Genomic DNA, 72,089 nt, shown 5'->3' on the forward strand with positions numbered 1-72,089 from the left:
TAGGTCAATTCTGAGTGCCGTAGATAGTTGGGACGGGAGTGAAGTCTTTTCTTTTCTATATCTTTGGAGATAATTGACATATCGCGATAGAATCGCGATAGAATTGCGTGAACGCAGCTTGTGAAATATTGTCCAAGTACATAATATATATAAATGGACGCGGAACGCGCAAAATATGTGATCAACAAAAATCAAATAAGTGTTCAAAAACTCGCAAACGGTGATAGCTACATTCAATATAGCTCTATAGGTGCAGGCCACTAAATCGGTCCGAAATTGCCAACGCCGGCCAAATCACGATTCGCATGCCCTCATTGAGCATATTGTGGGCCATGAACTTGAGTGTTTGTTGGTGGAAGCCGTGCAGAGGACTGCGAGCTTGTATTTTTGTAAAATGTGGATGATGATTATGCACTAAAATGGCTCTATTTTTCACTGGGGCGTAGGCGACCATTTTAAAAAAGGGCAATGGGCTTCAGCACTGCTTTTAGGGGTCATCAGCTTTGGATGGAATTTTCTCCCAAAAGTTATTGTTCCCCCCCCCCCCCAACTTGAACCGAAAATGAGAGCACGAACGGTATATGGGAAAATTCAGGTTTTTTTTCTTATTTAAGGATCGAAATTGTTAGTTGTTTGTTGAAGATCTTGAGAGGAAATTACTTTTTTTGAGAAGTATATTATTTTGTTTACTTGAGAGATGATGAAATAAGCTTTCATTTGAGGTACGTGTTGAACACCTCATACACTTAAGAGTATTTTTTATGAATTTCTGAAGTAGGGTAATTTATCATTGGGGTCCATGAAAACTTATTTACTGGTGTGCAACCCTATGAACATGACGCAAGTACACCTTTTGGTCACGTGGTCAGTGTGGCAACTGCTTGGGATGTTTAGGGCAATACCTGGCGATCTTTTGATTTGTAATCAAAGTGTCACATAGATCTTCGGATTTTTTTTGTAGATTTTTGTTAACCACAAGCACTATTTCATACTTTGTAAATTTAACCCTAAAGGGGCCGGGTTATTTTAACCATCTCTCAGCCGGGGGATTCCGCCCCCCCCCCCCCCCCAGATCTCGGCTATCGAGTGACGAACATTTTTGAAACTCGGTTCATGCATACAGCAATTCTTCATGAACATACCCAAGAAATTTCATGACCAAATGTCAAAGTGTTTTGGAATCCTGGCTAATTACTTATTCATATGTATGAATGGTAATTCTGGTCTGTGTACACGAACGGTATATGGGAAAATTCAGGGTTTTTTTCTTATTTAAGGATCGAAATTGTTAGTTGTTTGTTGAAGATCTTGAGAGGAAATTACTTTTTTTTGAGAAGTATATTATTTTGTTTACTTGGTTCCTTTTCTTCTTTGTACCAGCTTAAAAACTAAATCGCGACTTTATCATTTTGAACCGGGAGATTTGTAGTGAGCCATTTCTCGCCGTTACATTGATAGTTTTCAATGGTGCTGCTTGCGTTTAGTCTGTTCGAAGCAGTGTTGAGTTTGCCTTTGTCAAATGTTTTCCTCTTTCATTTATTATGTGAAATAATTTATTGAAAATGAAATCTATAGTTTCAGTTCTTTTGAATTTTTGGTTTTTAACGTGAATTTTTGGTCGTCTATAGTTTTGCAACATTTTGCTTTAACTTTCTTATTTTTTTCTCTTGCTTTGCTATAGGCACATTTTTTGTGCTTGTTTGGATCATGGTTCACCTTATCCCGATTTTGATGAGCAATTTTTAGTGTTGTTTTAATGTAATTCCCTCTCTTTGATTGAATTCTTTTGAGAAGTTTCTTAGTCGTTTTCAACCTTGGTGTTGTGCAAGGATATACATTTGTTTGGCCTTGTTTTCTTAAGAAACTAGGTTGAAAGCTCATTTCAATGCTAGATTTGTAACGCTTTTTCTTGTACATTTTCATAGGTGTTAAAGATTTCCTTAATTATTTTACCTTGTGCTCCCATTGTTTTGGTTTCACACCGCTCAATGGCCTATGGCCTAGTGCAAATAGTTGGGAGCCTGTTCAGTTATTTTATGATGTGCTAATCCAAGAGTTGGGGGATTGTCTCCCGCTTCGTTTTTATCTTCGAAGTCGTTTATTGTCCCTGATAATTCATTACCTTTTTTTTCTAATATGTTTTCTCTTTTGTAACTTTACAGACTTCATTATATGCACCATTCTTAATTAATTTTTTTGGCCTTTGCTTTTTGTTTGTGTTTCTGGCTTAAGGTTGTACCTTTTTTTAGTCTTTACTTTTGATTGAAGAGTTTATTCTTTGGAGTTGGTTAATTGTCTTTGATTTTACGTTTATTGTATTATTATCAATTCTTTCGGTTCCTCTTTGTTGAAATATTTTTGTCGGTTTGGTCTCCTATCTCCATTAATTAAGTGTCCTCGACACTTTTCCCTTCCAAGATCCTGAGTTTAGTTAAATTTGGATAGTTAATCCCCATAGAGTCTGTTTAGTGCGAGTTCGCAATACTGTGTCAGTTTGACAGGTTACACGTGCTAAATGCGACCGGAAAACGGCTGCTACCCCCATTCCGCCTTAAAGTAAAAAGAATACACATCATGCATGCATTACACAAAATAGTTTTGAAGGACATTTTGGTCAGTCGTCCTTCAAACATCTCACATTTATGGAACAAGTTTTAAAATGTTATAGGAAAATGCGTGTTATACTCCTTTGAGATGACTTTGAAAAAAATAAACTTGGGGCTTGACTTGACTTTTTGAAAAAATGACTGGAGACTTTACTTGACTTGTAAAACAATGAATTGAGACTTGATTTGACTTGCTAAAATTTGTATTGGGACTCGACTCGACTTGGACAGAAATGATTTGGTTAAAACTCTGTAATTATTGAAACAAAGGCTATCTACGATCGAATTTAAAAACAATACAACGTAATCTTTAATACCCGTAATATTTTTTTAATTAATGGAGAGACGCTGCAATCTGTCAGCAGACTACAAACATGGGTGAATGCACTTTCGTTCTCTTAATATGAAACGTTTCTTGTACACGTGATTGTGATTTCCCGTCTTCAAAATTACCAAACCTTGTTAGCAAACTGGTTGAACACGAAGCATTTACAACGGCGCAAGTGATCTGTAATCAAACTAATCCATTGTCCTGTCAACTTCAGTCCATCTTGAAAGAGTTTACAGAAAACAGAGGCAGCCGTAATCTGAAAAGAAAACAGAGAGTGACCACCTGCAGATAATCCATGACAAGCTACATCAAAAAGTGCGCATGCGCATGTTGCTGTATGGAATTGCACGCACAAGACTTTAAGAAGTTTTTTTTATCCATATTGCCATCATCATTGTGTATCGTGCCCTCATCTAGAGTTCATCGGCTCCTACAAATGTCCTTTTTCTGCGAGTTTACATGTCTAAAATTTGCACCTTGACCAAACTGACAGGATTTCGGGTATGTTTTGTGCAGGAGTAATCACCTCCCCTGAGCCTATTTCTACTGTTTTTAGACATGTTACAGTGTCTGTTCCTTCATGGTTGCTTGCTATATGACCATGGTATGACTGAGTGGATCGATAAGTGACGAACTTCTTCTGTGCGGTGTGTTCCTCCATGCTCCATCCATCATTGTGCATGTTCCATCATACCCATGTTCTGAAAGTACGTTTCGCAATATTCTCTCGGTAAGTACCGTTTCAGGCACAATTGCAGAATACCCCGCCACTCGATCTATCCACCTCGTAGCCGGGAGTTTCACATTCAACATACATTGATGACTTTTTGTTTTTCTCCCATCCCCCCCCCACCGAGTTTTTATCCCGAATAGTTCAACACCACCTTTCTTTTTTAGCTTGAAGTTTGCAGTCGTTGATCGGTCAATGAGATTGTGTTAACACATTCGATCGTATTGTGTTGCCTGTGTGTGATTTGAGGCATGTCAGGCAGTACATAAATAATGCATTTTCTGAAGTTATAATGCATTTTCTGAAGGGGGAGTCAGGTTGGCGTAGCGGTACTTTCCTCGCCTTCCACCGCTGTGACCCGGGTTCGAATCCCGCCTGGGCCAATATGTGGATTGGGTTTTCAGTCCCTGCCTGATTCCGTGGGTTTTCCCCAGAATATTCTTCTGGGCTTTTCCTCCCACCTCTAAAACTGTAACTTCTTCTCATTGTCTTCTCTCCACAGGTTTCTTCAGGCTTGCGAGCTACAGTGCCTAGGGCGCTTTTGAGGAATCCTTGGTTTCATTACCAGAAATGATTAATAATAAAAATAATAATAATAATAATAATAATAATAATTATTTCATATTTTATGTTGCAGGGTTTGTAGCGCGTATTGATTTGTCAGGGTATATAATACGCATATAGTAAATATATGAAAAAGGTAATTGAATCGATTTCACAAGAAGGATGCGTATGTGATCATGATGTGATCAAGTTTCTTTTTGGCCATTGCTTTGTTATGGTTTGCATTTTTCATGTATTTCGTTATTAAATAACCCTGGAAAATGCATATTGTATGCGAAGACGGGCGTTAAAAAGTGAAGTCCACTAGAACTACAAACTGGGAACCAGTTTGTATTCGGCGGTTGCTTGCTCATTGTTGAAAACATTTTTTGTTATTGTGTATTCAATATCGGAATCTAAATCTTAAACTTCATTCACGCTTGCTTTCAATCTTCCCTGAAAAATATCGTGTCCACTATAAACCACAAAGTTGGACACGGATTATTCCATTCTGCCATAATTTTTTTGGTTGGTAATACGTTGAATGGTATACACTGAACGGGGGTCAGACAAGTCGACCGTTGAGACAACTCGACCGTTGAGACAACTCGACCGTATGTGCGATAAGTGGAAAGACAAGTCGACCGTTGAGACAAGTCGCCTCGCATGTTTTGGGCCTAGGTTTGGGGAAAGTACCGGGGATTTTGACGGCGGCTGGTCGCCGTTTGGGAGTAATGACATATGAAGGTTTTTTTTGCATTAAAAGAGCCGATATAGCGCAGCGTGATTGGCCGTGCACATCGTTCGTTTGTTCTGGGCCACGTGCGCGCATCCCCGATCAACGTGGCCGTACCGTGCACGGTGGCATCGTTTTTGCCGGGCCTGTGTGCCCACTTGCCGCACCGGTCGACGTGCCCGCGTGCCGAGCCCGGCCCGGTCCTCGCGGCCGGGCGGGGCGCACCGGCCCGACGCGACGGCCACCGGATCGGAGCGCCCTCTGTACATCGAGTATGCCCGCGCTGCGGCCAATTTGCACAAAAAACCTAGGTGGGTAAAACGAGGAACTCTCATTTTAAAAGGTCTTCCCGGGTGAATTTCCAAAAGAAAAAAAATCACAGGAGTTGTTGAGAATATAATACATTAATCCAGATTAAAATAAAAAGATTGTGACGATTTTTAATGTTGGTTCTGCAGCGCTAAAGATGCCCCCTCCTACGGCATCGGAGCCAGTACGTGTATACTGCACATACCGTGCAATAGGCCAATTTGCACAAAAAAACTAGGTGGGTAAAACGCGGAACTCTCATTTTAAAAGGTCTTCCCGGGTGAATTTCGGAAAGAAAAAAATCAGAGGAGTTGTTGAGAATATAATACATTAATCCAGATTAAAATTAAAAGATTGTGACGATTTTTAATGTTGGTTCTGCAGCGCTAAAGATGCCCCCTCCTACGGCATCGGAGCCAGTACGTGTATACTGCACATACCGTGCAATAGGCCAATTTGCACAAAAAACCTAGGTGGGTAAAACGCGGAACTCTCATTTTAAAAGGTCTTCCCGGGTGAATTTCCAAAGAAAAAAAATCACAGGAGTTGTTGAGAATATAATACATTAATCCAGATTAAAATTAAAAGATTGTGACGATTTTTAATGTTGGTTCTGCAGCGCTAAACATGCCCCCTTCTACGGCATCGGAGCCAGTACGTGTATACTGCACATACCGTGCAATAGGCCAATTTGCACAAAAAACCTAGGTGGGTAAAACGCGGAACTCTCATTTTAAAAGGTCTTCCCGGGTGAATTTCCGAAAGAAAAAAATCACAGTAGTTGTTGAGAATATAATACATTTATCCAGATTAAAATTAAAAGATTGTGACGATTTTTAATGTTGGTTCTGCAGCGCTAAACATGCCCCCTCCTACGGCATCGGAGCCAGTACGTGTGTACTGCACATACCGTGCAATAGGCCAATTTGCACAAAAAACCTAGGTGGGTAAAACGCGGAACTCTCATTTTAAAAGGTCTTCCCGGGTGAATTTCCAAAAGAAAAAAAATCACAGGAGTTGTTGAGAATATAGTACATTAATCCAGATTAAAATTAAAAGATTGTGACGATTTTTAATGTTGGTTCTGCGGCGCTAAACATGCCCCCTCCTACGGCATCGGAGCCAGTACGTGTATACTGCACATACCGTGCAATAGGCCAATTTGCACAAAAAACCTAGGTGGGTAAAACGCGGAACTCTCATTTTAAAAGGTCTTCCCGGGTGAATTTCGGAAAGAAAAAAATCAGAGGAGTTGTTGAGAATATAAAACATTAATCCAGATTAAAATTAAAAGATTGTGACGATTTTTAATGTTGGTTCTGCAGCGCTAAACATGCCCCCTCCTACGGCATCGGAGCCAGTACGTGTATACTGCACATACCGTGCAATAGGCCAATTTGCACAAAAAACCTAGGTGGGTAAAACGCGGAACTCTCATTTTAAAAGGTCTTCCCGGGTGAATTTCCAAAAGAAAAAAAATCACAGGAGTTGTTGAGAATATAATACATTAATCCAGATTAAAATTAAAAGATTGTGACGATTTTTAATGTTGGTTCTGCAGCGCTAAACATGCCCCCTCCTACGGCATCGGAGCCAGTACGTGTATACTGCACATACCGTGCAATAGGCCAATTTGCACAAAAAACCTAGGTGGGTAAAACGCGGAACTCTCATTTTAAAAGGTCTTCCCGGGTGAATTTCCGAAAGAAAAAAAATCACAGGAGTTGTTGAGAATATAATACATTAATCCAGATTAAAATTAAAAGATTGTGACGATTTTTAATGTTGGTTCTGCAGCGCTAAAGATGCCCCCTCCTACGGCATCGGAGCCAGTACGTGTATACTGCACATACCGTGCAATAGGCCAATTTGCACAAAAAAACCTAGGTGGGTAAAACGAGGAACTCTCATTTTAAAAGGTCTTCCCGGGTGAATTTCCAAAAGAAAAAAAATCACAGGAGTTGTTGAGAATATAATACATTAATCCAGATTAAAATTAAAAGATTGTGACGATTTTTAATGTTGGTTCTGCAGCGCTAAAGATGCCCCCTCCTACGGCATCGGAGCCAGTACGTGTATACTGCACATACCGTGCAATAGGCCAATTTGCACAAAAAACCTAGGTGGGTAAAACGAGGAACTCTCATTTTAAAAGGTCTTCCCGGGTGAATTTCCAAAAGAAAAAAATCACAGGAGTTGTTGAGAATATAATACATTAATCCAGATTAAAATAAAAAGATTGTGACGATTTTTAATGTTGGTTCTGCAGCGCTAAAGATGCCCCCTCCTACGGCATCGGAGCCAGTACGTGTATACTGCACATACCGTGCAATAGGCCAATTTGCACAAAAAACCTAGGTGGGTAAAACGCGGAACTCTCATTTTAAAAGGTCTTCCCGGGTGAATTTCGGAAAGAAAAAAATCACAGGAGTTGTTGAGAATATAATACATTAATCCAGATTAAAATTAAAAGATTGTGACGATTTTTAATGTTGGTTCTGCAGCGCTAAACATGCCCCCTCCTACGGCATCGGAGCCAGTACGTGTATACTGCACATACCGTGCAATAGGCCAATTTGCACAAAAAACCTAGGTGGGTAAAACGCGGAACTCTCATTTGAAAAGGTCTTCCCGGGTGAATTTCCGAAAGAAAAAAATCAGAGGAGTTGTTGAGAATATAATACATTAATCCAGATTAAAATTAAAAGATTGTGACGATTTTTAATGTTGGTTCTGCAGCGCTAAAGATGCCCCCTCCTACGGCATCGGAGCCAGTACGTGTATACTGCACATACCGTGCAATAGGCCAATTTGCACAAAAAACCTAGGTGGGTAAAACGAGGAACTCTCATTTTAAAAGGTCTTCCCGGGTGAATTTCCAAAAGAAAAAAATCACAGGAGTTGTTGAGAATATAATACATTAATCCAGATTAAAATAAAAAGATTGTGACGATTTTTAATGTTGGTTCTGCAGCGCTAAAGATGCCCCCTCCTACGGCATCGGAGCCAGTACGTGTATACTGCACATACCGTGCAATAGGCCAATTTGCACAAAAAACCTAGGTGGGTAAAACGCGGAACTCTCATTTTAAAAGGTCTTCCCGGGTGAATTTCGGAAAGAAAAAAATCAGAGGAGTTGTTGAGAATATAATACATTAATCCAGATTAAAATAAAAAGATTGTGACGATTTTTAATGTTGGTTCTGCAGCGCTAAAGATGCCCCCTCCTACGGCATCGGAGCCAGTACGTGTATACTGCACATACCGTGCAATAGGCCAATTTGCACAAAAAACCTAGGTGGGTAAAACGCGGAACTCTCATTTTAAAAGGTCTTCCCGGGTGAATTTCGGAAAGAAAAAAATCACAGGAGTTGTTGAGAATATAATACATTAATCCAGATTAAAATTAAAAGATTGTGACGATTTTTAATGTTGGTTCTGCAGCGCTAAACATGCCCCCTCCTACGGCATCGGAGCCAGTACGTGTATACTGCACATACCGTGCAATAGGCCAATTTGCACAAAAAACCTAGGTGGGTAAAACGCGGAACTCTCATTTGAAAAGGTCTTCCCGGGTGAATTTCCGAAAGAAAAAAATCAGAGGAGTTGTTGAGAATATAATACATTAATCCAGATTAAAATTAAAAGATTGTGACGATTTTTAATGTTGGTTCTGCAGCGCTAAAGATGCCCCCTCCTACGGCATCGGAGCCAGTACGTGTATACTGCACATACCGTGCAATAGGCCAATTTGCACAAAAAACCTAGGTGGGTAAAACGCGGAACTCTCATTTTAAAAGGTCTTCCAGGGTGAATTTCCAAAAGAAAAAAATCACAGGAGTTGTTGAGAATATAATACATTAATCCAGATTAAAATTAAAAGATTGTGACGATTTTTAATGTTGGTTCTGCAGCGCTAAAGATGCCCCCTCCTACGGCATCGGAGCCAGTACGTGTATACTGCACATACCGTGCAATAGGCCAATTTGCACAAAAAACCTAGGTGGGTAAAACGCGGAACTCTCATTTTAAAAGGTCTTCCCGGGTGAATTTCGGAAAGAAAAAAATCAGAGGAGTTGTTGAGAATATAATACATTAATCCAGATTAAAATTAAAAGATTGTGACGATTTTTAATGTTGGTTCTGCAGCGCTAAACATGCCCCCTCCTACGGCATGGGAGCCAGTACGTGTATACTGCACATACCGTGCAATAGGCCAATTTGCACAAAAAACCTAGGTGGGTAAAACGCGGAACTCTCATTTTAAAAGGTCTTCCCGGGTGAATTTCCAAAAGAAAAAAAATCACAGGAGTTGTTGAGAATATAATACATTAATCCAGATTAAAATTAAAAGATTGTGACGATTTTTAATGTTGGTTCTGCAGCGCTAAAGATGCCCCCTCCTACGGCATCGGAGCCAGTACGTGTATACTGCACATACCGTGCAATAGGCCAATTTGCACAAAAAAACTAGGTGGGTAAAACGCGGAACTCTCATTTTAAAAGGTCTTCCCGGGTGAATTTCGGAAAGAAAAAAATCAGAGGAGTTGTTGAGAATATAATACATTAATCCAGATTAAAATTAAAAGATTGTGACGATTTTTAATGTTGGTTCTGCAGCGCTAAACATGCCCCCTCCTACGGCATCGGAGCCAGTACGTGTATACTGCACATACCGTGCAATAGGCCAATTTGCACAAAAAAACTAGGTGGGTAAAACGCGGAACTCTCATTTTAAAAGGTCTTCCCGGGTGAATTTCGGAAAGAAAAAAATCAGAGGAGTTGTTGAGAATATAATACATTAATCCAGATTAAAATTAAAAGATTGTGACGATTTTTAATGTTGGTTCTGCAGCGCTAAACATGCCCCCTCCTACGGCATCGGAGCCAGTACGTGTATACTGCACATACCGTGCAATAGGCCAGGTTGCACAAAAAACCTAGGTGGGTAAAACGCGGAACTCTCATTTTAAAAGGTCTTCCCGGGTGAATTTCCAAAAGAAAAAAAATCACAGGAGTTGTTGAGAATATAATACATTAATCCAGATTAAAATTAAAAGATTGTGACGATTTTTAATGTTGGTTCTGCAGCGCTAAAGATGCCCCCTCCTACGGCATCGGAGCCAGTACGTGTATACTGCACATACCGTGCAATAGGCCAATTTGCACAAAAAACCTAGGTGGGTAAAACGCGGAACTCTCATTTTAAAAGGTCTTCCCGGGTGATTTTCCAAAAGAAAAAAAATCACAGGAGTTGTTGAGAATATAATACATTAATCCAGATTAAAATTAAAAGATTGTGACGATTTTTAATGTTGGTTCTGCAGCGCTAAACATGCCCACTTCTACGGCATCGGAGCCAGTACGTGTATACTGCACATACCGTGCAATAGGCCAATTTGCACAAAAAACCTAGGTGGGTAAAACGCGGAACTCTCATTTTAAAAGGTCTTCCCGGGTGAATTTCCGAAAGAAAAAAATCACAGGAGTTGTTGAGAATATAATACATTTATCCAGATTAAAATTAAAAGATTGTGACGATTTTTAATGTTGGTTCTGCAGCGCTAAACATGCCCCCTCCTACGGCATCGGAGCCAGTACGTGTGTACTGCACATACCGTGCAATAGGCCAATTTGCACAAAAAACCTAGGTGGGTAAAACGCGGAACTCTCATTTTAAAAGGTCTTCCCGGGTGAATTTCCAAAAGAAAAAAAATCACAGGAGTTGTTGAGAAGATAGTACATTAATCCAGATTAAAATTAAAAGATTGTGACGATTTTTAATGTTGGTTCTGCAGCGCTAAACATGCCCCCTCCTACGGCATCGGAGCCAGTACGTGTATACTGCACATACCGTGCAATAGGCCAATTTGCACAAAAAACCTAGGTGGGTAAAACGCGGAACTCTCATTTTAAAAGGTCTTCCCGGGTGAATTTCGGAAAGAAAAAAATCAGAGGAGTTGTTGAGAATATAATACATTAATCCAGATTAAAATTAAAAGATTGTGACGATTTTTAATGTTGGTTCTGCAGCGCTAAACATGCCCCCTCCTACGGCATCGGAGCCAGTACGTGTATACTGCACATACCGTGCAATAGGCCAATTTGCACAAAAAACCTAGGTGGGTAAAACGCGGAACTCTCATTTTAAAAGGTCTTCCCGGGTGAATTTCGGAAAGAAAAAAATCAGAGGAGTTGTTGAGAATATAATACATTAATCCAGATTAAAATTAAAAGATTGTGACGATTTTTAATGTTGGTTCTGCAGCGCTAAACATGCCCCCTCCTACGGCATCGGAGCCAGTACGTGTATACTGCACATACCGTGCAATAGGCCAATTTGCACAAAAAAACTAGGTGGGTAAAACGCGGAACTCTCATTTTAAAAGGTCTTCCCGGGTGAATTTCGGAAAGAAAAAAATCAGAGGAGTTGTTGAGAATATAATACATTAATCCAGATTAAAATTAAAAGATTGTGACGATTTTTAATGTTGGTTCTGCAGCGCTAAACATGCCCCCTCCTACGGCATCGGAGCCAGTACGTGTATACTGCACATACCGTGCAATAGGCCAATTTGCACAAAAAAACTAGGTGGGTAAAACGCGGAACTCTCATTTTAAAAGGTCTTCCCGGGTGAATTTCGGAAAGAAAAAAATCAGAGGAGTTGTTGAGAATATAATACATTAATCCAGATTAAAATTAAAAGATTGTGACGATTTTTAATGTTGGTTCTGCAGCGCTAAACATGCCCCCTCCTACGGCATCGGAGCCAGTACGTGTATACTGCACATACCGTGCAATAGGCCAGGTTGCACAAAAAACCTAGGTGGGTAAAACGCGGAACTCTCATTTTAAAAGGTCTTCCCGGGTGAATTTCCAAAAGAAAAAAAATCACAGGAGTTGTTGAGAATATAATACATTAATCCAGATTAAAATTAAAAGATTGTGACGATTTTTAATGTTGGTTCTGCAGCGCTAAAGATGCCCCCTCCTACGGCATCGGAGCCAGTACGTGTATACTGCACATACCGTGCAATAGGCCAATTTGCACAAAAAACCTAGGTGGGTAAAACGCGGAACTCTCATTTTAAAAGGTCTTCCCGGGTGAATTTCCAAAAGAAAAAAAATCACAGGAGTTGTTGAGAAGATAGTACATTAATCCAGATTAAAATTAAAAGATTGTGACGATTTTTAATGTTGGTTCTGCAGCGCTAAACATGCCCCCTCCTACGGCATCGGAGCCAGTACGTGTATACTGCACATACCGTGCAATAGGCCAATTTGCACAAAAAACCTAGGTGGGTAAAACGCGGAACTCTCATTTTAAAAGGTCTTCCCGGGTGAATTTCGGAAAGAAAAAAATCACAGGAGTTGTTGAGAATATAATACATTAATCCAGATTAAAATTAAAAGATTGTGACGATTTTTAATGTTGGTTCTGCAGCGCTAAACATGCCCCCTCCTACGGCATCGGAGCCAGTACGTGTATACTGCACATACCGTGCAATAGGCCAATTTGCACAAAAAACCTAGGTGGGTAAAACGCGGAACTCTCATTTTAAAAGGTCTTCCCGGGTGAATTTCGGAAAGAAAAAAATCAGAGGAGTTGTTGAGAATATAATACATTTATCCAGATTAAAATTAAAACATTGTGACGATTTTTAATGTTGGTTCTGCAGCGATAAAGATGCCCCCTCCTACGGCATCGGAGCCAGTACGCGTATTCTGCACATACCGTGCAATAGGCCAATTTGCACAAAAAAACCTAGGTGGGTAAAACGCGGAACTCTCATTTTAAAAGGTCTTCCCGGGTGAATTTCGGAAAGAAAAAAATCACAGGAGTTGTTGAGAATATAATACATTTATCCAGATTAAAATTAAAAGATTGTGACGATTTTTAATGTTGGTTCTGCAGCGCTAAACATGCCCCCTCCTACGGCATCGGAGCCAGTACGCGTATACTGCACATACCGTGCAATAGGCCAATTTGCACAAAAAACCTAGGTGGGTAAAACGCGGAACTCTCATTTTAAAAGGTCTTCCCGGGTGAATTTTGGAAAGAAAAAAATCACAGGAGTTGTTGAGAATATAATACATTTATCCAGATTAAAATTAAAAGATTGTGACGATTTTTAATGTTGGTTCTGCAGCGATAAAGATGCCCCCTCCTACGGCATCGGAGCCAGTACGCGTATACTGCACATACCGTGCAATAGGCAATTTGCATAAAAAAACCTAGGTGGGTAAAACGCGGAACTCTCATTTTAAAAGGTCTTCCCGGGTGAATTTGGGAAAGTAAAAAATCACAGGAGTTGTTGAGAATATAATACATTTATCCAGATTAAAATTAAAACATTGTGACGATTTTTAATGTTGGTTCTGCAGCGATAAAGATGCCCCCTCCTACGGCATCGTAGCCAGTACGCTTATGCTGCACATACCGTGCATAGGCCTATTTGCACAAAAAAAAAAACCTAGGTGGGTAAAACGCGGAACTCTCATTTTAAAAGGGCTTCCCGGGTGAATTTCCGAAAGATAAAAATCACAGGAGTTGTTGAGAATATAATACACTTATCCAGATGAAAATTAAAACATTCTGATGATTTTTAATTTTGATTCTGCCTGTGTAAAACGCGAAATATTAATACAGAGGGCCTTTCCATGAACTTGTGGAGGATGTAAGACACTTGTCGACATTGCAAATAAAACATTACGATCATTCCATAATGTTACTTCGGCAGAATTCGTTCTGCAGCGGTACATTATCCCCCTATCAACTGTTTAAAACACGTGCTTCACAGAGCACTGAGTCAAAGCTGCACCCTTGGCTTGTAAACGGCATGTATCCCTGTACAGCATGTGTTCTGCACTGTTCTGCAAATACTACACACAATTATTATACGACGGCACAAACAGGTGGGAAATCTTTTATTTTCAATTTATTTAAGGGCAGAATGTGACGATTTTGGGACTTAATAATGAGATTGGTCGCTTGCTGTACTTTTGAAGCCAGTATTTCATCTTAATTTAGTGTTTCATTAACAATTCTGCAGAGTTCCGCAGAGTTCTGCACGTTCTGCAAGTTCCGCAAAATACCCACACCCTACAATACACGTACATGTACCTTCAGTTTGTTTACAATTTCGGTACAAAATGTGTCGAAAGAAATGCCTTAAATTCTCACCCCGACATCTTCAAATCTTTCCTTAAACGACTCCAAAAGCAGCTATACAGCACTTCACTTCAGTTGGTGGGCTGTTCAGATATGGGCCTTCAGATTTTAGCTCGCAAAAGATGGTTTTTTGATGTGAATTTGGCTCACATCCTGCAACGGCATGGTCCGAAGAAAAAGGAACAGGACGTGTCAATCCTGCACATAGGCCACTTACTTCCGGAAAAGCCCGAAGAAGTCCGAAGCACTAAAACCCAGATTTACTTTAGTAAAATATCATATTTCAGGAGTGATCTAATATTATGAGAAAACTATAAATGTATTTTGCTAACTTATACATGCCCAATAAAATAGTAAGAATAAAGTTTGAGAAATTATAAGAACGTTTTTGTTGTAACTATGTAGTTGCCGAACGCACTTAGCAACCACGAGTCAGTGACGTCATCATGCTTATGGCGCGTACGTAACTTCTTAAAGGGGAATTCCCAGATCCCTACAGAAATAAAATACCAGTGGTTCAATTTTTCATGCTAAAAGTCGGATGAACAACTGCTCTCCACACTTGCATGGGATGGATGGATAAAGCCAATTTTCTTTGAGCTTTACTTTTGTCCTTGAGTTTGAGTAGTTTTATGTTGACCAACTCTTCTGTGGTACTGCAACCCTCAAAATGTATGCCAAGGCAGGAATTCTCCCACCTGATTTTCATTGCTGGCACTAACCCGGGTAGAGGGACACGTCAAGTTTGCATCTACTGTACTTACAAAGTTCGACTTGAACTTCTTTCGTGGTGGTGTTGTCCCATTCTCAGATGAGGTGGATGGACCAGGGCTACAGGTACTTGTCAATCCCTCTGAGAGGTTAGAAACTGTTGATCCTCTTGGACTACTGTGAACAGGTGTGGTACAGGGCATCGGTGGAAGCTACAGAGTAAGTAGAAACAAAGAGGAGAATAGGACCGAGTTGCAGTGTAAACTGTTTTTCTCATGGAATTTATTAGGGAGGGGCATTCAGTACAATATGGTATGAATTATTATCCGTAACCAGAACGTCATCGACGTAGCGCTCATCCGGCATCCAGACAGAATCAAAATCGGTCAAGAAATGACGAAGAAGAAGCATTTTGAAATTGTTGACGGACGGCGGACGGACGAACGGTCTAGCCAGACGGAATTGTGGGGTGATAGCATTGTGTTCCCATTATCCCTTTTTCTAAAGATTCTCTTCTGGGGTGATGTTTTTCTATTGTGAAAATAGTGGGGTGATGTGTCCTGAAAGGAACATCACCCCAGAAGGGGGGGTATGGTCAGAACGCACAGACGTCCGGATGTCCGGACGGACAACACATCACGGCATAAGCTCATCAGGCCGAAATCTGCCGGATGAGCTAAAAATGAATGAATGCACAACATGTACACTTGAATGAAGAACATTATGATTTACTCACTTGTATCATTATGTGCTCACTGTTGGTCAATAATTAGTGGATCCTGTGTCTCAAGACGATGTGTGACTCCTCCCTCTGGTCATATGATTTAGCTGCATGGTAGGGCTGATAATCAAGCAGATCTTCCACACGAACAGCGCTCCATACTACTTCTATTTCCCGTTGTTGTACTACGTAGGAATGTGTGTGACGATCAAACCGCACAATGTCAAACGGCTCAGTGACCAGTTTAATACCAGCGTCCATACAAAGGACATACACAATCCTCTGAAAAATGGGTTCAAGCTCGTCTGTTTTACCAGTTACAACTACCATATTCCTCTGATATCTCTTTCCATGCACAACACACCATTTGGCAACATAGACTTCATCTAATAGGTGGACATCAAGTAAAGCTTCCAACACCCTGGCATTTGCTAAAGAAGCCACAAGGGTAGACGATCCTGGCCCAACCTCTTTATCTCTATCGACAAGGTCCTTTGCACCAATCATATTGTAACAAAAGTACATTTGATGTCTGTAGCTGAGTGTCTTCAAAATATTCCTGAAATTACACACTATATGGCCCAAACGTTTGAAGAAACTATGCCTTGCTTCGAATCGCATTGTCCAGAAGCGTACAAGTGGCCCAATCATACGGATTTGACGGGGGTAGTGCGTCATGAAGTGGTGTTTTGGCTTCAGATGGCGCAATGGGTACAATTTCAAGAAGTGTTCATGGTGGTCTTTGATCACATGCTTTAGAAACAGCGTCTCGTCTACAGTTATTTCATATGAAAATATGATGTCCATACAATCTAATAATAACAGTAGCAGCTCATAGTACTTATTATCCTCTGGTACTTTGTCGCCAATAAGAAGAGGAAGATGACGGACCAGACACCACATCTGAGAAGCTGTTTGATGGGTAGGGCCATCAGGGTTTTGTAGTTTGGTAGCAGAAATTACAGAGGGCTTATTCTTAGCATCTCCAATTCCATAATCAAAGCTTGTGATCCTGCTGTTCAATAAATCCAAAGTGAAAAAACCGTCATGAATCAAGGTTTCAAGGACCAGATGAATTTCCAAACTGCACACACCTTCCAACATATCATGCATTATGTCAGGTGCGAAATTGTTTGTGACATGGAAATTATGGACATCATTTAGAAGACACGTTGTTTTTACGCCAGTCGTTGATGGATCATTGATGCCCACATCAACTTCATAGTCCCATTGCCTTCTGATTAAGTTTGGGTTCTCAGTGGCTGCATACTGCATGTCATTTCTGTGCATCTTGCATTGCCTGCAAAAATGATTGCCAACAAAACTTTCCACGAATTCAAAAAGACCATTGAGGCCGAGATTGTCACCTGCTACCTGAGCAATACTCACTTTAACAATTCCATTATACACATCCGTGTTTATGTCTAAACCATTTGTCTCCAGGACTTTGATGTCATCTACCAGATGTCTCAAAATGACATCGTAGCCATAAATCTTCACATCTCCTGCGGTGTACATGGCAACGAGAAAACAATTACACAATGATGAACGGTACTTGGGGGGTATGTTCAATATTGTGCAGTAGACCACTCCTATCTTATGGAGACCTGCCTTAGATCCAAGAGGATTGGCAACCTCACACTCGTCAACATACAAGAGAAGCTGAATATTGTGAGGATTTGAAAAGAAATTGTGTTCTTGACAATATTGACCATCATGGAAATCCCTTAAGATCCCATCATTGCTACACTGATACTGCAGCACAGTAGACATGAAGTTCTTACTCTCGAGGATGCATTTCAGAAGTTGCTGTATTGGTACATATTGAAAAGTAATATGTTTGGCCAGTTGCTCCACATGACCAGTGATTGCATTGTGGCGTGGGAAATAACCCAAAGCAATTGGCAATTCCATTGGCCTAATGAAGAAATCAGAACTGTCAAAATATCTCTCCTGTTTGATAGGAAGTTCGCTGTTCTTTCCTTCAAACCACTAACAATATCCATAAACAAAGTTGAAGACTCTGCAACCACCATATTTATAGTAGACTGTACGATACTACTGGACGCTTTCATTCTTGCAATACTGACTGCCACCATTTCAGTAATTTTTTCCACACTAAAATCATCCCACAAGTCATCATCCCTAGCAGCATCACCATCTCTAGCAACATCACCAGCATCGCCTTCCTCATCTGAGTTGTCACCAACTAACTCTTCGGCAGGTTCTCCATTTTCATCATCCGATCCTTCATTATCACTGCCAACTTCATTATGGCTTTTCTCAATATATCTCTTTAGTGCATATGTATACCTAAAAGTACGCATACATCCATCTTGAGAGCATGTGATTGCACATGTGAACATATTTCCAAGAATAAGTGCATGTGTTTTTTTAAGATGTGACAGAAGTCGACTAGCATTTCCATGAACGAGATGGTCACACTTTGGACAGATATAGCCCATCCTCGAAAGCTATCTGTAGAGGCCAGAGATACAGTATGAGAAACTCAATAAGTTACCCTACAGTTATGTACATGTACCTGGTCATCTTTGAGCTTGTTCAGGTTTGCCAAAATCTTCATTCTTGGCCCCACAGGTTTAACCAATTCCTTCACAGTCTCAGCATCAAGCAGAAGAAAGGCCTCTTTGTCAATGAAATTTTCTGTAGAATATAGAATGTATTTAATAAAATTAATTCCAATTACATTGATTGTGCAATAATAAGCCATCAATCTGCATCATATTGCGGTGGCCAAACTTTTTTGATTGTACATGTACCATTGTATGTATATTACCAGGGTGATAAGCGACATTTGCCAGAAAAGCGCTGGATTCGTAAACATAAACCCCAGAAAATACTACATGGCAATTTTCTTAACTTTTCTATGTTTTTTGTAATTTTTTTCATTGCCCAGTATTAATTTTTGAGTACAGCAAAGCTGATGATCGCCCATGCTCCAATAAATGCCCATCCCCCTACATTTACATTGTATTTTGAAAATATTTATTTTATGTTAATTCTTGCTCTAAAAATAAACGCCATGTTGCCAACCCCCTAACTACATAGCACAGTGATACCCGACATTTGGTTCAGGCGTAACAAATTGAATGCAGCTTTAACTATTGTAACGACCAAAAATGAAACGCAACATCCATGGAAAACTCAATTACCGACGGTATCACTGCCTTTCACTAAATCCAAAAAAATGAAATCCCTACAAATCCCGTATCCCAACTCGCGAAATCCTAAATTGGGTTATCAATCGCAAGCTGACCGGGGTCAGTCTCGAAGAACATTCATATTGTACGTCCATGATTTGGCCCAAGCAAATTGAAATGACAACGTCTGTCACTGGACGACATACATTCCTTACTCCTAAATTATAGTTGATATAGGCCTACATGTAGGAGTAAAAACTGTGATGTGTCACTTTTCTAATTCTAGGTTGCAGAAACCATTTATGTCATTGAGGTGTGCATTTTGTGGCATTCAAACCCTGAATCCCCCTTTAACACTGTAGTGAAAGTTGTAATTATAAAAATCACACAGTGACAGACAGTGCATAATGCCTAACATTAGGTAGTACTACTAGTAGCAATTGTTTCAATTGGGCTAGGCTAGTGCTAGGGTTCATCCACTTTGCTCACAACTTTAGGCTAGTTTATATCATCGACCCTCCATAATCTCCATAATCACGTAACACTATGGTACGCGCGCGCGCTTTTCAACGCAAATTAAAGACGATTGCGCAGAAATAGGTCTTTCCACAAATATCCACTAGGCCTATCTATTATTAACTTCGTTCGGATTTGATTCCAAATATCTCTCAAAATGTATATCAATTATCATTCAACACTTTCCTATAGTACTTCCTCCATGCCTATAGTATACACCATCGTATTCTTCAGAGATTCCATGTTCAGAAAATATACATAAAGCTTACCACTGGCACAATCGCAATTTGGTCCATGAATCCAGTGTAACTTCTCTTGAAAAATTGAGACGATTTTTAAGAACGTGCTGCCTGCCAAGGCAGCTGCCATCTTGTTTTGACGGCGATCGCGATGGATCGCGATGGATCGCGAGATCTCGAGAGATCAAGAGAGAGGTCACGGCGCGCGAAACCTGTCGGGATCATGAATATGCATGTCACGTCGACGTCGCGCGGGCGCTTGTCCGTTATTTGTATGCATGCGCATGTGTACGTGTACGCAAGTACTAGTACATGAAACAATGGGGAAACTGTTTTCTCAACATGGAATCTCAAGAATACGATCGATGGTGTTGAATGATATGCATTTTGAGAGATATTCGGAATCAAATCCAAGGTTAATATGCGTTTCATGGAGAGCAAGCATGTACGATAATGTGCGAAAGCAGGGCTGTAAACTGGCAGATAACGATATTATGTAAAAACAGCCATTTTACAGCCGTGTTTGTAGGGCTACCATACGGTCGGCCATTTTATGGGGCTATAGGCCATGTACATTCTGGCCGCATTAGACCCTTGCTCCATGAGTAGACCTACACTTCGCGACGTTCGACCGATTCATAATCCGGGGAAAATGAAAAGAATTTCAAGTTTGCATAATATTTACCTTCAAATATGTCCTTCAGTGTGGACAAATTCCACTCCTCCAGCTTCTTCGAAACGAATTCGTCCATGATTCTGCCGCTTGTGGATCGATATTATATCAGACCATGGAGGTAGATCAGACTCGAAAAATAGTTTTTTGGCGCCTTTGGCATGTTTGGCGGGGGCTGGGTACGTACACGTATAACGGTACCGCGCGCGCCGGATTTATGACAAATTAACCAATCAGAAACTGGAAGACGGTCACGTCACATGATTTCACCAGATTTATGTTGAAGTAATTTACCTAAAACCAGGATGACAATACATATGTTTGATCATGACCAGTATCATGTTGATATGTTTGGTGATAACCAGTATAATGTTAATATATGGTTCACCAGGAAATTTTCACCACAGATTTTTTAGAGTGTAAAACGGCATTTTGGTGCCCTGCATCTTGCAGGCTCGCTGAGTCCTGGGAGCTTCAGCGAGCTAAGACAATTTAATATTTTTCCTATTTTCATAGGGTTTACCCCCGACGCCTCATCGTTGTCCGTCGAGTCCTGCTCTTGCTCGGACTCAGATGAAGCGTCAGAGGACGAGGAAGAGGAAGAACTACCTGAGTTAGAGGCGGAAGAACTACCAGCTTTAACCTGCTCCGTTGGAGGGGTGGAGTCCATAGATGACACGCTCTCTAGATCAGGACCAAAAATTTCGGTTGCTGTTGGAGTGGCCCTTTTACTAGAAGGGGCCTATTGAGGTGATCTTGCCCGTTTGGATGGACGTTTCTTTTTACGGGCTAACCTAAAACCATCATCCCGCTCTGGGGCCTGCACCTTTTACAGTCCTCCCTGTCGCAGACTAGGGAGGGAGGGCCATTCATGCCCTTACAGAGGGCACACTCCAACACTCTAATGGGGGAATCACATGAAATAGCGGATTTACATGAAAAGCAACAAATGCTTGGGTGAAAAGGGCCAGAGGGCCGCTTACATTTTGAACAAGGGGTTATAGGTAATTCCTTGCCTAGTTCTGAGGGTTTTGTTCTAGGGGATTCTCGGGCTGGGCTCTCCTCCGCTGCTGGTGGTGTTGCTGCAGGGGGAGTGGAGGATGATGTGCTCAAGCACGGTCTGGTTGAACTTTGTTTGCAAAGGACTTGGGGCAGGCTCGAAAGCCATGCCCCTCCTCCCCGCAGATAGTACAAACTGTGCTGTTGGGACACTCGTTGGCGATATGTCCAACCTGCAAACATTTAAAACACTTGATGTTATTGCATTCCTTTGCAAAGTGGCCCTGTTGGCCACACCGGGCACAAGTGCGGATCTGGCCTGGATATGAAATCCTGGCGTTCCTGTCTCCAATGCGGATAACAGTAGGGATGGGCTTGTTGATCTGCATCCTATACTGTCTAGTCCCGTTGAAAACGGTTGGGTTGTCTCCATACGTGGTAAAACGGCCGGCAATCACCTGGCCGTACCTACCTTAGAATGTTACGAACTATACTGTCGTACATTGACAAACTAACATAATGTACGGTTACGATCATGACATCGTTGAACTTCGTGACGGTGCATTTATCTAGAGTAGTTACTTTAGGGTAAAAATCCTTACACAAAACTGATGACTTATACACAATCTCAAATTTGGTACCTGGCAATGGCTTGATAGTTGCCAGGTGCTCCTTCGCTATAACGCCAATATCGTGAAGCTTAGAAAACAGCGACTTGGGGGTCGTCTGCTCCTCAAACTGAACTTCCATGGCTCTGTCTCTATGCAAGGTACTAACGGCCATAGTACTCTCTGCTATGAGTAAACACTTGTAGAAGAAAATTATAAAGCAAGAAAATTGTCGTCAGTCACAACTGCTGACTGACAGTAAATAAAATTCAAGCTACTTGTACGGCCAACTAGAAATATATGTACAAAGGGAGAAGAACGAAGCTATCTGCTTCTTCTATTTCCCCCGGGAAAAGCTACCTGCTAATAAGATCAAAGGGAAACCAAGGAAGAGCAAACTGCTAAACCTGGGGCTAAACAAGAAAAATACACACTGTACCCCTAAGCTACCTGCTTAGAAGGGCTACATGAAAAAACAAAAATGGCGTTCTCCTTGAACAATAAAACCTAACAGCACACGGACTTTTACGAGTGCTGGGTAGGGGAAAAGAGCAAAAGGGCTACTTCACTGGACAGTGCACCTGCACACACCCCGTGCAAAAAGGATAGGGCCGTACAACTGCTACGGCCCCAACAAAAAGGACGAGAACAAAGGACCACTGGGCTGTGGCAACCAGTGCACACAGCCCACTACAAAAATGGAATAAAAAACCCTGTAATATATTGCTTAAAAATACTCCAATAAAATAGAAAAAGAGACCAGCTAGGTCTTAAACACTAATGTAAACTTACGGTAAAGGCAAACAACGCGAGGAATATCTCTAAAAGCGGAAAAAGGCGAAATTCTCGCAGCTCGTAGAGACACACGTCCGGCAGTACCTGAAAAGAACAGAGTGGTTTATTAAAATATTCAATCAAACAAGTTACAAAGAGTAAACAAAATTAATAGTAATAAAAACCCTCAATGGCAGAGGGTATTAATTAAAGAAGAAAAAGCTATTAAAACAAGCTAAAATGGTCTCCAACCAGAAAATGTAAACATAAAATTAAGTATACATAAAAATTAACCAACCGGAATGGCCAAGAACTGAGAAAACTAAAAGTTGGATGAACGGAAGGTTGCTCTAGGAGAAAAGCTGAGACGGCCGGTCAAGGCAATACGCCCCGCGTTAAAAGAAAACAAATGGGGGTAAAACCAAGACCAGACAACTGCAGCTCAACTCCCAGACAACCGCTAGGAAAACCAAACAAAAGAAAAGAAAGATAATGGTGAACTAAGCAAAATGAGCAAACAAACGACCAGCACTTACCAAGGGTGCTGACCGCAGACAAACCCAGAGTGTGAAAACCAGCAGAGGGTCCGTCCACGGCCATCACAAAAGAGTGAAAGCTGGCCAGGATAATTGTAGCTGAAAAAGTAAACAAATGAAAAATGGTGGCACAGCATTCACCGAGAGTGCTGACCGCAGACAAACCCAGAGCGAGAAAACCGCAGAGGGTCAGTCCACGGCCATCACAAAAGAATGAGTGCTGGCCAAGATAACGGCAGACTGAAAATGAATATAAACGAAAAGGGTGATGGCGCAGCAAGCAACCAGTGCGTTGCCCGGGGAGACACCCAGAGCGTGAAAACCGCAGAGGATATCTTCCCGGGAAACACAGCAGTGTGATCACTGGCCAGTGTGGAAGAAATACAATAATGAATAGAGTCGAGAGTAAACAAAGGGGCTGCCAGTCGCATGGAACACCAAGCCGCAGCGGGATCCCGATGTAAACAAAACCCGGGCATCACCCACAGCAATAAATCCAAGGTTAGGAACAACTAAGGCGGAAATAAATCCATGGGCAATGCACGGGGATTATCACAACAGGATCCCACCGCAGCAAGTGAACCAGCAACTGACAGCCATGGCGAAGATTAAAGTTCAGTGTCCGAAGAAAGGGCAGCTAGAGTTCGAGTGAACAAACGAAAATAAATCCAGATTGTGGAAAAATGATCCAAGCGACAAATAAATTCCAGTGTGAAAGATCCAAGGAAAAGACAGGAAAACACAAACAGAGCAAAAACCTAGTGTTCAGATGTGACATGGGTGAAGATTAAAGTTCAGTGTTCAGGCTGTAGATCCGGTTGGTTTGCGGATTAGCAATCACGTTTATGGCAGGATATTAGTGTTCGCTAATCGGTGTATTGGCGATGGCCACACATGTGCTCGATGTACACGTCCCGGGATCCCTTGATGGCGTCGATGCGCAGAAGTTTGTGCATCAGAGTCCGGAAGCGCTTGGCGATGCCGAGACGTCGAAGTGCCCGCTCGTTGCTAGGTAACCAGGAGCCTAGCGATCCAAAGGCGAATCCGAACACCTCGACGTCTTTCCCCGCAGCCACCAGCGCCTGCTTCAGGTCGGCATACTTGGTCTCCTTGGCGGCTGCGGCGGTCATCAGGGCATCACGGCCGTTGTCGAAGGGGCAACATACATCGATGATGGTGACTTTGTCGCCCTCAACGACCGTGATGTCCGGGCGCTCCCGGGGGTTGGGATCCTCAGGGATGTGCTGGTCGACGAACACCCGCCCATGGCGTACCGCAGACACGATGCGTTGCTGGACGAGGTTGTGTCTGCGGCGGATGGGTACCATGTTGGGCGGGCAGTGGTTGAGGATGTGGGGCAGGGTCTCTTGCGGGTGCTGGCAATGGCGACAGGCGGGACTGGTGTTGGGTTTCCATCGCTGCGCCGCTGCGTTGGTCGGAAGGGTGTTGAGACGGGCCCGATGGATGAATCTCCAGTCACGGAACCGGATGTAGCTACCGGAGGACATCCACGAGGACGAGTTCATGTATTCGTCTTGGTTGAGGGACTGGCCAACTTTCCCCTGGTCGGGCAGGGACAGCAGCCGGTGGGTGTAGTGGGCGCGGGACTGAGCACGCAGGGCGGCAGTGATGGACTTGGCAGCCCGGTTCTCTGTTGACTTGGTGATCACTGAGCCGGAAAGGCTGCTGCTGATGGTAACTTTCAGTCGCCGGGCCGCCGCACGTGCTCTGGACCACAATGAAGAGGCCTGGCCGCTGTTCCCGCTGTTGGCAAAGTCCCCCTCCATTGATGCTGACAAGAACTCGTCCGTCTCCTCCTGTGTCAGTGCTCGGTGGATGGTGCGGTGGACCACGGAAGACAGCTGGCCGGTGGCGATGGCTCTGGTGATGTCGTCGGGTGAAGACAGCATGCGTACGGCCTGCGTGATGATTTGAATATCGGCATCGACGTTTGGGTCGATGAAACCCAAGCCACCCGCCCTACGATCAGCAAAGATGTAGTTTGTGGTGGCCCGAGTCGGCAGGTTGCACACTTTGCGGGCTGTCTTCACCAGCTGTCCCCGTAGTCTCTTGAGGTGTTTCTTCGCACAGTCCCCTGCCCGCAGGGTGTAGGCTAGGCAGGGCTGTACGAAGGTCCGGATGGCATCCAGTTTCTGCCAGGGAGCGAGGAGTGAGGAGTCAATCCGCTGGATGTCATCAGTCATCTTGGCCACCAAGGTCTCCAGGCTGTCGTCGGTGCGGTAGAGGCCGATGGGGACACCAAGGTACCGGTAGTGCTGCTCCTCTGTCAGGGCGGGGATGATCTTGTCCTGCACGTTGAACTCAAGAGGGCGTACCTTGGTCCCCCGTCGGCACTCGAGGGAGAGGGAAGCGCACTTGGCGGGCTTGAACTTCAGCTGGATCTTGGTGGCCATGATGGATGCTGTTGTCAGGAGGCTCTGCAGGCCGTCACTGGATCGGCTGAGTATGACCAGGTCGTCAGCATACGCAAGTATGGGGACGGCCTGGCCATGGACCACCGGCGCACTGCGGTCCTGAGTCGCTGAAGTATTCACTGCTCGGATAATAAGTTCCAGCGTTAGGTTGAAAAGCACTGGAGAGATCGGGCAGCCCTGCTTCACGCCTGAGTGAATCGGGACTGCAGCAGTGCGGCCGGTGGGTGTGACGAAGTCGGTGGAGGCGTCAGTGTACACATCGCGCACCAGGGAGACCAGGCCCTCCGTTAACACGGTGAACATTGCGTCGTGGGGGATGCTGCCGAATGCATTTTGTAAATCCAGCCAGGCGGCGTACATGTTTTTCTGGTTACGCCGGGCATCCTTCACGACGGTGGAGAGAAGAAATGTGTGTTCGTAGCAACCTTCACCGGGGCGGGCGCTCTTCTGTGAGCTGCTGATGAGATCGTTGTCCAGGGCCCATGTGGTGACACGGTCGGACAAGATCGCCATCAACAGCTTGTAGAGGCAGGACTGGAGGGCGATGGGGCGGAAGTTGGCCGGGTCGGTGTCATCCCCCTTCTTGTGGATCAGCTTGGTGGTCGCTGTCTTCCAGGAGGATGGGACCCGGCTTTCACGCAGGCACCGGTTGAAGATTTCCAGGGTGACGCGGAATGCGCCATCAACCTGGCGGAAGTGACGGTACTCCAACCAGTCCTTCCCTGGTGCGGAGTTGGACATCCGGCCAAGACGGAGGGAGACTTCACGCTGGGTGACTGGGCGAAGCAGGTCTTGGCCGGACTCACGGGCTTGGGCGGAGTTCGGAAACAGGAGGCTGGTATCCGTGGCAATGGTGTCGGTGTCGACTTCACGAGCGGAAAATACTTCAGTGAAGAAATCCACCAGTGAGGCCTCGGTGCCGCTGTATCGGACATCAGAGCCGGTCAAGATAGTCCTGATGGCGCGCTTCTTGCTGGTCAGATACAGCTTTTGCAGACGACTGGCCTCCTGTGCATCAAACTCCGGGCCAAGCCCGGGGCGGTGGGGACGAGGGGGACGTTGGGGGCGAGGTTCCTGGTTCCCGCGGTCACGGGGCGGTTGGTGCGCTGGGCGGGCTGGGCGTCCGTTGTTTCGACCCTCAGCGGCGGCAAACTCCACAAACCGATCACACACATCCTCAAAAGACTCGAAGACCGGGGTGGTGGTGAGGGCGACCGGGGAGGCGGGCTCGGTGACCGGGCGGTGGTGAGGGTGACCGGGGTGGTGGTGTGGGCGACCGGGGCGGCGGGCCCGGTGATCGTGGCGGTGGAGTGAGTGGCTGTGGCAGTGGTGTGGGCGACCGGGGCGGTGGGGAGGGATTCCAGGGTGGTGAAAAAGGAGACCGGGGCGCTGGGGAGATGTTTCGGGCAAGTGGTGGCGGTGTACGGGCAGGGCTAGGAGGCAGAGGTTCACCGACGAGGCCTCGGATCAGATCCATCGGTGAGGAGGGCACGGCAGACGGGGTAGGGATGGCGCTGGCTGACATCCGCCGATGGACTTGGAAATGGTTGGATGCTTTCATGCCGGTGACAAACTCCTGCCCGCACACTGAGCACTGGTAGACCGTGATGAGGTCAACACTGGGGTGAAACTTCTTCTGGTGACGCTTCAGGGTTTGATTGTGAAAGAAGTTCTCGCGGCACACCAGGCACGGCCACACTTTCGGAAGGGGGTACGGGAACACTTCCGTCATAGTCGAGAGAGTGGAGACGTCGGGAGAAGGCTGCCGGTGCAGCCGGGCCATGTGCCGCCGCAAGCCCGAAGTCGAGGAGAACGACTTCAAGCACGCGGCACAGTCTGGCTGTCCGGCATGGAGGGCGCCCTCACTCATGTTATGTCGCTCCAGCGACAAGCATGGTATCCATGAGGTGTTGGGCGCAAAAGACAAAAGACTCCGACACGGTTGAGTAATTCCAGGGTATCCACATCAGCGACTTCACGCCTACACATATAACACAAAAGGCGACTTCACGCCTAAACAAAGGCAACTTCATGCCTAAACCAGAATACCAATGCGAGGCAGCACACGGAAAACCGTCACCACTCAAGCCGGGGACCACTTCGGGGGAGGAGCCTTACAGTCTCAAGGCAAAGTGCAATGCTGAGTCTGGACCACCTCCTGATATTCCTGACCATGACTAAGACCAAAGTGCAATGATCTTAGCGGCCCCGGCGAGGCAACTTATAGGACATGCGCAGACGCGATATGAGCATGCGAAGCCATCAACTGTTACGGCGCCCTCTGGCGACCAATCGTGGCAGGAGCACAAATCCTGGGAAACAAACAAATCAGAAGCAAAACAAGGGGGAAAAGGGATAACAAATAAGAAAAGGAAGAAGATGCCTAGAAACATATTGCAACGAGACTCAAACAATAAATGTATAACCAGACACAGAGGGGTCGTGGCCAAGCCTTTTTTTTATTTTTTTTTATTTTTACACCTTGAACGGAAATCAATGGAAACACCAACATCATAATTTAACAAGACTTTACACACTTACCAATATTTACCGTAATTCAATGTGAAAGCCCTGTCACCAAAACGTCAAAAGAAAACGAACTTTTAACGACGGGGCACCGTAGTCAGAACCTGTTTTTGTATTAATTGATGTTCCCCGAAGGGAGTGGGCCGAATCCCGGATGTACTGCTATACCGGGCCAACCCGTGGCCGGGACGAGGCAAGCCTCTATTCCACGGCCCAAATCCAAAAATCAGTTTAATATACTGGCTGTTCAATGAACAGCGTTTCAGATATTAAGCTGAAAAGAACAGATACTATTTTTTGGTTTCGGGATCCTCCTAAAGAAGATCCCAGGATAGGGTAGTCACACTACACCTTAGTTAGTGAGGCTACGAGCCTCCCTACCCTTTTACCTACTATCAAGAACAAACAGACACTTGACAAAGACAAGACATGCAGTCTGTGTAGCCACGCTACCCACGCATTACCATGGTAGGGTACGACCCTAACTGACTGACAGGAAAAAATACAAACAGAAAACTATACCCTGAAACTTCCGGACGCAACAACGCTCATGCGAGCAAACATACACTAAAAAGGACCTAAAGGGTCCTAACCAACAGAGCGAAAACGCGGTCCTCCACGGTGATCCCCTTCTCTATCTTCTTGCCAGTGGCCTCTGCAAATCTGGTCGCCAAGTATCGCGTCCGTCTCTCGAGCGCGTCTAGATCGCCTCCTTGATGAAGTGCCAGGCACCTGAAGAAACAAAGGTTATCGTCATAGGCTCGGCCATTGTGGGCATTGTGGGTAAGCCCCATAACACCACGATTGTTAGCAATGTAGTCAGGTAGCTCAACATGCGCACCAATGTAAAACTGGGGCATCTTGTTCACGTACACTGCCACGTTCATAATTGAAACTACCGTCCATTTCGTGTCGGGGCGTTGTTGTCGCACGATTTCTAAAATGTCAACATCCTCAAAATTAGTGATCAGTTGTTCCAGATCTTGGCGAGAACCAACGGTGAATGGGGTAGGTGTGAAGCTGGCATTATTGTCACTTGGGTGAAAGTATTTAAGTTCACCAGTTTCAGTATTGCGCAAAACAAATAGACGATTTACCACACTTTGGGCATCGGCAGGAATCAGAATCACCATCGGCTGAATGGTCGTTGCCGGTGTCATTTTCACCTTCTCCTGATGTAGATGGCCAATTGCTACAGCCGGGGCGATCATCGGATGTCGTAACATTACGACCGTTAGTGCTGGCAGCGGGTCCATCCACGGGTGGAGTGGCGGGACGGTCGTTGCTGGCATCGGATCCATCCACGGGTGGAGTGGCAGGACGGTTGTTGCTGGCAGCGGATCCATCCTGGGGTGGAGTAGTACTGACTCGTTTGGTAGTATGGTTGGTACGGACGTGACGTTTCATGTTGTCAATTCGCCGAAAAGCAGCACCGCAGGTTGGGCATGGGAAGCTTCTCTTGCCGGCGTGGATAGCCTTATGCCGTCGCAAAGTATCTCTGCGGGCAAAGGTTTTGTCGCACGTAAAACATACGTGAAGACCAGGTGTCTTCTTCAGCTTCTTTGGAGCACGCATCTCTAAAGGTTCCTAAAGTTTGAAAATTTAGACGAACTAATCAATCGTCAGTATCAAGAACTTGCTCAAAACAACAACCCCCAAAACAATCGCGCAAAAACACCGAACGCTGCCAAACTAAAGCAGGATTGGGAAGACTATTTACGTGAACTTCCGGTCATTGGGTTCAATTCAGGCAGATACGATTTGAATGTCATCAAAAAACATTTGTACACTAAACTACAGCAAACAGACGTGATCAAATTCATCATAAAGCGCGGCTCGTCTTACATGGTGATCAAAACTGAAAAACTGAAATTCTTGGACATCTGCAATTATCTTGCCCCCGGGTATTCGTACGATAAATTTTTGAAGGCATATGATTGTCCACAGACAAAAGGTTATTTCCCGTATGAGTGGATGGACAGTTTAGAAAAATTACAAGATAACGAGCTTCCACCGCATGAAGTTTTTTACAGCAGGCTAAAAGGTGAGAACATTTCTGCTGACGATTACGCATACTGTCGCACGGTTTGGGCGGACAACAACATGACACAATTTCGGGATTTTCTGCAGTGGTACAATAACCTCGATGTTGTACCCTTCCTCACTGCATTAGAGAAGATGGTGACATTCTATAAGGAGCGCAACATTGATATGTTTAAGTGCGGTATTTCCGTTCCTGGACTTTCACTTCACTACCTTTTCAAAACTTACCTCAAGACGTCTTCTTTAGTCTTATCGACGAGACTAACAAAGACTTGTACTACCTAATGAAGGAAAACATCGTTGGCGGACCATCGATTGTCTTCCACCGCTATCACGAAAAAGACAAGACGTACATTCGCGGAGGTCAAAAGCTGTGCGACAATGTCGTTGGGTTCGACGCGAATGCCCTTTATTTATGGTCGCTTATGCAGCCGATGCCGGTAGGAACGTTCATTAGAAGAAATGAAGCCGACAATTTTAAACCCGTGAAAAGTCATAAGTTTGGGGTGAAAGCCGCTGAGTGGTTAAATTGGACTGCGCATTCGGAGGGCGTGTTTATCCGACACCAATTCAATCATGGGGAAAAATGCATCGGTCAGCAAAGAATTCCAGTTGATGGATATTGCCACGACACCCAAACCGTGTACCAGTTTCACGGGTGTTTCTGGCACGGACACGTTTGCCACCTCAATCCGCACGAATTCAATGCAGTCAGAAACCTCTCACGCGCCGAATTAAGACGTAAAACGGAACAAATTTCTAGCTACATCCGCCAGCAGTGTTATCGGTTAGTAGAAATGTACGAGTGCGAATGGAACCGTCTCAAGTCCTCCGATCGTAGCATCTCTGACTTTGTCAAATCAAAAAGAATGCCCCACGAGAACCGCATGACAATGACCCAGCAGGCAATATTGGATGGTGTGCTTGATGGATCCATCTTTGGCATGGTGGAATGTGATCTTAGGGTACCCGACGGACTGAAAGATTTTTTCGCTGAGATGCCTCCAATCTTTAAGAACACAGAAATCAGCAGACAAGACATTGGCGAACACATGCAAAGATACGCAGAAGAAGAAGGTGTCATGAAAACACCACGCCGGAGCCTAATTGGTAGCATGCACGCATCTCGACTTTTGTTTGCAACACCGCTTCTAAAATGGTATCTGACCCATGGACTTGAGGTAACTCGCATCTATCAGGTGGTACAGTACGCCGACTCACCTTGCTTTAAACCTTTTGGAGATGCTGTCAGTAATGCGCGGAGGGACGGTGACGTGGATCCAGCCAAGGCCATTATCGCCGATACGATGAAGTTGCTCGGCAACTCGGCATATGGCAAAACCGTGACCAACCAGGAGAAACATCTTGACGTTAAGATTTGCACTACCACCGAAGGAGCATCCCAAATGATCAACAACCCCCACTTCCGCGCCTTACACACACACTAGAGGACAATCAGCTATACGAGGTTGAACTCAATAAAAAATCTGTACTCTACAGATTGGGTATTTTGTATACCAATATGCTAAAATGCGGATGTTGCAATTTTACTATGATTTTCTTCTTAGATTCATCGATCCATCGGACTTCCAGCTCTGTGAGATGGACACAGATTCCGCATACATGGCAATCTCTGCACCACATCTGGATGACATCATCAAGCCTCATCTGCGGGACGAGTACCAGCGGGAGAAATCATCCTGGTTTCCGCGTGACGACACCCCCGACCACCGTGCGTATGACAAACGAACACCCGGCCTCTTTAAGGTTGAGTGGGAGGGGGACGGCATCGTTGCTCTTTGTAGTAAAACATACTACTGCTTTGGAGAAAAAGACAAAGCTGTATGCAAAGGACTGAACAAAAAGACCAACGACATAACAAAAATGAACTATCTGGAGGCGCTAGAAAATCAACGAGCCGGTGAAGGAGTCAACAGAGGGTTTCGCATGCGTTCCGATGGTATGTACACCTACGAACAGGTCAAGACTGCCTTTACTTACTTCTACCCAAAAAGGAGAGTCGCCGATGATGGAGTTTCCACCACCTACCTGGACTTGTGATAAAAAAAAACCTGTTAGGCTCGTCAGAACATCAAGCAAATTTCTTTAAACTGGTGGTGGGTAAATTGGTGGTGGTTTAAACAGTACGTTAAGTTTTTATTTTTTATTTTTTTTTATTTTTTATTTTTTTAATTGTAAATGTTACAATCTGCCGTTGAAAAATAACTTGAAAATGCTCCTACTTCATTTTAAATTTCACCAACTGCTTTTTAAAAAATAATCCCAAATGTTTCCACTTCGTTTGAAATTTCACCAACCACTATTAAAAATATTTCAAAAATGATCCAAATTTATTTAAAAGTACACCAATTCTACACCAATTTTTTTTTTTTTTTTTTTTTTTTTATTTTTTTATAAAGAATGGTTACCACTTTATTTTAAATTGTGGTTAATGATTATTGGTATTTTGAAAAGAAACCATAAATTTCCCACTTTTTTAAAATTTTGGATGGTTTACTAAATTGATAACTGCTCTTAAAAAACAATTCGTACATTTTCTAATTATTTTTAAAGGGAATATACAACATTTGCAAACATCGAAAAATAAAACTACCAAGTTTTTGCGAAATACCTTAATAGGATGTTGGTAAATGACAGTCTAAAGCATCCTGTAAAATTATGGCACCTGGTATACTGTCATTTTCAAGAAAAGTGGTATTTTTGTATCAATTTCCAACGCTGATCGGCCGATCAGCGTTGGAAACAACTGGCTTTTTTTTCAAATACTGGCCCCAATTGACCATTGCACTTGTTTGCAATCAATTACAAACCTATGAACGGGTACGAGCCAGCTAGACTGGTTCCCTGACCTTACAATTCCCCAATGTATGTAAACTGCTCTGTTTCTTCTTATATGGAGTCAGGGAACCAGACTAAAGGAAAATGATCGTTTTTCTTGGTTTTTATAGCATTTTCGAACCCAAAACCTCCAAAAAGTCAGTGTAACTATATTTGCTTTATATTTCCAACCCCCCAATTCCATCTATTTCTGAAACTTACAGCAAAAGCAAATGATGTATATTCCCTTTAATGTTGATATTACTTACGTTCATCTTTATTTATTTATTTATTTTTCCCTTCATAGTTAAAGAATTATGTATGTTATTTTGTTTACTTGGTTAAATGAAGAAGAAAGAAAGAAAGGAGATTGAAAGAAATAAGAAAAGAAAAAAATAAACTGTTGTCTGTCACTTTCAATTTTGTAATGCTTATTGTTAAACAAAACTTTCTTTTTAATAAATTGAAGGGGGGGGGAATAATAAACTAAAGGGGGAGGGAGGGTAGGAGTGAAAACTTTAGCTTTTAAAAAGAACTACATTACAAAAATAGATTCATTTGATCAAATGGATTCGCGACTTAAACATCCGTTTACTGGCGTAATCACTGGTCCAACTGGAAGCGGGAAAACACAGTTTGTAAAGGGTCTTATTCTAGCTGAGGGAAATACAGTGATTGAACCTGCTATTGATAATATTATTTGGTGTTACGGGGAATATCAAGATGCTTACGACCATCTGGCTAGTCTGGTCCCTCGGATACGATTTGTGGAGGGCTACCCCGATGATCTATTGGAGTCCCTGGACCGAAGTCAAAGAAACCTGGTTGTGATAGACGATCTCATGTCCGAAAGCGGGAACAATGTTAAGGTCACTGAACTATTTACCAAGGGTAGTCATCACAGAAACCTATCGGTTATTCTCATACTACAGAATTTATTTTACAAGGGGAAGGAAATGCGAACCATTAGTTTGAACGCTCATTACATGGTTCTGTTTAAAAACCCGAGAGACGCTTCGCAAATTACACATTTAGCGCGCCAAATGTACCCCACTAAGTCCAAGTATATGATGGAGGCCTACCGCGATGCGACATCCGCCCCCTACGGCTATCTCTTCGTAGATTTAAAGCCAGAAACCCCCGAAATTGTACGTCTCAGAACCAGAATTTTTCCCGGCGAATATCCCATCGTTTACACTCCAAAGGTATAAAGGATTGTGTTTAGAACGGACGGCAATCATTTGAAGATGTCGAGGCGTGTGCATCACAACGCTCCCTACCTGCATGTGCTGGCTAAGGGAAGCGACAAGCAACGACAGGGTGTGATACAAGGAGCCAACAAGGAACTGATACATTGTTTGTGCGAGTGCGCCCTCAACGTTTCAATATTTCCCTCACACCATCCCAGAAGAAAAAGTTAATCAAATACAAGCGTCAAATGCGAGTTCTCAGCAATAAGAAACTCAGCGTTCAAAAGAAAAAGAAAGTATTACGTCCGAAAGGAGGTTTTCTCGGTGCTTTACTCACTCCAATATTGGGCGCTCTTGGTGGATTATTGTTTAAATAAACATGGAGCACACCAAGAAAATGGTTCTGGTACCTCAGGAAACGTTGACAAAACTTCAATCGACCAGACGATTGGAACAAACACCGACCACGCGCGTGGTACACAGTTTAGATGGTGAGATGAGAGAGCTACTGGAAAGGAAAAACCTTTCAGACGAGGATAAAATTAAACTGTACCACCAGACGCTGCACAGATACATTAACATAAATAAACAAAGAATGGCACCGCTGACTATGACTTTAGAAACCAAGAAGACGGATGATCAACCACCCAAACTGGAGCCGATGCCGCACGGTCCACCGAAGTTGGAGCGTGAACTTAGCTTTGGTGATTCCTCTAAACTAAAAGTACACTTGAAGGAAGAACCAGAGGAAGAAGAGTCTTTTCACCTACCCCGATTGTTTGCCGAAGCGTCCCATCTGAAAACTACACCCAAAGCGAGGAAAAAGAAAACAATGGCGAGTACAAGCACACCGCGTTCGAAACCCAAATGGACTCCCTATTAATACGCACACACTACCCCGACTTAATCATTTGAGACTACCTCATCATGGAGTGCTGTCCACCGAAACCGGGTTGTGGATTTAAACAACTCGCGAAAAAATTCGTTGTTGGTGCATCTGCTGTCGCAGTAGTGTCATTATACAAAACACAGATTTAAGTGATGGCGCAGAACGAAACGTACCTGAAACGAGTGTACTACAACCCCCAACATCCAGCCGGTTTTGGTGGTGTGGAAGCTGTCTACCGTGCTGCCCAAAAAGACGGCGTCGACACCAACCGGAGTCAAATTAGAACCTGGTTAAGTCAGCAACCGACTTACACACTACACAAACCCATACGCAGGCATTTTCAACGGAACAGAGTCATCGTGGGTGGTATTGACCAGCAGTGGCAGGCGGATCTGGTGGACATGAGATCACTCAGTCGGTTTAATGGAAACTACAAATATTTGTTGACGTGTATCGATATATTGTCGAAATACGCCTGGGCAATTCCAATCAAGAATAAGACCGGTTCTTCGCTTATTGACGGCTTCAAGACAATCTTGAAAAGCGGACGGAAACCCACAGTTCTACAGACCGATAAAGGCACCGAGTTCACCAATCATCCATTCCAGTCATTTCTCGAAAAAAATAAAATTGGTTTCTTCACGACTCAGAATGAAACAAAAGCCAGCGTGGTGGAGAGATTCAACAGAACGCTCAAGACAAAAATGTACAAATATTTCACGGCCACAAACAGCCACGTGTACATTAAAGCTTTGCCGAAATTAATGACGGCGTACAATCACGCTTACCACCGAAGCATAAAGACCACCCCGGCCTCGGTAAATAGCGACAATGCCGAAACTGTATGGAGAAACCTGTACGACGAGAACAGTAACGCGGACAAACCCATTTCTTACAAGTTCAATGTTGGGGACACAGTGCGCATCAGTATGGCTGCACGACCATTTAGGAAAGGTTACCTTCCAAACTGGACCACTGAACTATTCACCGTTAGTGCTCGTATTCCGCGCCATCCTCCCGTGTACAAGTTGAAAGATTACGATTCCGAGGAGTTGGACGGGACATTCTACGAACACGAAATACAACCAGCGGTTCAATTGGGCGACCTGTACCAAGTGGAAAAAGTACTCCAGACGCGGAAAAGGCGGGGAAAATTGGAGTATTTTGTCAAGTGGTTGGGCTACCCAGGCAAGTTTAACAGTTGGGTGACAAGTCTGCGCAAGTTATAAAACGTCCGTGACGCGAGTATTTACCTACACAGTTAAAGCTAAGCTTCGTCATGGCGGACTCGTTTTACGTCACGCTCCCTAGCAACAGTTCTATGGATACTCACCCTAACAACACCTTGAGTCATTTTTTTGTAAATTTACCCTCACCCCTGTCTTTTGAGGGAGACTGGGAAGTGGCATTGGCCGAAGTAACTTACCCTCACCGTTGGTTGAACGTGACCGAAGGTAACCTGGTGGCGTGCTCGGGTGGAGAAACAGATTCCAGATTTCACTTTCATCGCGTACCGGAGGGGTACTACCCAACACCTGAAGAACTATTCGACAGCTTTGAACCTCCCATTGAGCACGACGGACAAGTCCGATTCAAGTACAACAAATTCATTCAAAAAGTCATCATAAAGACAAACGACAGCGTGGTGCTTAAATTACTGGGTCGTCTAGCGAACCTACTCGGTTTTGACGATGGTGCAACTGTGTCGGGTATCAAAAAGAGTACGAGGGTGGTGGACCTGCAGCCATTCTATGCGTTATTTATCTACTCTAATATTGTGGAGTACCACACCGTAGGAGACACGCGGGCCCCCTTATTACGCATCGTGAATGTGGACGGGAAGTATGGAGAAACCGTTACAAAAATCTACGACAGTCCTCATTACATGCCCCTGAAGCACAAGTTTTTGGACATGATCGAAATCAATATAAGGGACGGGACGGGTGAACTTATTCCATTTGTTACCGGGAGAGTCATCGTGAAACTTCACTTTCGAAAGAAGCGCTCGTCCTACTTCTATTAATCATCATGAAGAGTCATTACCTACCCAATAGTAAACACTACGAAGATTATTATGTCGGCCAGGTGGGGCGCAGTCTCCCCGTGTTCACTGGTCCGAGAAGTCAGAGAGGGTATGGACTTGGAGGGATTTTAAGCGGACTTTTCCGGTCGGCCATGCCTCTGATCAAACAAGGCGCTAAAACGTTGGGTCGCGAAGCGCTTCGTACCGGTGTAGGAATCGCGCAGGATGCGATGGAGGGAAAAAGTATCAAATCATCTGCCAAAAACCGACTTCGACACGCTGGACGTAATCTGGCCCACTCGGCTCTTCGAGGCGTGGATGCCCGACTCTCACGAGGTACACGACGTGGTATAAAAAGGAAAGCAAACGGCAGACGCGCCACTTCCTCTTCTAGCAGGAGAGTGAAAAGATCACAAGACATATTTGATTAAGCGTTTTGCAAGCTAACCCACAGTCAGTCATTATGTCGTTGTTACACAATAACTCGTGCGAATGCACTAAATCTGAACTTGATATTTTTCTTTACCACCAACACAAACGAGCATAGAACGTGGTCAGTGGCAGGAATTTCACCCGATTTCTACCATTTCTGATGGAGGACCGATAGAATTTTTCGTACCGGGATCCGGAGAAGAATACATGGATCTCAACCAAACCCAGTTGTACGTCAGAGCGAAAATCACCAAAGCGGACGGCTCCAACCTGACAGACGCCGACCACGTGGGTCCCGTCAACTTACTTCTACAGTCCCTATTCAGCCAGATTGATGTGAGTCTGAACGAACGTCTGATCTCCCCCTCCACACCTACCTACCCCTATCGCGCCATAATCGAAACACTGCTCAGCTACGGCAGCGATGCTCAAATCTCTCAGCTGACTGCCGCTTTGTTCTATAAAGACACCGCCGGCAAAATGGACAGCGCAAACCCTACAGCGGCAGACGATGCGGTCAACCATGGGCTGAAGAAGAGATACCAGTTTACAAAGGGAAGCAGCGAGGTGGACATGATCGGCCCGATTCACAGCGACATTTTCTTTCAAGACAAACACATGCTGAATGGCGTGGAATTGAAATTGAAACTGATTCGCAGCAGCAACGCGTTCTGCCTCATGGCCGCTGGGGGAAACCCCACCTACAAAGTGGTCATCCTAAACGCGTCCGTTTTTGTCAGGAAAGTCAAAGTCAGTTCGGGCGTTATGCTGGGACACATGAAAGCTCTGGAGAAAGGCACCGCCAAATACCCCATCAAACGCAATCTGTGCAAGATGGTGTCTGTGCCCCGCGGTAATCTAACCCTCACGCAGGACCACGTGTTTCTGGGTCAACTTCCAAACCGTATCGTAGTTGGATGTGTGACCAACGAAGCATTTAACGGACGGTATGGGAAAAACCCCTTTAATTTCCAACACATGAATATCAACTTTTTGACAGTTCACTTGGACGGGGAACAAATTCCCTATTCACCTCTGAAACCGAAATTTAAAGAACCGGGTAAGAATTACATCAGAGCCTACCAGACCCTCTTCTCCGGTACGGATAAAATGTACCAAGACGAAGGCGTCGCCATCACTCGTGACGACTATCCCGCACTGTTTGCGTTTGATCTGAGCCCCAACCTATCTGTGGGAGGACACTTCAATCTCGTGAGGCGTGGCAACCTGAGACTGGACGTCCACTTTGCCAATCCACTGGAGGCAACCATCAACGTCATCATCTACGCCGAGTTCAACAACATCATAGAAATTGACCAGGCTCGCAACGTCATCTTTGACTACAGCAGTTAAATTACACGTCGTCAACATGGACAGTTATCAAATCAGCAGCATTTTGAAAAATGATCGTTTTACCAAGCATTACTTCAGAGGCGTTTTTGCCTGCGATCAGCTGCCTAAGCACTACGTGCCCCGACCGAGCGCCCTCATTTTTAATACGGACCCATCCACGAAACCCGGTCAGCACTGGGTGGCCATTTACATCACGCGGGATGGGGAGGGAGAGTATTTCGATTCCTACGGACAACCGATGAATATACCCCGGGTCAAGAAATTCCTCAAGAAAAATGTGACGTGTACCCGCTACAACCACCAACCTCTGCAGGGACCACTGTCAGCCGTGTGTGGACAATACTCCATCTTTTTCCTGTTACAGCGTTGTCGGGGACTCACCATGTACAAAATCACGCTCCTGTTTTCTTCAGATAAACGAGACAATGACATACTCGTTAACGATTTTATACGAAAACATTTTCCTCGCGTAAATACATCGGTGTATGACGAACAGTTTCTTGTAAGGCAAATAGCCAGAGCTTTGTTAGAGAACTAGACTTCTACTAATGTTCATTATTATTACTGTTGGTATTACTATTATTATTATCCAGTAGTTGTAGCTGTTTTTTTTTAACTGTTTATTTATTTATTTTTAACTTGTTGTTACATGTACATTGTAGTTAGCATTGATCTGTTGTGAAATAAAATACTTATAAACTGTATATCGCCCGTTGACCACTTAAGGAATGTTCTGGTGAGTTCCAGTTGGTTTTAGGCATCCCGTGTCGACTTTTATTTTTGTGTATGTTTCCTCTTACCCCTATCACCCAACGTAGTATAAAAACTAATATCTATATACATATATTTTCAAAAAAATAAAACACGCGAGACAAATACAAACACACACAAGAGGCAGGTTCTTCTTTTGTGACTACAACATATCAGAATTGTTTTATTCAAGCAATCTTTTTATTAACCCTCCACCATAAACTTAACACGTAAATAAAAAAAATTAAAAAAAAGGGAAACAATTTAAAAAATAATAATAATAATTAAAAGGTAAGCAAACATTGTCGGGTCATTTACTCTATGATATCTGTGTTCTGAATGAGTTCGGTAGTATTGTCGAACAAAGACGAGTAGAAGGAGTAACCGATTTCTTCTAAATCATCCTTCCAATCATTTAAAATGTCTTCGATCAAATCACTCAATTCGGTGTCCAAGTTAATTCCTTCTCCGATGAATAAACCAGCTCCCAGTAGGCTAGCGACCGCTAGAAATATTGGTCGTACTCGTTTCTTGTCCAGCGAAGCCAGCACCTCCTCAAAGTACAAAGGTATATAGTCGTCGATGTGATTTGGGGGATTCCTACCAAAAATGTGCAAGCGTGCTCAAAAAGACTCGGCCAGTCCTTTTTACATCCCTCGCAGCCCAGTCGTTTTTGCGTATGATACACTAGCTGGAGTATCTCGTCCGTGATGAGTTTGGTCAGGATGCGTTTGGTGAGTGTTCTCACCCTTACCCGTCGGTCGATGATGTCCTGATTTGATGAGCCTGCGAGATGATTTCAAAATGAATAGAAAATAAGCGTGACACACTGAAGATCTAGATCATGTCTATGGCTTCAGCAATGAGTTTTCTTTGATCGACCAACTTGTACCATTCGGCGGATGTCAGGTTCAGTCCTTTTTTCCCCGCAAGTAGTTTAGTCTTGTCCTCGTTGAAGTAGTACTCTCTGATATTAACGTAGACACGGTTCTTGAAACGTTTGACACAGGCATAACGCTCACCTCCAATTTCGAATCTGACGGCGTTCTTCTCGTTCTCCTGCTGGTCGGGATCGGGGCTGAACTTTCTCTTGGTCGGCTTTCCCTTGATGAAAGGGGGCTTGGAGAGGTCCGTGGGTGGGTTACCCGTCAGCTCTGTCATGGCAGCCGCCAGCAAGTCCTCTGCCGGCCCGGAGTCCACCTCGCTTTCTTCCTGTTGCAGTAGGATGGTAGGTATGGACCACACACTCTCTCTTGTGAATATATTGTAATACATGTAGTAGGATCTATGTTCGGTGGTGCTGAAACCTTCGCGCCATCCTCTCTTGACTTGGGCATGGGTTAACTTCTTCACGCAGTCAAACGGTCCTTTCACCGACTCACTAGTTGGGGAAGACGGAGGTGCGTTGTTGCCTGATGCTGCAGCCATGATTGGTTTAGTGCAATGATGGTGATATTGAGCAGAATTTTGATGTTTTCGGTTGTTGGTAGGTGAATGATTTCCAAAAACAGCAGTGTCCGACTTTTATATACCCGATGTACCCGTATCCACAACAAGTCATGACTGTTTACCAATCCACCAATCTAAAAGCAACAAATGTTTCGTGTTCTAACTCGTCCAAAGGTCTCTCACTCATCGCGCTCTGCGTCCCATTGTTCGCAGTGCTCTTGTCACAACCGTGACGTCACCAATCACCGTGTAACTCCGGACTTGTTGGAGCAGGTCTAGGATCGAGGCTTGCGCCTCTGACCACTCCGTTCGGGGTCACTGGCGTGAGCTCACTGTCGCCACTACCGTGGCTCCGTAGGGAAGGGGGAGCCCAGAGCACTAGAGCCGTGCTCGCGACTTCATCGCTCACACGCTAGCCTCGAGACAAGTCTCGAGACTTACGCTACAGTCCCACTCCGTTCGGGTTATTAGCGTAAGGGCAATGTCGCCACTAACGTGGCTCCGTTAATAAAAAAATATAAAAAAAAATAAAATAAAAAATAATTAAAATTACAATTCTAAAAATATAAAAAAGAATTTAAAAAAATTACTAAATGAAATAAAATAAAAAATAAATGAATTCAAAAAATAAAAAAAAAAATTTAAATTTAAAAAAAATTAAAAAAAAAAATAAAAAAAAAAAAAAATTCCACCTTACTACCACCTCACTACCACCTCCACCTCACTACCACCTCCACCTCACTACCACCTCCACCTCACTACCACCTCCACCTCACTACCACCTCCACCTCACTACCACCTCCACCTCACTACCACCTCCACCTCACTACCTTCTCCACCTCACTACCACCTCCACCTCACCCGCCTCATCCGCCTCACCATCCCGCCTCACGCCTCACCTCGATGCCACCTCATTGGGGGTCGAGATGCTCAGTATATACTACTACAGAGAGTCCAGAAACGGAGACTGCGATTCAACCTCCACAGGCTTGGCCGAAAACAAATCGAGATAAAAATATCTATAAACTGTCGAAATTTCTTCCGGAGAGGAAACAATGTCCCCTCCAGGACTATAAACGGAAGAAATAGTTTTCTTCCGAGCCTGAGAGGTCTCGAGCTGGTAAAAATACCTGGACGGCTTCTCCCCTTCCTCGAGGTCACGAACCCCCGCGCGGATCCGAGCCCCCTCCGCTTCGAAGTCGTCCAGTTTAGCAAGCTCGTTTCTAATTTCCTCATGCCGAGCAAGAACCTCAGGGTTACATTGCCCGGAATTAAGAGCGGAAACGACTGAGCGCAGGGCAGCCACAAGTGACTCCCTGCGCCGTCGTCTATTTCTTACCAACCGGCAAGAAAAGGAAATAATAAATCGCTTAATGCGGGACTTGACGTCCTCCCACCAGAGGAGTTCGTTTCCGTACCCCTCCTTGAGAGTCCGCCAGCTCGCATAAGCCTTTCTGAAATCCGTTTGAAAGCCAGCGTCGGCCAGGACGGAAACATTACATTTCCAAAAAACCCGACCGGCGCCGGCAATCTCCGGGAAATTAAATTTCAAATCAACACAGTCATGGTCACTGAAATAGCATGGCGAATGCCCGCAAGACACGACACCCACCGAACTGGATGTGTAAATACGATCCAGCCGGCTAGTGATCGTGCTTGCCGCATTTCGCCATGTAAAAGAATGCGTGGACGGGTTGAAAGACCGCCAGCAGTCCTTAAAAGAAAAGTCGGAAATGAGGTGACCGAGCTCCGCGGCGCCGATCCAACAAGATGTGGAATCTGAACCACGGCGGTCAAGCTCTAAATCCAGGACACAGTTGAAGTCTCCTGCTAAAATAACAGGACAACTACCCGTCAAGAAAAAAGACAACTCCGTGAAGAAGAGACGACGCGACCTGAGGTCAGTCGGGGCATAAACTGTGCACAATCGCACACCCTTTCCTCCCCCCGGACCGCGCAAAATTCCAGAAACGATCCTTCCATCAGAATCGATGGAAAGATCAGAAAATTCAAAAGGACTTTTGGCAGGCAGAAGGATGACGGTCCCGCAGGAAGAAGATGTGCCAAAACTGGCAAAAATCTTCCCCCTCCACTCCGCCTGCCAAGAAACTAAATCGTCATTGCCAGAAATATGACACTCCTGAAGACAGGAAATATCATACTCCCGACAAAGACTAAAAACGCGTCTCCTCTTCACGGGGTCACGCATTCCATTGACATTCAATGAAAGCAAATTGACCATGATGTGCTAAAGTGAACATATTACTCGGGTGGATCACCTTTCGGTTTACCACCCGAGTCTAGAGTGGCAGCGGGGGGAGAACTACTGTCCCCCACCTGCTTGTCCGTATCCGGGCCCTGGGGCCCGGACCGGCTAGTTGTTTGTGTCCTCCAAAGGTGTTGTGCGGGGGACAGCACTAGGTTTGGATGAGCTTGTAGGCTCATCCACTTTCATCTCAGACTCAGATGAGTCTGAGAGACATTTCCCCGAGATTTTTTTGTGGACTGCACCCGAAGAGGGAGAATCGGAGTCAGAAGAGGGATGACGAGCCCTCTTCTTCATCTTCCTCTTCCCTCTAACGGGTAAAAAACCCACCGCCCCATCTATTGCAGCCGCCTGGCAGTCAATGGCGTCGCAAGACACCACGGGCTTGGCGTTAATACCCGTGCAGTCCGCGCAGCCGGCTACAATGAAAGGGCATAGCCCTCGAAATCCCACGGTCGCAATGGAAACATTCCCACGCGACCGGAGACTTCAGAGGGCCTACCTGCCTCGAGCATTGAATGCACGATGCTCGAGGCAATTCAAAATTCGAAGACTCGGAACTCTACGAGTCTGACAAATCAGACCCGGGAGTTACAGCTGGGTTGGACTTCTCCGCCGCCGCCACGTCCAAAACGGGCGTGGACTCGGGGGAAGACTGAGAAGACTCCAACCCACGAGATTTGGCAGGAGAGGATTCCGCTCCAACAGATGGTACTGGAGCAGACTTCCCCTGCAATACTACATCAGCCCACCGTTTGGTGGGCTCAACTTTCCTGGCGAAGGATTTGGGACACAGCTTAAAGCCATGCCCCTCCTCCTCGCACAAAGTACAAACCACCCTGTTGGGGCATTCCCCAGAAGGGTGGCCTACAAGCAAACATTTGTAGCACCTTACGGTACTACATTTGTTTGCCGAGTGTGTCGGGTCCCCGCACCGGGCGCACGTCCGGGTCTGGCCGGAGTGGCCGACCCAGGCGTTGCGGTTCCCAATGCGGAGAACCGACGGTATAGATTTGACACCCGACATTAAGTACTGTCGGGTGCCAGTGAATACGGCAGGTTCCTCAGGGTAGGTTTGGAATCTTCCCTTGTGGACCCTGCCGTACCTAGACAAGATGGACCGGACGATATTGTCGTCCACGTCCATCTCAACGTACTTCACAGTGACCAGCTTTAGGCCGAATGATGATACACGGCAACCTGGAAGCCGGTCTAAAACTGGCTCAAACTTTCGAGCTAGTGCGACCGATTTGAACGTCATGTCAAATCGGCCGCCAGGTAGAGGTTGCAAGGCCTCAAGATGATTGGCCGGGATAATCCCGACCCCCTTGAGGGCCTTGAAAACATCACTTGACGTCTCCTTGCCCCCAAAACTAAGTTCGAGGGCTCGGAGACGCCTGGCTTCGCTTGCGTTTGACGGCATGCTAAGCCGAGAAAGAAAAAAGAAAGGAAAAATCCGACTTGGATTTCTTTCACAAAAATAAAAAATACCGTTACAAGCTTGTAACGGTATTGACTATATTAAATATATACAACGAAGAGTGAGTCACAACTGCTGACTCACTCAACAAGAAGATAAATCACAGGTAGCAACTGCCTACCTGTGATTAAGAAAGAAAAATGAACGCGGAGCCCAGGCCCCGCAGACCCGAAATTCCCCACCGGTGTAGTGCAGAGAACCCCGAGCCTACAGGCCCGCAATACCCGCGCTACGGCTCGCTCCCCGCTGCCGACCCACCACCTAATGTAACGGCGGTAGTCGGCTTAACGGGTCACAAGCCGCAGCACAAGCACACGGGTCCCAACCCCGCAAACGCTACAGAAAGGACAAAATTCCCCCAACAAAGGACTTCACGGGGCTATGCACACGCACAGCCCCACCCAAATGAATAGGGCCGTGCACGCTGCCACGGCCTAAACAAAGAAACGCGTAGAAACGAATGGGCCGTGCACGCTGCCACGGCCCAAACAAAAGACGTGTACAAATGAATAGGCTGGCGTGTACAGCACTGCGTACACAGCCAGCAACGAAAAACCAACACCAAAAACACCCAAAATATCACCAAAAATGCAACGAAAATCTCTAAAAACTAGACCTACTTGGTCTATAAACCAAGACAAAAACGAAGATATCAAATTTATCCTCGGACTCGATCCAAAACTCGAATAGCTTCGCAGACAACCCGGAGCTCCGGAGAGGCGTGGCTGTCTGAAAAGAACAGATACTTATTTTTTAGGGTTCCCCCACAAGACCACAAGTGGGGAACCAGGCAGGCCGACCACGCCGGACCAAGCTAGTAGGGTTGCGAACCCTCCTGCCCGGGACAAAACAACAACACGCAAAACCCGAAGGTTTACATAAAACTGACAACATAGAAACGGCCCGAAGGCCACACACATAGGCCTGTACATTTGGGGGTGGCACTAGGTACCAACCACTTGCCAAATGCACAGAAAACACCCCGAAGGGATACCACCAAGGTAGGATCACCCGAACTGGCCGCCCTTGGGAAACCAGCCGGGGACCGCTTCGGGGGCGGGGCCTTACAGTCTCAAGGCAAAGTGCAATGCCGAGTCTGGACCTCCTCCTGATATTCCTGACCAAGACTTAGACCAAAGTGCAATGATCTTAGCCAAAAGGCCGAGAAGCGATAACGATTAATATTAAAACAATAGCGCGGAAAGGGATTATTCGCCTTGAAATACTGTTTGCTATTGTTCTTCTTATTATTATTAATTTGTGCTTTTTTGTTTCCTGGTGTGAAAAAAAAAAAGACTCCTGCGCGTCCACCGCAACTCAACGAAACCCGTGGAGAGAGAGAGATGAGCAAGAAATCTCCGGCTTTCTCAGATTAACAGAGACATATACATTCTTAAAAATATTTCTATCATGCATTTTCATACACCTCGATCATATTTCACCAAAAATCTTGTTGAAAAAATTAATCCAGACAAAAAATGGGATCAATGCATCAGTGAGCGAGAGCGTCGGCACTAAATGCCGTACGTACGATGTTCCGGGACAAGCATATCAATAGATGGCGCCCTTCAACACTCCCGGTCATCGCGCCTCGGCGTTTCCCATCTGGGTATTTCTCAGGCCCTGCCAATGGGTCCCACATTAGGGGCGGGGAAATACTTCAGTTTGTCAGTAAGCTCCGTGGTCGAGTGGTAAGAGAGCACATGTAGAAAGTAATAGACCGTGGGTTCGAGTCCCAGCCTGCCCCTTTCCTTTAATTGCTTGGTTATTGTTTTGTTTTTGTTTTTTTCACTTACTTATTTCCCCTTTTTGTAATAATTACTATTTTATTTCATTGATTTATTGTTTATTTCGTCATGAAGTTATAAGAAGAAAATTCGAAAGAAAAGAAAACATTCGTCATACCGTTTCATTTGCGCTTATAATACTTATGTATCAATATCAATGCGGTCCCGCATCATTATTTGGCCATTTTTGTAACCTTTGGTGAATAAGTCATTCACATTCTACATGAGGCAACATTTAAGACAATACATATACATACATGTATGGCTAATGTACTCAGCCGGCCGGCCGGTCACATACGCAGTACGTAAAATTTTGCATAATGCTTAAGTTAAAGGACACAGTGGGAATTCTATCTGGAACAGTGTTCTATTGTTTATAAAAAAATTAGAGAAATTGATTTCGGCTATGAGTGAAGGTAGAGGTGGAGTTAGACAGGCAGCGACAAGTCTCTTTTTTGAAGGTTGTGGTGGCTCTGAAAAGAGCCTTTTGGGTTGTGGATGCAAAGTAAGTTCTTTTCTTTACTTTCACACTTTGGCGGTCTTCTTGGGCAGAAGAACTTGCTGGATGTTGGGAAGGACACCACCCTGCGCGATGGTAACTCCGCTCATCAACTTGTTCAACTCCTCGTCGTTGCGTATAGCAAGCTGCAGATGGCGGGGATTAATTCTCGTCTTCTTGTTGTCTCGTGCAGCGTTTCCGGCCAGTTCCAAGATCTCCGTGGTAAGGTACTCCATCACTGCCGCAAGGTAGACCGGTGCACCGGCACCGACACGCTGGGCGTAGTTGCCCTTGCGCAGAAATCTGTGAACACGACCCACGGGGAACTGGAGTCCCGCCCTGGAGGACCTGCTCTTGGCCTTGCTTCTTGCTTTGCCGCTCTTTCCTCGTCCAGTCATCTTGACAGTAGAGTGACAGAAGATGAATGTACTCTGCAGTAAAGGTGGTGTGTGAATGAACCCACTTGGAAAACACAACACTAGTTATAGCGTTCTGGTGGATTGGCTGAAGCATGCCAAGTAGCCAATCACGCGACACGGGCGTGCCCGTCGCACGGTTGGGTGCACCGCATCCATTTTGGACGCGGGGGACGAGGGAAAAAAAATTACAACTGTGTCATCGTCGTTCAAAGTAATGCAATCGCTAGATAAAACACAGAAACATTCAACATTCTTACCTCAATTTTAAGACGTTTTATTATTATTCCGCCGAAGAAGTCCCATGATCTTTCGACCAGCCTCCGCACAATGGCAGTGATTCGTTGCTCTCACGCGGCGGTTAAAACTGGCCTCGGTTTCTTGCTAGATATTTGTAACATGTGTGACATCCCACAGACAAAATCCTAATTTATTTTAATAGTAACCCACTCAACAAAATGCAAGCACTCGTCCGGAGATTGAAAGAAATGACCAATTGACAAAGGCTGTGGCATAAATTAAATTATGTGTTTACAAAGACGACAAGACTCGGGGATTAACTTTAATCGCATTACCTCCCCTCGCCTCACGAAGGGTAAAAGAATATAAAAAAAAGAGAGAGAGTGAAAGGGACACAACAGAATAAAAAAAAGGTTAGTCGTAAAACCTAAGAAATGGGCTGATCGGGCGAACTGAGCTGACTGGCAAATCTCTTTTTGGAAACTGTGTTTGCTCTGAAAAGAGCCGTTTGGTTTTGAAGCCTTCAAAATTTCTATTTTGAAGTCGTGTACTTGGTGACGGCCTTGGTGCCTTCGCTGACTGCATGCTTAGCAAGCTCTTCCTAAAGAAGATCCCAGGATAGGGTAGTCACACTACACCTTAGTTAGTGAGGCTACGAGCCTCCCTACCCTTTGCCTAATAATTAAACTGACAAACACTTAACACAGACAAGACAAACAAACTGTGTAGCCACGCTACCCACGCGTTACCATGGTAGGGTACGACCCTAACTGTCTGCCGAAAACCATATTAAAACAAAATGCATACTTCGATAAAAAAGACCTAAAGGGTCTAAAAAATGAGAGCGAAGACTCCCACAGGTTCGACACAAGGCTCTAAAGAGATGCAAAAACAAAAGCAATCCAAAAGCCATGATTCTACTAAAAAAAAGGCCTAAAGGGCCCCAAAACCAGGAGCTGAAAGCTCCCACACAGAAGAGACCTAAAGGGTCTAAACAGCAAACACCAAGGGTTTCAAAAACCTAAAGACGAAGAATTAGCTGACCTCCGACGACTGTGCAGAGAATTCCCCGCACGCACCACGTAGCACGGAAGCCGTCTTCGGTCAGCCTAGCAAAATCAGCACGAATTCTATCCCTGACCGCGCGCTTAATCCGATGGAGAACAATATCTGCGCTGGCGGTAGACTTATCGAACAAGGTCTCGCAACGCGAAGACCAAATAAGCCACTTGACAACGCAGATCAAGTACCAAAACAAAACACAATCTGCACGGTTATTCAAACCATCAGCATACAAAACACAAGGTGCGGTCAGGGAGAAATGCTCCCCCAAGATCCTCCCACCCACATGTTCAACCCAACCCCAAGGGATAGAAACAAAGGCACAATCCCAAAAAACATGGTTAATAGTTTCCGGTTGGCCACAACCGGCGCGGGGGCACTTGCCGGCCCCATAACCCCAATTAAGAACTTTTTGGGCCGTTTTCACGGCCCGCCAAATGATTCTCCAGTTCAGATCCCGGAGACGGTGATCCAAAACGGAGCAGTTAGCAAATTTAAAAACCAAGGCTAAGTCTTGGAGGACTAGGACCGGTTTCCTGATCTTGACCGAAAAAAATCAGGTATAATTGGCGGGAGGTACCCGCTCCCCAGGCAAAATTCGGAGCCAGCTTAAAAACAAGCAAGACCAGCTTGCAAAAATACCCATACCAAGAAGTGAGGTTCAAGGCGTGCGGCCTGCTGTTAGACCAAAACCCAACAGGCAGGATACTACGCAACGAAAATGTTACCCAATAAAGGGCAAAAAACCTCCAAGGAGGACCATCAACATCCAACACGCACCTCAAACCCCGAACAAAAAGACTATCACATTTATGTCTAATATTAACTACGCCCAGCCCACCCTGATCAACAGGTTGAAAAAGGACTGGGCGCGAAACCAACTCGGTCTTATTAGACCAAATGAAACCAAAAATAGCCTTGTTAACCACCTTCTCCACCGAGGCGGGGAGGGGGTAAATAGGCGCTAGATAATTCAGAGGCGAAAGAATAACTGAATTAACAACCAAAACTTTACCAAGAAGAGAAAGATTTCTCCCTTTCCATTTAGTAAGACAAGTGAGCAGAGCTGGAATTCGTTCCTTCCAGCTCTTCTCACCCATGTTTCCCTTACCAACAAAAATACCATTAATTTTAATGGGAGTTCTGGTCCACTTAATATCAACCAGAGAAGACATATCGTCAGGCCAGGCCCCGAAAATGAGGCCCTGAGATTTGGCCATATTCAGGCGAGAACCGCTCTCTAACTCATACTGTTTAATGATACCGAACAGCCGCACCAGCGACAAGCGATCCCTGACAATGCAAGTGGTGTCGTCAGCGTACTGAACGACTTTGCACTGCAAACCACTGCTGCCAGGAACCACCAGGCCACCGATGCGACCGTCACGGATAACTGTAGCCGCAAACGGCTCAATAAAAAGAACGTAGAGGAGAGGAGACAGGGGACATCCCTGCCTCACTCCCCTCGACAAACCAAACGGATCAGAAAGAACACCATTAACTAAAACTTGACTAGAAATGTCGGTGTACAAAAGTTTGACCCAGTGCATAAAGTAAGGGCCGAACCCAAAACGACTCATGACTTTAAACAAAAAATTCCAGTTAACTCTTTCGAAAGCCTTCTGTTGGTCTAAAGAGATCACAAGGCAGTCAAGGTTCTTTCCATCCACATACGCCACCAGATCCCGTAGGAGTCTGATGTTGTCGTGGATGGACCTCCCCTTGACGCCGCAAGTCTGGAAAGGACTGATGATGTCTGGCAGCACTTTGCTGATACGTAAGCATAAGGCCTTCGACAAAATTTTATAGTCAACATTCAGCAAAGAAATTGGCCGTTTATTACGGGGATCTAACTGATCACCGGGCTTTTCTAATAGAGTTAGAATGCCCGACCGCTGAGAAACAGCTAAACAATTCAACTTATAAGCACAACGAAAAAAACCCAGCAGGTCTGGACCTAACAACTCCCAGAAGGAAATGTAAAATTCCCTGGGAAGTCCGTCCCCACCAGGGGTCCTACAGCTGGCCATCCCCTTCAGTGCATCGGTCAACTCCGAGAGTTCAGGTGGACTCTCGAAATCCAAAAAAAGGTCATGAGGGACTCTGGAGGTTAACGAGTCTAGAAAGGTAGACTGGAGATCCTCCTCTACCGGCTCCTCGCTAAACAAATCGGAATAAAAGGACCGATAAACAGAGGCAATTTCTGCCGAAGTCTCGACAACAACGTCGTCGGCACCGCGGACAGAAGAAATAAACTTTTTCCTGGCTTGCTCGGACTCCAGCCGAAAGAAAAACTTGGATGGTTTCTCAGCATCATTGAGGACACGGACACGAGAACGTATTCGAGCCCCCTCAGCTTCAAAGTCATCCAATGTCTCCAATCTCCATTTCAAAGAGTCATACTGGGCTAGAAGCGCGGGTTTAGAATCCCCACTATTCAAATCAAGAAAAATAGATTTAAGAGAAGACATTAAGTCCTCCCTTTTCTTCCGTCGTTTCCTGGCTAAGCGGCCAGAAAAGCTGACCAACATTTGCTTGGAACGCAATTTGACGTCCTCCCACCAGAGGAGTTCATTATCAAACCCCTCCTTGAGCGAACACCAACCTAAATAAGCTTGCGTAAACTCTTCTCTAAAAACGGCATCAGAAAGGATGGAGACGTTACACTTCCAGTAACCGCTCCCGATGCCGGGAGAAGAGGGGAAAGTAAATTTCAAAGTAATGGCATCATGATCAGACAAATAACAGGGCGAGTGCGAACAAGACTCCACATCCAGCAGACGGGACACGTAGAAACGGTCCAGCCTACTGGACGCGGAGTTCGCCGCATTTCGCCAGGTAAAAGAATGAACATTAGGAAAACGATCTCTCCAACAGTCTTTTAGGGAAAAGGTGGACAAAAGCTGCCGCAACTCCGCGGCTCCCAAACCACACGAAGTAGCAGCAGAACCGCGACGGTCCAAATGGATGTCCAAAACACAATTAAAATCGCCACACAAAATAATTGGATGATTGCCTCTCAAATGAGAGGCCAGATTAGAAAAGAAAAGACGACGGGCTCCAGTGTCCGTGGGAGCGTAAACTACACAGAGATTAACACTACCCCCGTGACCCTGGAGGGTACCGCTAATAATACGACCCTCAGTATCCACTGAAGAATCGAAAAAACGTAAAGGACTACGCCTAGGAATAAGAATTACAGTACCAGAGGAGAAAGATGTGCCAAAACTGGCAAACATCTCTCCCCTCCATTCTGCACTCCATAAAGCCAAATCTGCAGGGGTGATATGACATTCCTGCAGGCAGGATATGTCATAATGATGACAAAACTGAAAAATGCATTTTCTTTTCAGGGAATCACGCATTCCATTAACATTCAATGAAATAATGGAAATCATTGAAACAATACAAGAAAGGAAAGGAAACAGACTGATGAAGGCGTCATTTTGCCTAGAAAAAAATACTCAATACTTCAAATAGGACCTAAGGTCCGCCGATCCGGCATCCAAAACGAAATGTGCATGTTCCTGGATCAGGTGGCTAAACCAGTCATAAGAAGACCGGGTGGTCTTGTCACAGCAGGGACACTTGAATTCCACAGGGGACTTATCCTGATGGAATGTCACCCTGTGGCTATTAAGCTCTGACCAAGCCTGGAAAACCTCCTTGCAAGCAGGAACGCTGCAAGGGATCAATTCGTCTTGGATCCCAGGAAGCTTAAGACTTTTAAGTTTAATTCTGGCTTTCCTTACTGCGGCAACGGTACGTCCTTTAAGAACCTCCTGTGGGGCATCAGGGGTCTCGCTACACGTTTCCATGCCCTCAGAGCCCGAGCCGGAAAGTTCCTTCTCGGAAGCAATGCGGAGCACGGGCGTCAGTGAAGGAGGAGAACTTTTTTTGTGTTGTACTTCCTCATCCGAAGATGAGGAAGAAATTACACGCCTCTTTCTGTTACTTGGTCTTTTCCTGCTGGAACCAGCAGGAACCTTTGGGATTTTTCGCTGGCGTTCCAGCAGAAAAGTGTTGCACTCGGGCTCACTGCAAACAATTTGCGGCGGGCCGTTAACATTAGTGCAATCAGCACAAGAAAGAACAGTGATTTTCCTGTGACCGATGGGGCAGTCACAGGAAATACATAAAGCATCAACCCCGTAGGGTCCAACCTGCAAATTGCAGGAACTACACCGCACCTTCGGACGGCTAGACAAGCCGTCCTCCGGCACGGTGCTGTTAAGCTTAGTGGATGGGGTCTCCCCTACGGTTGACGAGCTAGATGGAGATGCACAAGCCTCCCCAGCAGAGGCAGCAGCCTGGGACTCAGGCTCGGCAGGAGTCGACGAAGTCGTCTCCTCCCGCACCACCTGAGCCCAGGTGCGTTTAGGAACTACTTTGTTTGCAAAGGAGTTAGGGCACATCTTAAAGTTGTGCCCCTCCTCCCCGCAAACAGTACAGACAACTCGGTTGGGGCACGAGGAAGCCACGTGCCCCACACCAAGGCACTTATAGCACTTTTCCTGCTTACAGGAATTAGCAAAATGGCCCTGCTGGCCACACTTTGCACAAGTCCTGGGCTGTCCAATGTAGGACACCCAGGCATTTCTATTACCAATCCGCATAACGGACGGTATGTTTTTCTTGATCTTCATACGGTACTGCCTAGTACCGTTGAAGATCGTAGGCTCTCCAGCGTGGGTACAAAACCGACCCTGGAGAACCTCGCCAAAGGCACTCAGCAAACGACGAACAATATTGTCGTCGATGCTAAGACAAACATAGTGCATCGTCACAATGGCAATGCCATCAAAAGCAATCACCTGACATCTGGGGATGGATGTCAGGGACGGTTGATACGTCTTCGCCAGTTCTGGCGTCTTGAACACAACATCGAATCGATGCCCTGGCAAAGGCTGGACAGCCGACAGATGGTCCTTGGCCACAATTCCCAACTTACTAAATTCCGAAAAAAACTTGTTTCGGCGTAACTTCGCCGCCGAACCGCAGCTCGACGGCGCACTCTTTATATCGGAGGGATGGCATCTTGCCTATCTCCGACAAGGAAACCAAAAACGAAGGAAAACAAATGCACAGGCCGGTAAATACTCCTGGTAAAACACCGACCAGTTACTAAAATGATTACTGCAGGATGCAACTGCCACCCTGCAGCAAAAAGAAAAAAGGGACGGTCAGCAAATTGCTGATCAGTAAGGTATTTATATATACAAGTGCAAAATGCACAGAGCCGATATATACAAGATGGCGTGAAAGGCAAGGCTTTTTTGCCTTTACGCTAGACAAAAAACAACAAGAACACAAAATCCCGTAGAGTTACGCACACGAATGCTGTTACGCAACACCACGGGTAACTGAATCAGAAGAAAGGAAAGGCCGTGCACTGCCCGGCGTGGACAAAAGAAGAGCTGAACAAAGGAATACACTGGCTAATACTGTACTGTGTGTTCAGCCAGCTACAAAAACCCACCCCCAAAACCCTCAAAAATACACCCAAAATCCAAAAAATTTCAAACGAAATGTAGACAGACTTCGTCTATGAAATAACCAAAACCCCTTGTATAAAATTTAACTTTGGAAAAGCTCTGAAGATTTACTACGCTTCAAGAAAACACGGAGCTTCGGGAAGACGTGATGATCTTAGCCAAAAGGCCGAGAAGCGATAACGATTACGAAAGCGATAACGAAACCTACCCTTATGAACCCTCCCGTATCTAGAGAGAATGGATCGGACGATGTTATCGTCCAGATCCACCTCGACAAACTTAACAGAAACCAGCTTGAGGGTGCCGTGTGAAAGCACATGGCACCCTTCAAGCCGGTCTAAATGCGGCAAAAACCGCTTGGCTTGGGCGGCAGACTTGAACGTTACGTCAAATCTGCCACCCGGCAACGGCTGTAAGGCCTCAAGATGGGCCGCGGGGAAATCCCCACGCCTTTGAGCGCCTTAAAAGCGTCACTAGGCGCCCCCTTGCCGTCAAATTTGACTTCAACGGCGCGGAGGCGCCGAGCTTCGTATGTCTTGGAAGACATATTGAAGCAATCCCCAAAATAAAATGTCCAACTAGGACCAAGAAAGAAAAAACAAAAGAATGGACACCGAAACTAGCTTGTGTCGATGTCCAAACTAAGGGATGGTAGCTAACTGCCTACCAGTCCCACAGAAATATATAATACAGATACCGATACAAACTTGTATCGGTCATAAATTATTTATTATATACAAAAAGAGTGAGTCACAACTGCTGACTCACTCAACAAGAAGATAAATCATAGGTAGCAACTGCCTACCTGTGATTAAGAAAGAAAAATGAACGCGGAGGCCAGGCCCCGCAGACCCGAAATTCCCCACCGGTGTAGTGCAGAGAACCCCGAGCCTACAGGCCCGCAATACCCGCGCTACGGCTCGCTCCCCGCTGCCGACCCACCACCTAGTGTAACGGCGGTAGTAACGGGTCACAAGCCGCAGCACAAGCACACGGGTCCCAACCCCGCAAACACTAGAGAAAGGAGAAAATTCCCCCAACAAAGGACTTCACGGGGCTATGCACACGCACAGCCCCACCCAAATGAATAGGGCCGTGCACGCTGCCACGGCCTAAACAAAGAAACACGTAGAAACGAATGGACCGTGCACGCTGCCACGGCCCAAACAAAAGACGTGTACAAATGAATAGGCTGGCGTGTACAGCACTGCGTACACAGCCAGCAACGAAAAACCAACACCAAAAACACCCAAAATATCACAAAAAATGCAACGAAAATCTCTAAAAACTAGACCTACTTGGTCTATAAACTAAGACGAAAAGGTAGATATCAAAATTATCGACTAACGCGATCTAAAAACTCGATTTTCTTCGAAGACAACCCGGAGCTCCGGGGAGGCGTGGCTGTCTGAAAAGAACAGATACTGTTTTTTGATTTGGGACAAAGAAGGTCCCGGGCAGGTCGACTTACCAGTTCGCCGAAGTACAGTGTGCTGGGGTCTCGAGCCCCCCTGCCCTAAACCAGAAAAAAACACAAACACCAAAAAGACAAACACCTGAGAACAGAAAAGTCACCGAACGACGAAAATGTCACAAACGACGAAAAATGTCCCAATCTGATTTCAAGAATCTCTAAAAAGGATACACAGATAACAGTGATAAAAAGACTAGCAGTTAAAAAGCTAAAAATACATTACCAACAGGTATTCAAAAACTTTAAAAACACGAAGTAAACCTTAAATCGATAATTTTTATCGAAGAAAAAAATCACCACTAAAGTACCTCGTCATGTAAGAAAAAATACCAGTTCCAAGAAACATCCTCCCCTCCCACCCCCGAGAAAAGTTTCCCGGGAGCGGGAAAAGAAGACTTCTCCCGAAAAAAAGCATCAATTCCCCATACTGAAAAAAACAAGAAAAATACCTCAGCAGTGAGTTAACTGAAGACAAGGATGTCAACAGCAAAAAAATGTTCTTCGGGGAAGTCCCGCTACAAAAGAAGAAAACCAGTTAGACAAAGCATGCAAAACAGAAGCAGAAAAAGAGGCAGATGAAAAAAGTTCGTCGCGTCCCCTCCAAACCGGTTATGCCAGCCATCACCGCACCTGCCCTCCCCGACGAACAGGCATCACAATTGCAACACCCGCCCGCCGGCACGGAACAGGCCCAGTGTCGCGACTCGCCCGCCAGCAAGGAAAGAACCAGACGAACCGTGAACAAAGAAAAAGCAAAGCAAAAGCAGACAAAGAGGCGGATGAAGAATAAACAAAACAACGGCAATAAACAAAAAAAGGATACTAAGTCCGTCTCCCAAACCTCGGTATGGGGATACGCCTGTCCCGCTGCAGGAGACCCGCAGCATCGGTGATGTCTCGATCTTTTCAGGGGACAGGCGCCTCTACTCCTTAACCTGAAAAAAAGGGGGGAAAAAACTAAAATTTACCCTGACAGACTTAGCATCAAACTACACAAACTTACTTAAATATCTAGGGGGGGGGGGGGGAGAATAAAGCCGTTGTGGGCAAGACTAGAAATTGATGAGAACGCGGTCGTCTCTGATAGAAACAACAGAGCCGCCGACGTTCCACAAAAGAAAAAACTTGTTTCGGTCTAAACGCAAAAAATCCGCCTCTATGCGCTTATGAAGAAAAGACTTAGTAGAACGGAGAACGGTCAGACGGTCAACGTAGTTGCCGTCAAACAAGGCTTGACAGCGGGACTTCCAAATCTGCCACTTCAGAACCGAAATCAAAAACCAGACGAAGTGGTGATTCTTATTTGTGGGGTTAAAACCCTCTGCGAAAAATACCACTGCTGGGGAGATGTAAAAAGTGGGCCCGCAAAAAGTAAAAAGTACACCCATGTACGTGGCCCAATCCCACAGCACGGTAACAAAGGAACAGTCCCATAACAAATGAAGAAGAGACTCATTATTGTTACAATTAGGCCGAGGGCACTTACCACGGCCAATGCCCACGAAAAAAAGGCGCTGAGCCGTCTTCACGGCGCTCCAAACAATGCGCCAGTTTAAGTCCCGCAGGAAGTGATCTAAAGAGTTATTTACAATGAATGAACAATGCAGGACGGCATAATTGATGTCTGTGCGCGGGAGCGCCACAGCCACTTGATTTAAAAACACATTGTAAAGGTTATTTACGGTGACGGTGTTCCAGTTAATAGACAGTACATTAGGGAGAGAAAAGATGAGATTACAGAACGTGACATACATAAATGCGAGGGACCGTCGAGGAATGAGGACGGCTATTAGAGAAGAGACCAGTCGGAAGGAAGTTACGAAGGGAAATGGAACACCAGAAAAGAGCTAAAAAACTCCAAGGCGGAGCTACAGGACTACAAAGCGAGCTGAAACCCTTAATAAAAAGAGCATCAGCTTTAAATCTTATGTTAAAAACACCTAGGCCACCGCTGTCAACAGACTGACAAACAGTGGACCGGCGTACCAGTTCCGTCTTACCGGACCATAGAAAAGAAAAGATGATCTTGTTGATCTTCTTCTCCACGGTGACCGGCAGCGGATAGACAGGAGCTACATACAAGAGGTAAGATAAAAGGACTGTGTTAATTACAGTCACTTTGCCAATTAATGACAAATGGCGTTTATTCCAGTTTTCTACTGAAGACTTGAGTTTTACCAGGCGGTATTCCCAATTTCTGACGGCCATGTCTCCTTTGCCGACCCAGAAGCCATTAATTTTAATGGGATCTGTTGTCCAAGAAATGGGGTAAAGATCCCCGAGTTGCTCTCGCCATTCACCTAAAACAAAGCCTTGAGATTTGGTGACGTTAAGTCTTGAGCCACTGGCACCTTGAAACAAACCTATAATGCTAAAAAGTCTATGAAGCGAGGAAATATTGCGAACAATACAAGTTGTATCGTCCGCATATTGTAAAATTTTACACTGCAAGTTGTTACTTCCAGGGATAAAAATACCTTGGATGCCCCTATCGTTACGGACAGCCGCAGCGAAGGGTTCGATGAAAATAACATAAGGAAGAGGAGACAGGGGACAGCCCTGTCTAACACCTTTCTGTAAAGAAAAGGACTCGGAAAGAAAACCGTTAGCAAGAACTTGGCTGAAGATGTCAGTGTATAATATTTTGAGCCATCTGATGAAATTAGGCCCAAAACCAAACTTGTGAAGAACTTGGTAAAGAAAAGACCAGTTTACACGGTCGAAAGCTTTTTGCTGGTCAAGAGAGATAAAAAGTGAATTTAATTTCCTCTCGTCTGCGTAAAAAACAAGGTCCCGTAAAAGCCGGGTATTATCGTGAATGGAGCGCCCTTTGACCCCGCAGGTCTGAAAAGGGCTAATGATAGAAGAAAGAACTGAAGAAAGACGGTTACAAAGAGATTTAGCTAGAATTTTATAATCCACATTGAGCAGAGAAATAGGCCTTTTGTTTTGAGGCAAGGCGGGATCACCTGACTTGTCCAAGAGGGTGATAATGCCTGTTCTCTGTGAATTAGCCAAAATCTGTAAATCAAAAGAAGTGTTAAAAACACTAAGCAAATCTGGACCAATGAGGTCCCAGAAATAAAATTCTTTAGGCAAACCGTCGCTGCCGGGGGATTTGCCGTTCTGCATACCCCGCACAGCAGCGTCGAGTTCACTAGACAAAAGAGGAACTTCAAGATTATTAATATTCTCTTCGGAAAGAGTATCAGAGATCTGATCTAAAAAGAAGGATTGGAAACTGTCAACAGTTTCATCCCTCGAGAACAAAGAAGCATAAAAATCTTTATAAATATCTACAATTTCTGAGGGTGAAGAAGAGACAGTCCCGTCAGGGCGCTTAACTGAAGAAATAGAAGAAGCTTTTTTATGATTAAAATCGGTCTTGAAGAACTGGCTGGAGGGGTGCTCTCCCTCATTCAGACGATGGATGCGGGATCGCACCCTCGCTCCTTTGGCTAAAAAATCATCTAATTCAGAAAGAGAAAGTTTAACTTTGTTATATTCAGCAAGAAGGTTCTCATCCTTGCTCCCTTGGTTCAGAAGGGAAGTGATCCGCTCAAGATAAGAAAGAAGACGATCTTTCTCCTTTTTTTTGGTCTGAGAAAGACGGCAAGAGTGGGCTATAATTAAATGTTTGCTACGGAGCTTCACATCCTCCCACCAATCCAACTCGTTATCAAAACCTTCTTTGAGCGTTCGCCACCCTAAATAGGCTGTCTTAAAAGCTTCTTGAAAGGTCACATCTGTTAAAATGGAAGTATTACATTTCCAATATCCTCTTCCTCTCCTAGGAAGAGAGGAAGGGTTAAAGTTAAAAACAACACCATCATGGTCTGAGAAGTAGACAGGCACATGCGAAATGGTAATAAACTTCAAGGAATTAGTAATATAAAATCGGTCCAGCCGACTGCGAATGGTATTTGAGGCATTTCTCCAAGTAAAATATCTATCATCAGGATAGGTGGTCCTCCAAGGGTCTATCAGATTAAAATCGTCACACACTGAACGAAGTTCCTGGTGACCGATGTCGCAGGTGACAGAAGATGTACCTATTCTGTCCAAAGCAGAATTAAGAACACAATTAAAATCACCCGCTAAGATGAATGGACAATTCCCAGTAAAGTACTGGGAAAGATTATTGAAAAAATTCTTTTTATGAAGGGGGTCATTAGGAGCATAGACTGAAATCAGTCTAAAGCGACCACCTGACCCATCTAAAAAACAGCTAGCAATTCTCCCTTGCAAATCACTTTTAAAATCTGACAGTTTAAAAGAAGAACGTGGATTTAAAAGAATGGCAGTGCCACAAGAAGAAGAAGTACCGTAACTGGCTAAAATGTCCCCTTTCCACTCCGATTTCCAGAGTTGCAGATCTTCGGGGCCAGTTATATGGCACTCCTGCAAAAAACAAACGTCATAATCAAGACAAAAGTGAAAAACTTGGTGGCGCTTGTGAAATTCACGCATGCCATTTACATTAAGGGTAAAAATAGTAATCATTAGGTTAAAAAGGAAGAATGCCTGGAGAAATGCCATTTAATTAAGGGAAAAATTTATATGAATTTCTTGAAGAAACCCGCCTGTTTCAAGATGGCGTCAGCAGCGTGTCTCCGGCAAATGTGCCGGCTCCACCTGCTTGGCGTATATGCTTTGAACTTGCACCAGGGACACTTAAGTTGAGTAAGTGTGGTGTCCTTGTGCACCGATGAGGCATGTCTGACTAGGCCAGACCATGCGGGACAGGTAAAAGAACAGGACGAAACTTTGCATCTTGCTGGCTTGCTGATTCCAGGGAGATTCAGCGAGCTAATATGTTTTGTACATTTTTCTGTCTTCACAGGGTCCACTCCATCGACCTCGTTGGCGGTGGAATCGCCCTCGGACTCGACATCCGACGAGTCAGATGACGAGCCAGAGGAGGAGGAGGAGGAGTAGGAAGAACCAGAAGAAGATACTGCTTTTTTCCCTTTTGGTTTTACCTGATCTTGCTCCATTGACGAGTCGCTGGAGCCAAAGAGATCCGAAGCAGAAGGAGCGGGTTTTTTGCTGGCAGGAGCGTCCGGCGGTGATCGGGTCCGTTTTGCGGAACCCTTTCTCTTCCGAACGACTCGAAACCCGTCGTCCTGGTCAGGGGCTACTACTTGTCTGCAAATGTTCCTGTCACATACGAGGGAGGGTGGACCATTTGTGCCCTTACAAAGGGCGCACTCGAGAACTCTGAAAGATTCAGGAAGAAGAGAACCTTTGCATGAAAAGCAAACAATGCTAGAGTGAAAAGGCCCGGACATTTTCTTACACTTGGGACATTCTTTGGCGGGAAGTTGTTGTTCATCCGCCTCACTCACGCTAAGTCTCTCCCCTGCTGGCTGTGGTGGAGGAGGAGGAGGAGGTGGAGCCGTAGTTGATTTACTCCATCCTCTCTCCGGTTGAACTTTTCTGGCGAAGGATTTGGGGCAGGCCCGAAAGCCATGCCCCTCCTCCTCGCAGAAGGTGCATTTTGTACTATTTGGGCACTCATTTGCCACATGGCCGACCTGCAAGCATTTAAAACACTTTACGTTATTGCAATCCCGGGCATAATGCCCTTGTTGGCCACAACGGGCACAAGTTCGGACTTGCCCGGGCACAAGTTCGGACTTGCCCGGGATAGGAAATCCAGGCATTACGATCCCCTATCCTAATTACTGTTGGAATGGCGGAGGTCACCTTCATCCTGTACTGCCTGGTACCATTAAATACAGTGGGGTTGTCCCCATACGTGGTGAATCTCCCTGCGAGAACTTGACCAAACTTGCCTAAGATGTTTCTAACAATGCTATCATGGATGGCCATACTTACATAGTGAACTGTAACAATGACAATGTCATTAAACTTGGTGACAGTGCACCCATCTATGTCTGCTACTTTAGGATAAAATTCCTTACATACCTGAGCACTCTTAAAAACAACTTCAAATTTATTCCCTTGCAAGGGCTGCATCGCCGACAAGTGTCGAGCTGCCTCAATGCCTATTCCTCTGAACTTGTCAAAGACCGACTTCGCTGACGTATCATCTTCAAACTTAACCTCCAAGGCCTTGTCTTTATGCCAGACATCGGCCATGGTGATTAAAAATACTCTCTTCTAATAGAAATATGGAAAAACAGAGAAAAATATAAAGCGTCAGTCACAGCTGCTGACTGACGAAAGAAGTAACAAAAAATAAGGTCCCGGGCTATCTGCACGGGGAAAGGACGTTATGTATATACAACTGGAATAAGGGGCGTAGCTACTCGCTACTACTACGGTAAATTTATCCAAAAAATGCTCCCTGAGCTACCTGCTCAGGAAAGAAGTAAAGGGAGTAATATACAGAATGAGGGCTACAGGAACTATATATATATATATCTGAGCAACTTGCTCAGATGGGACGGAAATATACAAAAAAAAAGGAAAGCCTATACTACGGTCCACAAACAAAATGGCCTATAGACTACTATATAAGAATTACACGGGGCTACGCACTGCCACAGCCCCACGTAAAGCTAAGGTATGGGAGCCGCACGCTGCTACGGCTCCGAACAAAAGACCAGAACAAAAGAGAACTACAATAAAAGAAGGTGCTGTCGTGTGGCGTACTCCGCACACCCGAGGCAGCAAAAAATGAAACTAAAAACCCTTCAAATGTCTCTCAAAATGCAAAATATGAAAAAATAAAGATGACTACAATAATCTATGTGCACTAAGCTATCTGCTGGTATAAGATTGGTCACAGGTGGGACCTCCACTCTCCAGTTTTTGAAGAAGGATCACGGAGCTGAAAAAAACGCGTTCTGGAAGAACAGATACGTTTTCAAAAATGGTTTATTTTTCCAAATAATCCATCCAACACAATTACACATATATTTACATCATAAAAGTAAAACTTTACATTACATGAATTTCAAAAAAATAACCACTCTTACTTGCAAAACAAAACAAAAATTGAGTCAGCCAAATTGTTTAGAAAAATATACGCTGATTTCCCACCAAATTGAAACCAAAATTACCCACAGACTACCTAGCCCTCCACTATTTTGTCAAACAAACAAAATGTATCAAAAAAACAATTCACTTTTGGATACTATAAATAATATCTCTGCTTGAACTTTTGATTCGGTCATATTTTGCTCTGTTTCTCGCCATCCATATTGCATATCTATATCTACTGAGTTCTCTGCAAATGAAATTCTCGGTCTTTTTGTTGACTATTGGGAACACTGAAAATAAAAGCGCGTTGGTGTCACTGGATTGTTTTCTTAAACGGTCACCGGTGGGCAGCACGTTGTGCACTGTCTTGAAATTTAGTGAAATCTGTTTGTTCGTCAATTTGGTGCACAACATGCGTTTCCAAATGGTGGCCCATGGGTTCAGAAAAAGGGTTCAGAAACAAAACCATTGCAATTAACTCTGCTGTGGATGTCAGTATAAAGAATATCAACCCATTTGCAAAAATTGTCTCCGAAGCCAAAGTGCCCAAGCACTTGCCTCAAATAACCCCAGCTGACCCTATCGAACGCTTTTTGTTGGTCAAGAGACACGAACACCGCGCCCATGTTTTTCTGGTCGACGTAATCCTGAACGTTACGTAACAGGTGCGCATTGTCCGAGATGCTTCTCCCCGCTACCGAGCAAGTTTGATCTAAATCGACAATGAAATGTAGGACTTTGCGTAATCTGGTAGCGAGGATTTTGGACAAGATCTTGTAATCCACATTCAACAATGATATGGGCCGCCAGTTAGTCAACTCTTCTCTACTCCCCTTGTTTTTGTAAAGCAAAGAAATGATTCCCTCCCGCTGTGAACACTCCAATTTCCCTTCCCCGAAAGAAAAATTCATAACGTCGCACAAGGTTTGACCCACATCATTGTTGAATGAACGGTAGAATTCGGCGGGCAGTCCGTCCGAACCGGGGGACTTTCCCGCCGACATCTCAGACAATGCACACTGTACTTCGAACAGGGTAATTGGCCCCTCGAGCGATGATTGCTCGTCAGGGCCAAGTTTCCTGTCCACGGAGCTCAAGAGAAAGGCTATCTCGCTTTGAAAACAAAATGGCCGCACCACAACTCATTCCCCATCGCTGAAATCCGATGATGACCGGCCTCTTTTTGATGATGCCATCGAAATGGTCGAGTGGTCCGAGTCAATGTCCGATTCCTGCTGTTGGTTTTCCCCCTCGGCCCGAGCTCGGCCCAGGAGTCGCTGTCGCTGCCTGCCCGTGTTCTCTGGTCTGATGTGGAGACTGGCTTGGCACGGTGAGGCGAGCCGGGTTTACAGCCCGTTTTACCGGTACTGCTGGCTGGCTGTGCAGGCGGAACTGTTTTGCGGCTTGCTTTGTCGGCTGTACCCTTACGGCCGTCGGCGAGCTTACCCGGCTTTTGCTGGCTGCGTGCGTTGGGCTGGGCGGGTTGCACGGTGAGCCACACCCGCACGGTTCTCGGCGGGCTTGGTGAACTGCACACCCTGTGATGTGCCGGGTTGGCGCACCGCTACACCGGTACTTGTAGGGCCGTCCTTTGCTGGGCGCTTACACGGGTCTGGGCGACTTTCACGGTCGTTTACTCCTGCACAGTTCTCGGTGGTCTTGGCGGCCTTGGCGGATTTGGCCGGCCTTTCATCACGCTGTGGTCGGGGGGTTTTTGCTGGCTGGGCTGGCGGTGATCGTTCTTCTTGTAAGGTACTCCATCACTGCCGCAAGGTAGACCGGTGCACCGGCACCGACACGCTGGGCGTAGTTGCCCTTACGCAGAAATCTGTGAACACGACCCACGGGGAACTGGAGTCCCGCCCTGGAGGACCTGCTCTTGGCCTTGCTTCTTGCTTTGCCGCTCTTTCCTCGCCCAGTCATCTTGACAGTATAGTGACAGAAGATGAATGTACTCTGCAGTAAAGGTGGTGTGTGAATGAACCCACTTGGAAAACACGACACTAGTTATAGCGTTCTGGTGGATTGGCTGAAGCGTGCCAAGTAGCCAATCACGCGACACGGGCGTGCCCGTCGCACGGTTGGGTGCACCGCATCCATTTTGGACGCGGGGGACGAGGGAACAAAAAATTACAACTGTGTCATCGTCGTTCAAAGTAATGGAATCACTAGATAAAACACAGAAACATGCAACATTCTTACCTCCATTTTAAGACGTTTTATTGTTATTCCGCCGAAGAAGTCCCATGATCTTTCGACCAGCCTCCGCACAATGGCAGTGATTCGTTGCTCTCACGCGGCGGTTAAAACTGGCCTCGGTTTCTTACTAGATATTTGTAACATCCCACGCGACGTTAATTTATTTTTTAATAGTAACCCACTCAACAAAATGCAAGCACTCGTCCGGAGATTGAAAGAAATGACCAATTGACAAAGGCTGTGGCATAAATTAAATTATGTGTTTACGACGACGACAAGACTCAGGGATTAACTTTAATCGCATTACCTCCCCTCGCCTCACGAAGGGTAAAAGAATATTAAAAAAAAAAGAGAGAGAGTGAAAGGGACACAACAGAATAAAAAAAAAGGTTAGTTTTAAAAACTAAGAAATGGGCTGATCGGGCGAACTGAGCTGACTGGCAAATCTCTTTTTGGAAACTGTGTTGGCTCTGAAAAGAGCCGTTTGGTTTTGAAGCCTTCAAAATTTCTATTTTGAAGTCGTGTACTTGGTGACGGCCTTGGTGCCTTCGCTGACTGCATGCTTAGCAAGCTCCCCGGGAAGAAGTAGGCGTACTGCTGTCTGCACTTCACGGCTTGTGATGGTGGACTTCTTGTTGTAGAGAGCGAGGCGAGAAGATTCGCTGGCGATGCGCTCAAACACGTCGTTGACAAAGCTGTTCATGATGCTCATTGCCTTGCTCGAGATTCCGGTGTCGGGGTGCACCTGTTTCATCACTTTGTAGATGTAGATGCCGTAGCTCTCCTTGCGACGCCGGTGCCTCTTTTTGTTTGCGCTAACCGGACCCTTAGTATTTCCGGCCTTCTTCTGACCTTTTCCGCTAACTTTGGGAGCCATTTTGGAGGACTTGGAATGTATCGGATCGTGAGATCGAATGAAAGACCAGCACGTCTTGGCCGGCTTTTATTGTGCACAGCTTGGATTCTGACCACCCATGCATCGTCCACTTTCCCGCCAGTGACCGCTTACCCATGCGTGAAGAAAGCGGTATGCGTGCATAGTTATACAATGCACGCACGGCACGACCCCCCCCCCCCCCCGGCAAGGGTATTTTTAGCCTTTTTCTCAGACTGACACGTGTATAAGTGTCCTTCTTAAATATTATTGTCTACTGAATTTCTGGGAAATAATAAAGTCATCTCCAGCGGAGGGCGAATTAATATGTCGTAGTGCACCAATACTTCTTTAAATGTTGTTTCCCCCTTATGCACCATCCATTTATAATGAATCATACAATGTAACGCAAAACCGACGAAAATAAGAGAACGAGTACCTGTAATTGTCAAAACAGATAGGAAATATATATCATTATTACCATGCCCATAACAATTCAATTTTGCCTGGAACACGTTTCGGATGAGGCATACGTATAGAACCCAAAAAGTGGAATGTATTTGGACAGAATATCAACAATAATAATTCGGAAAAAAATCAACGGCCCTTTATTCTTTATTTGAAGGAAAACTCAGGGATTGGACTTAATCTCTCTTTGAAGAAGTAGTGGCTCTGAAAAGAGCCGTTAGTTTTATTTCTTTTTGCGCACACAACGTGCTCAAGCTCGTTCACCCCGAATTCGGCGGGCCAACTGGATGTCCTTGGGCATGATGGTGACCCTCTTGGCGTGAATGGCGCACAGGTTGGTGTCTTCGAAGAGGCCGACGAGGTAAGCTTCGCTCGCTTCTTGCAATGCCATGACGGCAGAACTCTGGAATCGCAGTTCAGTTTTGAAATCCTGTGCAATTTCACGCACAAGTCTCTGGAATGGCAGCTTTCGGATCAGCAGTTCGGTGCTCTTCTGGTAGCGGCGAATCTCACGGAGGGCGACGGTTCCCGGTCGGTACCGATGGGGTTTCTTGACACCGCCAGTCGCCGGTGCGCTCTTGCGGGCCGCCTTGGTGGCCAACTGCTTCCTGGGGGCTTTCCCCCGGTGCTCTTTCTTGCCGTCTGCTTGGTGCGCGCCATGGTCAAGGGTATGGTTTGATGAACAGTGATCACAACTGAGTGCAGATTGAGCGAACGGACCCCGCCTCTTAAGGCCGGCGCATAGCATCCTAGGTTGGAAGCCTAACAATGGGCTATCTTCCGATTGGGTGCTTCGGGGGCCAAGCGGAGACGCTTCAGTGATCACGATTTCCGTACGTTGAAAAAGTATAGACGTTAAATTTCAATCGAAAATGCTGCTTTTCCGAGCCTATAGTATTATGAGCCCTCGGCAACAGAATCCATTTGGGATCGTTGAGACTACAATATTTCTCCCACCCCCTACTTGGGATTAATTGAACCCCAATAAACACCCCCTCCCCCACCCCTAAAAGAAAAGTGACAAACATACGGATTTCCCTGGCTGCTGTTTATGTTTGTTTTGTAATAAAGACAATAATCACACACACCCATTCGCGAACAAAATGTCACGGATCCCTCTATACGTTCCCCGCTATATCCTGAGACGAGCACCCAGTAATTATTACTTTATCGACTTTGACAAAAAATGGAGACCAGACATGTTTTACAGTGGAAATAGGGAGGGGAAAAGCAACTCTAAGAACACACATGACAAGGACAAGTGAAATCGAGTAAAATCAAGATTCAATCTCTTTTTTGAAATAGTGGTGGCTCTGAAAAGAGCCGTTCGGTTTGATTTTTGGATATGGTGTCTAGCCGCCGAAGCCGTACAGCGTGCGTCCCTGTCTCTTCAGCGCATACACCACGTCCATTGCAGTGACAGTCTTCCTCTTGGCGTGCTCGCAGTAGGTGACTGCATCGCGGATAACGTTCTCCAGGAAAACCTTGAGGACTCCGCGGGTTTCTTCGTAGATGAGCCCGGAGATACGCTTGACTCCTCCGCGGCGGGCCAGCCGACGAATGGCTGGTTTAGTGATTCCCTGGATGTTATCTCGGAGAACCTTGCGGTGTCGCTTGGCACCCCCTTTGCCTAGTCCCTTTCCTCCTTTGCCACGGCCAGACATGTTTGTGTCTCCTCAGTCGGTTGTAGATGATTCAATGGCCATCCCAGCCCCGGCGAGGCAACTTATAGGACATGCGCGGACGCGATATGAGCATGCGAAGCCATCAACTGTTACGGCGCCCTCTGGCGACCAATCGTGGCAGGAGCACTCATCCTGGGAAACAAACAAATCAGAAGCAAAACAAGGGGGAAAAGGGATAACAAATAAGAAAAGGAAGAAGATGCCTAGAAACATATTGCAACGAGACTCAAACAATACATTTATAACCAGACACAGAGGGGTCGTGGCCAAGCCTTTTTTTTTTTTTTTTTTTTTTTTTTACACCTTGAACGGAAATCAATGGAAACGCCAACATCATAATTTAACAAGACTTTACACACTTACTAATATTTACCGTAATTCAATGTGAAAGCCCTGTCACCAAAACGTCAAAAGAAAACGAACCTTTAACGACGGGGCACCGTAGTCAGAACCTGTTTTTGTATTAATTGATGTTCCCCGAAGGGAGTGGGCCGAATCCCGGATGTACTGCTATACCGGGCCAACCCGTGGCCGGGACGAGGCAAGCCTCTATTCCACGGCCCAAATCCAAAAATCAGTTTAATATACTGGCTGTTCAATGAACAGCGTTTCAGATATTAAGCTGAAAAGAACAGATACTAATTTTTTGGTTTCGGGATCCTCCTAAAGAAGATCCCAGGATAGGGTAGTCACACTACACCTTAGTAAGTGAGGCTACGAGCCTCCCTACCCTTTTACCTACTATCAAGAACAAACAGACACTTGACAAAGACAAGACATGCAGTCTGTGTAGCCACGCTACCCACGCATTACCATGGTAGGGTACGACCCTAACTGACTGGCAGGAAAATATACAAACAGAAAACTATACCATGAAACTTCCGGACTCAACAACGCTCATGCGAGCAAACATACAATAAAAAGGACCTAAAGGGTCCTAACCAACAGAGCGAAAACGCTCACAGGTCCGACCTAAGGAACCGGAACGGTCCTTAAACAACAAAAGCCAGCAAAAAGCCAAGCTTAGTAAAAAAAGGCCTAAGGGGCCCCAAAACCAGGAGCAAAGAAACTCCCACAAAAAGGGGACCTAAAGGGTCCCAAAATACAAGGAGCAAAAGGCTCCCACAAAAAAGGACCTAAGGGGCCCGAGATAAACAAGGAGCGAAAGTCCTAAGGCTCTAATAGTGCAAAAAAAAAACAAAATCACAACCTAAAGACAAGTTGGTCGTCTCTGATGAAACATACCGCTCCCCGCACGCACCAGATGGTGCGGAACTTGGCCCGGTCCAGCCGGACGAAGTCTAAGCGAATGCGGTTCTTGACCGCAGCCTTGACACGGTGAAGCACGTGGTCGGCATCCGGCCGTGAGCCATCATACAATAGGGAGCTTTCGTTTTACACGACGGATGGCTCTACGACGGTAAAACTTATGACCATGACGCGTCCCGTGTACTAAGTTTCCGTTCTGTGGACAATTCTTTTCGATTTTAACGACGAACTTGTAATTGATCACATGACCAAACGAGTTCGGTATTCAGACTGCGCATGTGCAAGATTTACTGGGTCGCAGGTCATTCTGGATAAACATCTTTCGTTGCGGCGCACGTCGACCGATGGCGAATCTCCACCGAGTCAGAGAAGCATTAGTTGGTAGTTATTGTTTAAATATCATCAATGAAGTGGAATTTATGCTGCTGTATGACATCAACAAGCCCACCAATCCTGACTTTAAATACTTTGATTATGAAGCGTTTGATTTGGACAACTTTAACGACGATGAATGCATCTCATATTTCAGGTAGGCAGTCTAGCAGTGCAGTATGCACAGGCACTAGCCATATGGGGAGATAGGTCTGGGGTCCAAGAATTATTGAAATTGGGCTGATTTTCACTTGATAATCATCATGATGGTAGATTACTGACCTGGTTTCCTAGCCCCCAAAACTGAATTCTGCTTGAATGTCCAAATATGGCTGCCGTCATGAATATGTCTGTATGTGTACGGATATGTGTGTACACATCTGGGTATGGTGTATGCATTTGCCCTGTAGACACCGGTACAGAATTCACTTTTTGCGGGATAGTAACTAGGCCTAGGCCTAACTCAGTATCCACCATGCATGGCGATTATCCAGTGATCAGCCTATTCAACAAGTCTTGAACCCTAGACCTTTTCCCCCATTTTATGTCGTGTGGCTGTAACTACGGAGGTAGTCCAGTAATTCAGCCACATTTATGAGGCTATGCACTATGTTACTCATTGTATTAAAACTGCTAGTTAATGTTATTGTTATGTAGCAGTAGCAGAAGAGTAGCAGTTTTATTACATCATCACAGTTCAAGGTCATGATTGATTAATTTTGTAAACTGACAAATATAATTTATAAATTACAGTTCACAAGGTCCTGGATTTTTGGGCCTATCGGGGGGGGGGGGGGTTGGAAGTGGAGAGAGGAAGTGAAAATCAAATCCAAACAAAATGATACTTGTTATTTCAAACTAAAAAGTGTGCGTACACGTAGGTAAATGCCACAGTTAGCCCCATACTGGGGAGTGGGGCCTATACTAGACTGGACTGCTTGCTTGCGTACCCTGGGCCCCACGTCACAGCCATGTTTTGTAAGAAGAGAGTCCAGTTGGCCTTTTTTATGTGAAAATGCATTATTTCGGACCTATAGGCTAATCCATGACTCTTGCGTGATCACTGGAGCCAGAAAATGACAGAGTGTGTAATGTGCAATGTAGAAATTATTTGTATGTGATTTTTTTACGTCAATGAAAGATGTATTTTCACATCCATCTTTTGACAAACTTAGCCATTTTTAGTTTAAACGGTTTCTAGGCCAGCGACAGATTATTTTGTAATACATGTACATTTACAACCCTTGGGCCAAATCAACATAGATTGTTTTTGCTTTCTATCTCTTTCTCAGATTCCTGAAGAACGATTTGTTTCGACTGAAGAATGCGCTTCACGTCCCCAACAGAATTAGATGTGCCAATGGTACTCGGGTTGATGGAATGGAAGCACTATGCATAACCTTGTCAAGATTTGCCTATCCTTGCAGATATGGAGATATGGTCAAAGACTTTGGCAGATCTGTACCCCAGCTGTGCCTCGTCACAAACTTTATGACAGACCATTTGTACGGCTTGTTCAACCATCATTTCCAGACTCTCAATCAACAGTGGCTTAGTCCAAGGCATCTGGAAGAGTATGCTAGAGCAGTTAGTGATAAGGGTGCAGCCCTCACAAATTGCTGGGGATTTGTAGATGGTACAGTCCGCCCCATATGCCGCCCGACACAGAATCAGCGGGTAATGTTCAATGGACACAAAAGACTGCATGCTCTTAAGTTCCAGTCAGTTACAGCTGCTAATGGAATGATTGCCCATTTGTTCGGCCCAATAGAGGGTCGAAGGCATGACTGCTACATGCTGAGGTTGTCTGGACTGCTGACAGAACTTGAGCAAAGGTCATATAGTCCAGCTGGTCAAGTTATGAGCATCTATGGGGATCGGGCATATCCGTTAAGAGCACACTTGCAAGCACCATTCAAAGGGAACCTCACACCTGATCAAGAGGCATACAACAAGTCCATGTCAAGTGTCCGTATAACTGTAGAGTGGCTTTTTGGAGATATTGTCAACTTTTTTAAATTTGTAGACTTTAAGAAGTCCCAGAAAGTATGCCTGTCAGCTTGTGGCAAGATCTACGCTGTTTGTGGACTACTGACTAATGCCCATACTTGTTTGTATGGTAACACCACCTCAAGATTTTTTGGAATGGAGCCACCAACGCTGGAGGAGTATTTGCAGGCTGTCAACTAGAGTATGTTTCCCGCCAACATCCTCTTCAGGGCTACATCTGAACCAAATGACCTTTTTTTCAGAGCTAA

At 45.1% G+C, this 72,089-nt stretch overlaps 2 protein-coding genes, 1 long non-coding RNA gene, 2 other non-coding genes and 2 pseudogenes across 5 annotated transcripts; 2 read left to right on the forward strand and 5 right to left on the reverse strand.

Annotated features, from left to right (window-relative positions):
• The first annotated feature begins 14,080 nt into the window (after positions 1 to 14,080).
• Positions 14,081 to 14,360, forward strand: LOC119733380. Its single transcript, XR_005271802.1, has 2 exons — positions 14,081 to 14,172; positions 14,310 to 14,360. It is a non-coding gene; the product is annotated as an uncharacterized LOC119733380 (long non-coding RNA).
• A 4,983-nt stretch (positions 14,361 to 19,343) lies between these two features.
• Positions 19,344 to 24,392, reverse strand: LOC119733436 (annotated as a pseudogene).
• Positions 24,393 to 28,460: 4,068 nt separating this feature from the next.
• Positions 28,461 to 28,652, reverse strand: LOC119733582. Its single transcript, XR_005271922.1, has one exon. It is a non-coding gene; the product is annotated as a U2 spliceosomal RNA (small nuclear RNA).
• Positions 28,653 to 37,949: 9,297 nt separating this feature from the next.
• On the forward strand, positions 37,950 to 39,095 carry LOC119733125 (uncharacterized protein F54H12.2-like). The gene has a single exon (XM_038206701.1). It carries the CDS (start codon positions 37,950 to 37,952, stop codon positions 39,093 to 39,095), a length of 1,146 nt encoding a protein of 381 aa, XP_038062629.1.
• A 902-nt stretch (positions 39,096 to 39,997) lies between these two features.
• LOC119733319 lies at positions 39,998 to 41,475 on the reverse strand. The gene is made up of 2 exons (XM_038206913.1): positions 40,868 to 41,475; positions 39,998 to 40,631 (listed from the first exon to the last, which is right to left on the reverse strand). Exons 1-2 carry the CDS (start codon positions 41,271 to 41,273, stop codon positions 40,351 to 40,353), a joined length of 687 nt encoding a protein of 228 aa, XP_038062841.1. The 5' UTR covers positions 41,274 to 41,475; the 3' UTR covers positions 39,998 to 40,350.
• Positions 41,476 to 60,499: 19,024 nt separating this feature from the next.
• On the reverse strand, positions 60,500 to 62,392 carry LOC119733440 (annotated as a pseudogene).
• Positions 62,393 to 68,671: 6,279 nt separating this feature from the next.
• On the reverse strand, positions 68,672 to 68,864 carry LOC119733599. The gene has a single exon (XR_005271937.1). It is a non-coding gene; the product is annotated as a U2 spliceosomal RNA (small nuclear RNA).
• Positions 68,865 to 72,089: the final 3,225 nt, after the last annotated feature.

Source organism: Patiria miniata, unplaced genomic scaffold, assembly GCF_015706575.1.
Source record: "Patiria miniata isolate m_02_andy unplaced genomic scaffold, ASM1570657v1 HiC_scaffold_25, whole genome shotgun sequence".
Taxonomy (NCBI): domain Eukaryota; kingdom Metazoa; phylum Echinodermata; class Asteroidea; order Valvatida; family Asterinidae; genus Patiria; species Patiria miniata.

Excerpts from the sequence above, each read along its gene's own strand:
- LOC119733319 (XM_038206913.1), bottom strand. The coding sequence starts at position 41,273 with ATGGCTGCAGCATCAGGCAACAACGCACCTCCGTCTTCCCCAACTAGT. Across the intron at positions 40,632-40,867 it reads CGTCAGATTCGAAATTGGAG|GCTCATCAAATCAGGACATC; the intron begins GTGAGCGTTATG and ends ATCATCTCGCAG.
- LOC119733125 (XM_038206701.1), top strand. The coding sequence starts at position 37,950 with ATGGATCTCAACCAAACCCAGTTGTACGTCAGAGCGAAAATCACCAAA.